Source organism: Lolium perenne, chromosome 7 (genome assembly GCF_019359855.2).
Source record: "Lolium perenne isolate Kyuss_39 chromosome 7, Kyuss_2.0, whole genome shotgun sequence".
NCBI lineage: Eukaryota > Viridiplantae > Streptophyta > Magnoliopsida > Poales > Poaceae > Lolium > Lolium perenne.
In genome coordinates this window covers 5,549,919-5,622,007 of record NC_067250.2, presented here as the reverse complement: position 1 = coordinate 5,622,007, position 72,089 = coordinate 5,549,919, and the positions used below count along the sequence as shown (strand labels likewise).

At 44.6% G+C, this 72,089-nt stretch overlaps 1 protein-coding gene and 1 pseudogene across 1 annotated transcript; one reads left to right on the top strand and one right to left on the bottom strand.

Moving 5' to 3' along the window:
- Positions 1 to 27,178: 27,178 nt before the first annotated feature.
- LOC127311601 (daphnetin O-methyltransferase 1) lies at positions 27,179 to 29,071 on the bottom strand. The gene is made up of 2 exons (XM_051342045.2): positions 28,192 to 29,071; positions 27,179 to 27,733 (listed from the first exon to the last, which is right to left on the bottom strand). Exons 1-2 carry the CDS (start codon positions 29,002 to 29,004, stop codon positions 27,434 to 27,436), a joined length of 1,113 nt encoding a protein of 370 aa, XP_051198005.1. The 5' UTR covers positions 29,005 to 29,071; the 3' UTR covers positions 27,179 to 27,433.
- A 14,029-nt stretch (positions 29,072 to 43,100) lies between these two features.
- On the top strand, positions 43,101 to 49,278 carry LOC127316294 (cation/calcium exchanger 1-like; annotated as a pseudogene).
- The last annotated feature ends 22,811 nt before the right edge of the window (positions 49,279 to 72,089 follow it).

Genomic DNA, 72,089 nt, shown 5'->3' with positions numbered 1-72,089 from the left:
TGGAAATGATCCGGTGCATTTATGGCAGGTTCTAGAAGGTTCTAGAAAAGTCCGGAAGAAATCACCATGGAAAGTGGAGTCCCGGAGGGACTCCACCTAGCATGGCCGGCCAGCCCTAAGGGGGTGGAGTCCCAGGTGGACTCCACCATAGGTGGCCGGCCACCCCACCTAAAGGAAAGGTGGGAGTCCCACCTTGGGTAGGACTCCCTCCTTGAGTAGGTTTCCCACTTTTGGGAGGTTTTGTTGTTGGGGTCTTATTCGAAGACTTGGACTACAACTCTTGGGGATTTCCACCTATATAATGAGGAGGAGAGGGAGGGGGCAGCCACTCTTGGCCGCACCACCTAGGGCTGCCCATGTCCGGCGCCCTAGCCACCCCTCCCCCCAACCCTAGCCTCTCCTGCTCCACATAATACTCCCGCAGCGCATAGGCGAAGCCCTGCCAGAGTTCTCCACCACCACCGCCACCACGCCGTCGTGCTGCCAGGATTCCGAGGAGGATCTACTACTTCCTCTGCCCACTGGAACGGGGAGAAGGTCATCGTCTTCATCAACACCGTATGTGTAACCGAGTACGGAGGTGCTGCCCGATTGTGGCACCGTCAAGATCTTCTACGCGCTTTTGAAAGCGGCAAGTGATCGTCTACCGCAGCAACGAGAGCCTCCTCTTGTAGGCTTTGGAAATCTTCAAGGGTTAGTCTCGTTCATCCCCTCGTTGCTACCGTCTTCTAGATTGCATCTTGGCTTGGATTGCGTTCTCGCGGTAGGAATTTTTTTGTTTTCTATGCTACGAATCCCTTCAGTGGTATCAGAGCCGTGTCTATGCATAGATGGTTGCACGAGTAGAACACAATTGTTTTGTGGGCGTTGATGCTTATGTTGTCTTTAGTTTGAGTACTTTGCATCTTTGTGGCATAGTGGGATGAAGCGGCTCGGGCTAACTTTACATGACCGCGTTCATGAGATTTGCTCCACGCTCGACATGCAACTTGTATTGCATAAGTGGCTTTGCGGGTGTCTGTCTCTCCTACCATAGTGAAGATTCAATTTACTTTTCTATTGACAACACTAGTATCACCGTTGTGGTTCATGTTCGTAGGTAGATTAGATCTCACTCGAAAACCCTAAACCACGTAAAATATGCAAACCAAATTAGAGACGTCTGACTTGTTTTTGCAGGGTTTGGTGATGTGATATGGCCATAATGGGATGATGAATATGTATGAGATGATCATTATTGTATTGTAGCAACCGGCAGGAGCCTTATGGTTGTCTTTAAATTTCATGGTAAGTAGTATTTCAAAGTAGTTGTAATAGTTGCTACATGAGGTAAACAACCATGAAGACGGCGCCATGGACTTTGACGCTACGCCGACGATGATGGAGATCATGCCCGTTGATGATGGAGATCATGTCCGTGCTTTGGAGATGAAGATCGAAGGCGCAAAGACTAAAGGGCCATATCATATCACATATGAATTGCATGTGATGTTAATCCTTTATGCATCTTATTTTGCTTAGAACGCGACGGTAGCATTATAACATGATCCCTCACATTAATATCAAGATAATAAAGTGTTCTCCCCTCGTATGCACCGTTGCAACAGTTCGTCATTTCGAAGCATCTCGTGATGATCGGATGTGATAGATTCTACGTTCATAAACAACGGGTGTAAGCCATGTTTGCACACGCAGAATACTTGGGTTTGCTTGACGAGCCTAGCATGTACAGTCATGGCCTCGGGACAACGGAAACCGAAAGGTTGAACACGAGTCATATGGATGATATAATCAACATGTTGATGTTCACCATTGAAGCTACATCATCTCACGTGATGATCGGTTTTGGTGTAGTGGATGTGGATCGTGTACCACTTAACAACTATGAGGGATATTGTATTAAGTGGGAGTTCATTAGTAATTAGATTAAAACATGAACTAATTATCATAAACATAGTCTGAGTAGTATTTTGAATTAATTTTGTAGTATTGGCATCCGTTTTTCTACCATGCGCTAGTCTTGTAATTGAGATAGAAATACTGTTAAAATCTTACAAGAAAATTTACGGACTGGTACCGTATTGTTCAAGAATCAAGAATTGTTTAAGTCCTATTGCAAACTTTTAGTAAACCTCACATTGTTGATTCAAAGAGCTATGATTTCAATTAGTACCTAAAGTCATCTTGTCTCCTTGAAACTTGAAGTTCAAATCTATTTGAAAAGTAAGGAGCTGAAAATTTAGTTTTCAGAAATAATCAAGGTATGAGATATATGTGATATCTAAGACCTTATTGCAAGATGATAGAATATAATTTGGTGAGACTACATAAACTCAAAAGTTTTATGGGAATGTACGAAGGTTGAAGACACAAGGCGTCCCAATCCTCCAACTATTGGGGCACTAACGATATTCGCATATCCATGAAGTGATCGTCCTTAGTATGCACCGTTGCTAAGACTCGTAGTTTCAAAGCATCACGTGATGATCGGATGTTATAGATTCTACGTGTGCATACAACGGATGCAAGCCAGATTTGCACATGCGAATACTGAGGTTAAACTTTACGAGCCTAGCATGTACAGACATGGTCTCGGAAAGTCATCATGATATGATGGATAAAATTATGAGTGAAATTGTTCATCATATTACTAAGTTACTAATAGTGAAATCTGAAACACTTGTCATATGATGATCAACTTCAAAGTAAGAACCTCAAGATTATTGGCATTTGACCAACAAACTTAGAATTTATTGAAGGTGAAGTGTTTTCTGAGAATGAGGAAAGCTAAAAGAGAAACTACAAAAGATATTTTGGCAGATAGAAAGAAAAGACTAGAAAGTCTAGCTCAGGTGTATATAAATGATATACATGTTATGGATGTATTCCTTGTTTGGTCACATAATGAAGTTCTTGGGTATTTGTACCAGATTGGTTGGTATGAGATGTCATACAGTACAACGCAATACAAGAATACGGTGGCCTAAGTGACTGATAAGGAATATTGTAATAATGCACGTCTGGAACATAATAAAGTGTTATTATGTTTGCAGTTGGCATTCTACCTAGCCCTTAGAATTTATAATAAAGAACTTAATAATTGTTATTTTGCTCTAGTCAAATAAAAACAATGAGTTGTTCAAATTATGACATTACTCCATGTACGATGGATAAGTTATTATAAATCTTAATGGTGAAACACATATACATAACACTGACGCTAAAAATGCCATAAGGCAAATAATTTGAATTCCACTTATCTGTGGAACCGCCATTTAGGTCATGTTAGAAAGGAACGCATGAAGGAACTCCATGCAAATGGATTTTTGGAGTCATTTGATTTTTGAATCGTTTGGCGCTTGCAAATCTTTTCTGAAGAATGACTGAAATACCGTTCATAGGCCAAGAGTTGAACGGGCAACTAACTTAGTGGAAACATACATAATGATGTATATGGTTCACTGGGCATAGTTGTGTGTGGGAGATTTTTCTACTTCATGAAAACTTCCAATGAATTGAGTATATATATGTGATTCGATAAGGAAGAAATTTGAATCATTTGAATGGATTCAAATAAATTTCAGCATGAAGTGGAAATCATCGTAATAGAAAAGTTAAATATCTATGATTGGATCATGGTGGAAATATTTGAATTACGAGTTTTAGCGAACATCTAAGAGAGTTATGAAATTGTTCTACAACTCACGTTTCTTGGAGTATCATAGTGATGATGAAGTATCCAAGAGACGTATCCAAACCTTGTTGGGTCAAATGATGAGATAAAATATTGATGCCATTATATTTTTTGTGTGGATTATGCTTTAGTGACTACCGCTTTTACACTGAATAGAGCATCATCATGATCCGTTGAAATGACACCATACGAGCTATGGCATGGGTATGAACCCTAATAGTCATTTCTTAAATTTTTGGTATGCATAGCATATGTAAATAAGTTTACAACCAAAATCGGATGAATGTCTTTGTTGTTATCCCAGAATTGGGAATTCTTCCCACTATGAAGTAAAAGACAAAAGTGTTTGTTAATGTTACTTGCTTATTTCCAAGAAATTGTTTTCTAGCGAAGTATTTGAGTGGGAGGACAATAGTACTTGATAAGGTTTATGAACCTGAGCATAAAGATCAGAGTAGCGCAGCATCGGAAATGGTTCCGGAAGCAGCCACGAAGATCATAGCTCCCATGTCTACAAAATGTTATAGTCATGGAGATCAAAGTATCTATTGAACCTTGTAGATATGGTTTACTTTGTGATCAAATAAATGATTTGTGGCAAAGGATTGGTTATGAACAATGATAAACCAACTACATACAAAGAAGTTATGATGGGCCCTGACTCCGTTAAAATGGTTATACGCCATGAAATCCAAGATAGATGAATACTTTTTGAAAGTAAATGGATCTATAAAATTGATGAACTTGGATGGAATATCCTTGAAGAAGCTCGACTTGTCGAAAAGTAGTTTACGACAAAGTTCAAAGAATTGACTACGATAAGATTAGATCTTCCGTAGCGATGCTTATAGTCTATGTGGATTATTCTAGTAATCGCTACATATTTTTATTATGAGATATGATAATAGGATGGCAAAATACATTACTTAACAGAAGTGTGTATTAAAGGTGTATACAAGATACAACCAAGAGTTTTGCTAGTCCATGGAATACTAGATAGGTATACAAACTTCAATTGGATGAAGTAAGTATCACGGAATTGGAATCTTCACCAGATGAAATAATCAAAGAGTTTTTGATTTCATCAGAGACGATGAAGAGGCTTGCATTTGCAAAAAATTAAGTGGGAGCACTGAGACATATTTATAATACTTTATGTAGATGACATATAGTTGGTTATAAATGATGTAATTATATACTTGATTAAAAGGTTTCATTGAGAATTAACTTTAATGAAAGGATATGGACTGAAACATATTTAGTGTCAAGATCTATGAAGATAGATTAAAACACATAATAAGTTTAAGTCAAAGTACATAGAATGGATATTGAAGTAGTTCAATATAGAAATATTAAGAAGGTGTTCTTTTCATGCGAAGGTTTAAACAAGACTTGAGTGTAACTGAAACTCGATGAGTAAAAACACATGAGTGATTTTAGATCACGAATAATATGTACAAAATCAGATGTCCTATGCTATAAAAGTTAGGAGCATATACCAGAATGATTCATGTGATGATCATTGGACAAATAGTAAAAATATCCCTGTGTGCTTTAGAAGAACCAAGGATACATATATATTTTTATATGGGGTAATGACAAACAAATCGATGTAAGGTGTTGCACCGATATTTGTTTGGTCACATATAAAAATGAAATTCAAATCTCAATTAGGCTAAGTGTTGTTTAAAAGATAGCACAATGCTAGATTTAGATGAGTTCTAAATATTGTGACGGATTCTACAAATGAAGGCAGAGTATGTCATTGTTTTGACAATGACTGAGGATGTTAAGTCAAGAGGTTCTTTGAGAACTTGGTGTAGTTCCGATAGTGTCAGAACTTTAAAGCTATATTGTGTGTGACAATATTAGTGACATATTTCAGACCGCGGAATTAAGGTTCCACCAGAAAACCAAACATATTTAATGCCGACTCATTTGGAAAATGAGTGATGCGTTGAGACGCAAATGAATTGCAAAATACATACGTTTCTGAGCGTGTCAGATCCGTTGACTAAAACCTCTCCCGTGAGCAATACATGATAAAGCACCGGAAGGCCAAGGTGTTATATCTTTACAAATGTAAACTAGATTATTGACTCTAGTGCAAGTGGGAGACTGTTGGAGATATGCCCAAGAGGCAATAATAAATGGTTATTATAATATATCTTTGTGTTTATGATAATTTTTACATACAATGCTATAATTGTATTAACCGAAACATTGATACATGTGTGTTATGTAAACAACAAGGAGTCCCTAGTAAGCCTCTTGTATAACTAGCTTGTTGATTAATAGATGATCATAGTTTCATGATCATGAACATTGGATGTTATTGATAACAAGGTTATATCATTATGTGAATGATGTAATGGACACACCCAATTAAGCGTAGCATAAGATCACGTCATTAAGTTATTTGCTATAAGCTTTCGATACATAGTTACCTAGTCCTTTCGACCATGAGATCATGTAAATCACTTATACCGGAAGGGTACTTTGATTACATCTAACGCCACTGTGTAAATGGGTGGTTATAAAGGTGGGATTAAGTATCCGGAAAGTATGAGTTGAGGCATATGGATCAACAGTGGGATTTGTCCATCCTGATGACGGATAGATATACTCTGGGCCCTCTCGGTGGAATGTCGTCTAATTAGCTTGCAAGCATATGAATGGTTCATAAGAGACCACATACCACGGTACGAGTAAAGAGTACTTGTCAGGAGACGAGGTTGAACAAGGTATAGAGATACTGATGATCAAACCTCGGACAAGTAAAATATCGTGTGATAAAGGGAATTGGTATCGTATGTAAATGGTTCAGTCGATCACTAAAGTCATCATTGAATATGTGGAAACCATTATGGATCTACAGATCCCGCTATTGATTATTGGTCAGAGAGAGGTCTCAACCATGTCTGCATAGTTCGCGAACCGTAGGGTGACACACTTAAGGTTTGATGTCGTTTAAGTAGATATGGAATATGGAATGGAGTTCGAAGTTTTGTTCGGAGTCTCGGATGGGATTCAGGACATCACGAGGAGGTCCGAAATGGTCCGGAGAATAAGATTCATATATAGGAAGTCATATTCCAAGTTTGGAAATGATCCGGTGCATTTATGGCAGGTTCTAGAAGGTTCTAAAAAAGTCCGGAAGAAATCACCATGGAAAGTGATCTTGGAATGGAACACTGGACAGCGGTCAAGAATATCCTGAAGTACTTGAAAAGGACTAAAGATATGTTTCTTTGGTATGGAGGTGACCAAGAGCTCGCTGTAACCAGTTACACCGATGATAGTTGGAACACTGATCCAGATGACTCTAAGTCTCAATCTGGGTACGTGTTTATTTTGAATGGTGCTACAATAAGTTGGATGAGTGCTAAGCAGAGCGTGCTAGCGAAGTCTTCAACTGAATCTGAATACATAGCGGCTTCGGAGGCTTCATCGGAAGCGATATGGATGAAGAGGTTCATTACTGAGTTGGTGTGGTTCCTAGTGCATTGGACCCATTGACCATCTATTGTGATAACATGGGTGCCATAGCCAATGCACAAGAGCCAAGGTCACACAAGAAGCTGAAGCATATCAAGCTGCGTTTTCATGTGATTCGCGAGTATGTTGAAGATGGTGACATAAAGATTTGCAAACTACACACGGATCTAAATGTGGCGGATCCGTTGACTAAAGCTCTCCCTAGAGCAAAACATGACCTACACCAGAACGCCATGGGTGTTAGGTACATTACCATGTAATCTAGATTATTGACTCTAGTGTAAGTGGGAGACTAATGGAGATATGCCCAAGAGGCAATAATAAAGTGGTTATTATTACATCTTCGTGTTTATGATAAATGTTTGCATCCCATGTTATAATTGTATTAACTGGAAACATTAATACTTGTGTGTTATGTAAACATAAAAGAGTCCCTAGCAAGCCTCTTGTTAAACTAGCTTGTTGATTAATAGATGATCATGGTTTCCTGATCATGAACATTGGATGTTGTTAATAACAAGGTTATGTCATTGAGTGAATGATATAATGGACACACCCATAATAAGTGTAGCATAAGATCAAGTCATTAAGTTCATCTTGCTATAGACTTTTGATACATAGTTACCTAGTCCTTCGACCATGAGATCATGTAAATCACTTATACCGGATGGGTACTTTGATTACATCAAACACCACTACGTAAATGGGTGGTTATAAAGATGGGATTAAGTATTCGGAAAGTATGAGTTGAGGCATATGTATCAAGAGTGGGATTTGTCCATCCTGATGATGGATAGATATGCTCTGGGCACTCTCGGTGGAATGTCGTCTAATTAGCTTGCAAGCATGTGACAAGGTCACAACAGATGACATACCACGGTAAGAGTAAAGAGTGCTAGTCGGTAACGAGGTTGACCTAGGTATGGAGATACCGATGATCAAACCTCGGACAAGTAAAGTATCGCGTGACAAAGGGAATCGGTATCGTATGTTAATGGTTCAATCGATCACTGAGTTATCGCTGAATGTGTCGGAGCCATTATGGATCTCCAGGTCCCGCTATTGGTTATTGATCGGAGAGGAGTCCCGATCATGTCCACATAGTTCACGAACCGTAGGGTGACGCGCTTAAGGTTCGATGTTGTATAGTAGCTTCAGAATATGAGATGGATACCGAATGTTGTTCGGAGTCTCGGATGGGATCCAGGACATCACGAGGAGGTCCGGAATGTTTCGGGATTTTTCCGGTGGAAGACCGAGAAGGTTCGAGAAGGTTTCGGGGGGGTCCACCAGTGGGCCCACGACCCTAGGAGGGCCAACATGAGCCGAGGAGATGCAGCCCAGACCTAATGGGCCAGGGGCACATGCCCCTCAAGGCCCAGTCGGCCAACCCCAAGGGTTTCCCCAAAACCCTAAGGGGGGAAGACTTGGGGAGGGGGGGAAGAAATCTCCCCCCCTCTTTGGCCGCCAGCCCTAGATGGGTATGGGGTGTGGGGGGGCCACCCCAACCGACCCTCCCCCTATATAAAGAGGGGAGGGGAAAGGGGGAGCCACCACCCTGAAACCCTAACCCTGGCCGCCCCCTCTCTCCTCCACCACCATCCTGTACCGGCTTGGCGAAGCCCTACAGGTTTTCTCCTCCACCACCACCACCACCACGCCGTCGTGCTGCTGGGATTCTGAGGAGATCTACCACACCTCCGCTGCCCGCTGGAACGGGGAGAGGACGGACTACATCGACACCGTACATGCGATCGAGTATGAAAGTGCTGTCGGATTGCAGCACTGGAACGATCCTCTACATCAACCACGAGATATGATCTCGTTTAGGCTTTGGATCTATGAGGGTTAGTATCTATTCTTTCTCGTTGCTTCGATCTTCATAGATTAGATCTTGGCTTTTCCTAGATTAGATCTTGGATTTGTTCTTATTCGTGGTAGACAATTTTTGTTTTCCATGCAACGAACCCATCAGTTACCTCTTTTGTCCCGAAGGCAAATGCTATGTGGTGCACTTCACATAAAAATACGAGAACTAACACATAGTTAATAAATCAAAGTTATAATTCATGTTTATTTCACACCATAATGTTACTAGGGTTTCTTCATATCTTCCCAAGAACAAAGGAACTACTCATACATGAAGGGGATCAACATCATAGCAATAATATGGATTGAATATGAAGATACAATTGTATAACAGTGCAAATCCTAATAGAGTTTGGATCACAGCCAAGTAGACAAAGGGGATAGTGGTGAAGACGTTGGTGATGATGATGGAGATTGATGTGTTGCCCTTCAAGATTCTAGCCTCCTCCTCCTCTTCTGTGTTGGTGGAGATGGTTGATGGAGCCGGCGGTTATGTAGACGACGGCGGTGGTGGAGCATACGGCTCCGCCCCTTAGGGCTCGGATGAATGGTCCTCTCCTTGCCTCCTCCCCTCTTTATATAGACGCTGGAGGTCGGTTTCGTGAACCGACAAAGCCAGGGGCCGAATATGCCCATCGAGCCTTCACATATGTTGTTCCGTTTGATGAAACGGAGCCGATGGAGCGCAGTACGGGCGGACAGTACGGACAAGCTCTGCACGTACCGATGGTGGCTAAAGTTGCAGATGCTTTCATATTTTAGACACCATTTTCATACGAACTCCGATTTGTGTGTTCTTCGGCTCGTTGAGCTCGTATGGATGAGGGCTACAACGCCATGAACTTAGATATTAAATATGAGATGTTGGGAAAATATCACTTTTTCAACACCTCATATGGCTAAGTCTGGTGCTTGTAATTCTCCCATAGTGTACCCTCTTGATCTTTTTCTCCTTTTCTTCATGATTGTCCATAACACCTAAACACATGTAAAATACAAGGGAAACATAATAAAAATCCTACTAAAACTACTAAATATGCGATGCTCATATGAAAGTGAACAAGAACTCGTAAGTATGCAAAATAGGCATAGGTGTATCTAGCTAGAGCATGAAATGGGTGACAATATGAGTAATAGTATACTTAAAAACATCAGTAAAATAGTGAATTTTTTTGAGCTATCAATTTCCTTGCCCCCATGTGCCTCATATATATAGTGGTCCATTGGGGCAAATTCAATACAGAATTTGTCAACACCCGGATTTTTTTAAGTCCGAATGCCTATTATGTCATACATCGCAATCCCAGGAATATTGTTGTTGCGAGGCATAATAGTTAAGTATCACAGTCATCATTCATTACAAACCATAAGTCTTACAAATTGGAATCACATGATCCATATTACACGAATAGTTGATCTATTGATCAACGAACAAACACAAGTTCATAGTTCAACATAGCGGAAGCGTAAGATACAAGGACTCTCTAGTCCACAGGCCAACGCTTGACGTCGGAAGGCGCTTAGTTATCGTAGGCGTCCTGCTGGTCATCTCCTTGGTCATCTTCATACTCTGGCCATTTGAATAGCCAGGGACAAAGCCGTGAGTACGTTGAGTACTCGCAAACTAATACTAATGTAAGTGCTAGACATTCTAGTACGGTTTGCTAAGCTCTAGTTTATTTGCATAAAGCTAGTTTTAGTTCACAAAGTTTGAGGAAAGCTTGTTCAAGTGCTAACTAACTCAAGTGGGAACATTAGTGTCATTCCCACCATTCAAGTGGTGATTTCAAATCAATCCACCACAAGTCATTTTACCATCATCTTTCAACATCATTTTCAAAGATATGACATTGGAAACTGTATGGCCTTTCCAACCGTCCATAACCGTGGACGCGGCTATTCGAATAGGTTTACACTCTGCAGAGGTTGCACACTTGTGCCACAACATTTGATTTCATCCGTTGGGATTTCCCCGAATCATCGTAACACAGTACGCGGATCATCAACCACAACCTTTCACTTACGAATCCTAGTATGAGCACCTCTCCCCATGAGCTTGGCCTCCCAGTGAAGACCAACTGTCAACCTGGGAACTGCACAGGGCTTGGGCCGGACATTTACCTCATTTCGCATCATATCATATCATTTCTTTTGTTGTAGAGGCAGCTTTCGGCATAACCCCGATGACGCTTGTTTAGAGGGAACCCATACTAAGACGCATAAACTTCCAGTTAAGCCCTACCCATAATCAGGTATTGTGGGGGTACTTAATAATTGGAAAGGTATCGCATTCAAACCAACATCATTGTTTTATCAAAAATCACCATCTTCTCTTCTTCACATTCACCTTCAAAATCATTCAATGGAATGCATATTCATTCCAAGGTTTCAAAATCACTTCAAATTCATATTGTTCCCATCTAGAGTAGTCAAGTATTAATTCATTAGCACTAGCTCTAATTCATGAGGGGTGCTATCTGGCTTTGCTTGGAGGAGACTAACTCACTACTCTAGTAACCAACTTGTACTTTGACCAAAGTTAACTATAAAAGTAGCTCATTTAGAAAACGAGTAAAAACTGGTAAAGTAAAAACTTGGGATGGGTTCATATAAGAAAATATAAGAAACATGGTGCCTTGCCCCAAGGGGCTTTGCACTTTGCAAGAATATTAGCTTGCCTTGGTAGTTTTCAAACTGTTCCTCCTCCTCCTCTTGGTAGCAACCTTCTTCTTCGGCGTACTCTCCGGTGCTACCGTCTAAATTTGAAATACGAGTATAATTACTCACTAATTCAATGGCTATTCCATACATCACATACAACACACAAACTAGTCTATGCACACAAATAAATTAACTAGAGTGCATGGGTTGTGGGATTTAAATAGAATTCACTTCTTTGTATTTCATATGTAAATGATAGTTTCCATAGGGTTCTTGAGAAATAATTTCCTCTCATTGAAATCTTCTTAAGATTTAATTCTCCAACAATCATGGATGAACTCATATTGACCTAAGTCAAATGTTCATCATCATTATTTGGGAAAATGATTTAAATGAGGTAGATCACCTCATACTATTTAATTAACACTATATTTGATTTAAATCTCAAGTAATTCATATAAGAGAGTTTGGTACCAGGGTCCAAACATCCCATGAATTCATGTGAGACCAATTTAAGTGAAGTGTAAGACTCCACATAATTTACCTTAATAGTTTTGGACAATATCCACTAGTTAAACTAGCCATAATATCCATTCCTTAAACTATGGCATGATCATACAAAGTGACCACACCATTTTATTGCATAAACAATTAGTGTAAGTCAAATGTGAGCTATTAGAGTTGGAATTAACTTAATATCTATTTTGGTTGATTTTTAAGAATTATTTGAATAGGGAAAAGTCCCTGTCTTGTTATTTTTATCACATTTATTCTACAAAGAATCTGGCCATGAGGCCAGTGGCATTGGCTAGATAATTTCTTTAGCTTTCCAACCATATAAAGTTCCCTAAATTTGGTTTAGCCAATTTGAAACTATTGATTTTCAAAGTGGAGGCAGTATTCAAATTTATTTGAATTAATTAAATCTAGTTTGAATAAAAAGGGCCGGCGGGAAACCAACGTGGGCCGAAACGGTTTGAAAAGGGGAAAAACGGCCCAGCAACGCATCCAGTGCGCGCGGGCCTGCTGACAGGGTGGGGGCCACCCGTCAGTCTCTTTTAAAACCCGAAACGGTATGGAGACGTGTGGTGCGTTGGATTAGAATTAGATCGGACGGCACAGGGCCATCGTCATCTCCGGCGAGATCGTGGTATGGGCACGGCGGCGGTAGGGGGTCGGAGAGCTCACCGTGGCTCCAGCTAGGGTTGGCAATGTGCGCGGTGAAGGTGTGGACGACGGCGAGTCGACTGGTACCGGCGGCAACTCCTGGATCGGCTTCAATCGACGGCGAGCTTCCGCGGCGTCCGGCGGCAGTGAGGTGGCGATTGGGTGGCTACGGCGGCGAATGTCGATGGTGGGGTGGCTCAGGCGGTCGAGTGAGAAGAGGGGAGGGTGCTGGTGTGCTCAAATCGATGAATGGAGCTCTCCTTTTATAGGCGAGTGAGTGACCGCGAGGGCTGCGGCGAGGTCGACATCGACGTGGCGATTCCGGCGAGCGGTTGGGCTAGGCGAGGATGCTGTCGGGTTCTCCTCTTCCAGGCGAAGCTAGGGGTGGCGCTGGCACGGTCGGGCGGCGTCTGGTTTGGTCGCATTGCTTCCACGACGGCCGCGGCGTTTACGGGAACAGGTCGTCGTCTCCGGCGCCGGCGGTCACGGGTTGGTGCTGGGCGCGTGTCTGGCGTGGCTGAGGTGTCACGGCAGTGCGCTTGGTGAAGAAAGGGGGGCCAGGACGTGGGCGAGGTGGCTGCGCGGTGCGTGGCCAGTGCGCGTCCATGGCGCGCATGGTCGCGACGCGAGCGGCATGCCGGGCGATTTTGGGCGCGCGATCTCCGGCGAGCTCATGGCATCTACGGCAACACGGCCATGCTAGGCGAGGTAGAGAGGTGAGGTGGCGAGTGTGGGCGCCAGGGCCAGGGCTGAGGTGCAAGGATGAGAGGGGGAGAAGAACATGGCCGGCATGGGCCGGCATGGCCATGTCTTGCTTGTTCTCTCTCTCTCCCTAGGGTTTCTATGCTGGTGTTAGTGAGAGAGGGAACCAGGGGACCAGTAGGGAGCTAATGGGGTAGTTAGGGTTAGGTTAGATCACTATTTCAAATAGTGTGTAATAGTGTCATATTTGGAAAATGTGAAAAATGTCCAAAATTGAATTAATTCAAAAGGTGAAAGTTTTTGAAATGTGAGTGTTGCTATTAGTTGTAATTGACCAGAGGTGAGTAGAGGTGGTGGTGGAATTTTAGAATTCAAGAATTTGCAAAATTGGCTAAGTGGAGATTGTTCCCTATGTTAAAAAGTTGGGACTTTGGATGAGCCTTGCTCTTGATCCAAGATGATTTTGGCATGGTGATCTTCACCAAAGTTGTTCACCTTGATGTTGACTTTGAAATGGTGCAAGGAGTTAGCAAGGTTTAGTTTGAGAAATTTGAATTGCAGGGGCTCAAAGTGGTGATCAGACTAGAATTGTCAAAATTGACCATTATCATATGTGAGTGGGATTTGTGTTTGAAATTCATTGGAATTGTGAAACTTTGATTCCAAAAGTTGTAATAAGTGTTTAATAACATTATTCAACTAATGGTGCAGACCAAATAGGTCTAGGGTCAAAATTTATAAAGATGCCATAGGGCATATGTGGGGGTTTTTAGGGTTTTGCATTTTATGGAATTTCTTCCTCTTTGATTTATTTGGTTGGTGATCTTCATATGATCACCCTAGGGTTTTAGAGCATATCAAATACAAGTAAAAGCAATCATCATGGCATATCACTCAAATGCACAAGTCCTATGCATGGTACTATATGCAAATAGAAAAGTTTCTGTTGGTTTGAAATTTTGCTTTCTGGATTTCTCTAACTTTCTTTTTATTGAAATTTGGGGTGTTACAAACCCTTCCCCCTTACAAAAGATCTGGTCCCGAGATCGAAAAGAAAGTTAGGTACTAAAGAGATCTGGGTACTCCTTCTTCATGAAGTCTTCGCGTTCCCATGTGGCTTCATCCTCGGTATGATTGCTCCATTGGATCTTCAGAAACTTGATGCTTCGGGTGCGGGTGGTTCGGTAAGCTTCTTCTAGGATGCGAATCGGCACTTCGCGGTAAGTCAGATCCTTGTTGATATCCACCGATCTGTGATCGATGTTCTTGAACACTTCAGTCTTCTCCGGGACTTCAAGGCACTTCCGGAGAAGTGAGATGTGAAACACGTCGTGCACAGCCGACATTTCTTCAGGCAACTCCAGTTGATAAGATACTTCACCTCGGCGACTGAGGACTTGGAAAGGTCCGACATAGCGGGGTGCAAGCTTTCCTTTCAATTGGAACCTTTGCATTCCTTTCAAGGGGGATACCTTGTGATAGACAAAATCTCCGATCTCAAAAGTCATCTCCCGACGTCTCTTGTCGGCGTAGCTCTTCTGTCTGGATTGCGCCGTTTTGAGATACTCGCGGATCTTGTGGACTTTCTCTTCGGCTTCACGAAGAACGTCTGGGCCGAAAACTTGGCTCTCTCCGACTTCTGACCAGTTCAGGGGGGTACGGCACTTCCTTCCGTACAAGGCTTCAAAGGGGGCCATCTGTAGGCTGGCTTGGTAACTATTGTTGTAAGAGAATTCTGCGTAAGGTAGGCAGTCTTCCCACTTGGATCCATATTCCAGTACGCATGCTCTAAGCATGTCTTCCAGTATCTGGTTTACTCTCTCAGTCTGTCCGTCGGTCTGAGGGTGATAGGCGGTGCTGAAATTTAGGCGAGTGCCTAGTCCATCATGCACTTTCTGCCAGAACCTTGAGGTGAACTGTGATCCTCTATCTGACACTATCGATTTGGGGGTTCCGTGCAGAGCGACTATTCTGGAGATGTAAAGTTCAGCTAACTTGGGGCCTTGATAGGTGGTTTTGACGGCGATGAAATGGGCGACTTTGGTCAATCTATCGACCACTACCCATATGGAATCATTGCCTTTGCTGGATTTGGGCAGTCCGGTGATAAAGTCCATTCCTACGGAGTCCCATTTCCATTCTGGAATCTGGAGGGGTTGTAACAATCCGGCGGGTCGTTGATGTTCGGCCTTGACTCTCTGACAGATGTCACACTTAGCGATATAGCTACCGATCTCTCTCTTCATTCCGTGCCACCAAAATTGTTCTTTCAGGTCTTGGTACATCTTGGTACCTCCGGGGTGGATTGAATAAAGGGTGTCATGGGCTTCTTGCAGAATGACTTGTTTCAAGGTAGAGTCCGATGGTACGCAGAGACGTTCTTTGTACCAAAGCACTCCGGCTTCGTCTACGGTGAATCCGGGGGCTTTTCCTGTGGCTATCTGTTTCTTGATTCCGTCAATGCTAGCGTTGTCTTTCTGGGCTTCCTTGATCTGACCAACCAAGGTGGGTTGCAGTTCTATGCTGGCTAGGAATCCTTCACTAACAAGTTCAAGTCTGAACTGTTCAAACTCTTGGTGCAAGCTGGGCTGTTCGGTTGCGAGCATGGAGTTCAACTGGCACGGCAGTCTACTCAAAGCATCCGCTACCACATTGGCCTTGCCGGGGTGGTAGTGAATCTCCATGTCGTAATCCTTGATCAATTCGATCCATCGGCGTTGTCTCATGTTCAACTCTTTCTGGGTGAATATGTATTTGAGGCTTTTGTGGTCGGAGTAGATCTCGCATCGATTACCCATGAGGTAATGACGCCAAACTTTCAGGGCTAAGACCACGGCTGCAAGCTCGAGGTCATGGGTTGGGTAGTTCTGTTCATGTTGCTTGAGCTGTCTTGAAAGGTAGGATACAACCTTGCCTTCTTGCATAAGCACGCATCCAAGTCCAGTCTTGGAGGCGTCGCAATATACGTCAAATGGCTTTGCGATATCTGGCATGATCAGGATTGGGGCTGTTGTCAGTCTACTCTTGAGCTGTTGAAAGCTCTCTTCGCATTTGTCGGTCCACTCAAACTTTCTGTCCTTTTTCAGCAGTTGGGTCATTGGTCGAGCGATGCTCGAAAAACCTTCTACAAATCTGCGGTAGTATCCGGCTAATCCAAGAAAAGCGCGGACCTCGGTTTGTGTGGTTGGGGCTTGCCATTCCATAACAGTTTTGATTTTGGCGGGATCTACGGCAATTCCTCCTGCAGACAAGATATGTCCCAGGAATCCAACTTCTTCCAGCCAAAACTCACACTTGCTAAACTTAGCATACAACTTGTGCTGTCTAAGGGTTTCTAGGACAATCTCCAAATGCTGTTCATGTTCCTCCTCGGACTTGGAGTAGACCAGAATGTCGTCGATGAAAACAACGACAAATTTGTCCAAAAAGTTCATGAAGATCTTATTCATGAGATTCATGAAATAAGCGGGGGCATTGGTCAGTCCAAACGACATGACGTTGTACTCATACAACCCATATCTGGTGGTAAAAGCAGTTTTTGGAATGTCGGTGGCTCGGATCTTCAGTTGGTGATATCCAGTTCTAAGATCAATCTTGGAGAAAACTCTGGATCCGGTGAGTTGGTCAAACAAGTCTTCTATCTTGGGTAAGGGGTATTTGTTTTTGATGGTGACATCGTTAAGCTTACGATAGTCCGTGCATAAACGATTTGCACCATCTTTCTTGTCGACAAACAAGACGGGGGATCTCCAGGGGGATGCACTTGGTCTAATCAAACCTTTGGCTAACATGTCATCTATTTGCTTCTTCAGCTCCACAAGCTCGGCTGCGTTCATGCTGTAGGCTCTCTGGGCTATGGGTCCAGTTCCGGGGATTAACTCGATGATAAACTCGATATCCCGATCCGAGGGCATACCGGGTAGATCATCCGGAAACACATCAGGGTAGCGACAAACGATCCTGATTTGATCCAGAGTTGGCTTGGATACGCTTTGGTTGCAGGTAAATTTTCTGGGTAGTTTTTCAGAGACGTGCTCAACTACGATACCGGTGCTGCTAGTCATGGTTATGGCTTTCTTGGCGCAGTCTATCAATCCATTGTGCTTGGACATCCAGTCCATTCCTAGGACCACTTCCAAACCTTTGGTTCCAAGTATGATTAGATTTGCAAAGAAATCTACATCATGGATTTTGATTGGCACATTTTTGCAAATTTTTTTGGCTTTGGTGGTTGATCCGGGGATTTGAACTATCATAACATGCTTCAAACTGAGGGGTTGAATTTTACTTGTTGATGCAAAGTCTTCAGTGACAAAGGAATGAGATGCTCCGGAATCAAACAACACTCTGGCAGGGATGTGGTTGACAGAAAACATACCCAGTACAACATCTGGTGCTTCCTGGGCTTCTTCAGCGTTCATGTGGTAGAGGCGGCCGTTGCGGTTGTTGGGGTTGTTGGTGGCGAACTTCTTGCCGGTGGAGACATGGCGTTGCTGCTGAGCAGGTGCAGCGGTGTTGCCGGCGAGCTTGGCAAGACGCTTGGGACACTCGTTGGAGTAGTGCCCCACTACACCACACTCATAACAAGTGATAGTGGTCTTGTCCTGCTTGTTCGCAACGGGAACGGCATTGCTTCCGGTTCTGGGAGCGGTGTGGGTGTTGGTGTTGTTGTTGTTAGGGGCTCGGGGTGGAGCGCGGTTGTAGTTGTTGTTGTTGTAGTTGTTGTTGTAGCCTCCTGGCTTGGAGTTTCCTCCACTCCGGTTCTGATAACCGGGACGAGAGTTCTGCATTGGTGGCTTGTTGTTTCTCGGAGCGAAACCTCCGCTTGAGCTAGGGCGAAACTTTTGGGGGTGGCTTGATCCACTCTGATTGGCCATGCGGCGCTTGCGGTTCTCATTGGCTTGGTTTAACTTGCCCTCCATCTGGATGGCGGAGTCAACAAGGGCTTCGAGGTCGGTGAAGGGGATGTTGACAAGGACAGTCTGCATCTCATCATGCAGTCTGTTCAGGAATCTCTCCTTCCTCTTCTCAACGGTGTCGGTCTCATCAGGGGCATACCTCGACAAAGTGAGAAACTTGTCGCGGTATTCAACCACCGTCATGCGACCTTGTTTCAGCTCACGGAATTCATCCCTCATCTTCTTGATAAGACCCGGGGGTACATGGTACTTGCTGAACTTGAGTTTGAAATCCTCCCAAGTCATGAATTGACCTCCGTTCATGGCACGGGTGCTTGTCCACCAAGCGCGGGCTGGTCCAGCGAGATAGTGAGTGGCGAACAGGACTTTCTCGTTGGCTTCTACTCCGGCTACCTCAAGATTGTTCTCCATAGTCTGGAGCCAATCGTCGGCGTCGAGGGGCTCCTCGGTCTTGCTAAACACCGGAGGGTTGGTGTTTTGGAAGTTCTTGAGCTTAGATCCGGGGTGGTCATGATTTCCATGGCCTTGGTTGGCGATGTTCTGCAAAGCGATGAGGTTGGCTTGGCGTTCGGCTCTTTCGGTTTCCCGGTCTGCAAGCATGGTTTGCAGGAGTTGCAGCATCGCGTCGTTGGTGCGATTTGGAGGGGCCATCTGAAGATATAGAAGATCATGAGATAAGAGGGAACATTTTATGGTTCATTTTGGTTAAGTTTGAAAAACATTTGAAAACTTGTAATCTTTTCATGACAAACATAACATTCATTCATTCATGCAACACATGGTACAAACTACACCCATACTCCAATGGTTTTAAGAACCATTCTCATGCTACGATACAAGGGACGGGATACAACTCACACCTACTATAAGTGGAAACTAGTGCAACTACTCCTCATCATCGATATCGATCGGGACGTAGTCGTCGGGTCCTGCCTCCAGGAACTCGTAGTCCTCCTCCTCGGTGTTCTCGTCCTCCTCAAAGTCATCGTCATCGCTCAGGAAGGCGTCTCCTCCCCGAATGTCGATGCCTCCATCGTCATCCTCTAGCTGACTAATCTGATTCTCCTGGGCCTTGACAGTGGCCTCAAGTGACGCGATCCGGGCGCGAAGGCGACGAATCGTAGCGTCCTTCTTGGCACGCTGCTGGCGAAGGCTCTTGCGGTCGTTGTTGAGTAGCTTGATCGCCTCACCCTGCTCGGTGATGTGAGCATGGGTCTGGTTCGCGTAAGCGCGAGAGGCGTCGAGGTCCCTCTGAGTCTGGTAGAGCATGAAGTCCAGGTGCTCAGCATGGTGCCTCAACTCCGGGTGCGGCTGCAGCTCCATGGGCACTCCCGCAGCATCACGCCTCACAAGGTGGGCGTAGCGAGAGGCGAGGATGCGCACCACGTTCTGTCCACAGAGGCGCGCAAGTGCCTCCTGTAGGCCACGTGCGAGTCCGTCGAGCCAGTTGCTCTCGCGGAAGGAGAAGAGGATCCTCTCCGAAGTGGGAGGCTCCATCTTGCCCCTCAAGTCGGCAGTGATCACCCACTGCAACTCTCCTCCGGGCGTGTCGTCCAGCTGAACCCCGTGAAACTCGGGGTGTGGGCGCCCAAGGAAGTCAGAGACGGCGTTGAGGTCGTGCTCGAAGATCAAGCTTCCTCCGTTCCCAAGCTGGTAAAACTTGGTGTTGATGGGTTCATTCGGCTCCATCTGAAAGAGAATTGGATGAGTAAGTTAGAGAGTGCAAAGTGTGGCAAAGTTTTAAGTTGATTCAAAGAAGATAGACATGATTCATCAAATTTTGGAAAAGTCTTAAAGACAAGAGGGTAGTAAATTTTCACAAATAATTTCTTTCATTTGATTTCAAAGTTAAGTTTTTCAGAACGCCCATTCTAACTAAGGTCTTCTAAGGTCAAACAATGGCTCTGATACCAACTTGTCAACACCCGGATTTTTTTAAGTCCGAATGCCTATTATGTCATACATCGCAATCCCAGGAATATTGTTGTTGCAAGGCATAATAGTTAAGTATCACAGTCATCATTCATTACAAACCATAAGTCTTACAAATTGGAATCACATGATCCATATTACACGAATAGTTGATCTATTGATCAACGAACAAACACAAGTTCATAGTTCAACATAGCGGAAGCGTAAGATACAAGGACTCTCTAGTCCACAGGCCAACGCTTGACGTCGGAAGGCGCTTAGTTGTCGTAGGCGTCCTGCTGGTCATCTCCTTGGTCATCTTCATACTCTGGCCATTTGAATAGCCAGGGACAAAGCCGTGAGTACGTTGAGTACTCGCAAACTAATACTAATGTAAGTGCTAGACATTCTAGTACGGTTTGCTAAGCTCTAGTTTATTTGCATAAAGCTAGTTTTAGTTCACAAAGTTTGAGGAAAGCTTGTTCAAGTGCTAACTAACTCAAGTGGGAACATTAGTGTCATTCCCACCATTCAAGTGGTGATTTCAAATCAATCCACCACAAGTCATTTTACCATCATCTTTCAACATCATTTTCAAAGATATGACATTGGAAACTGTATGGCCTTTCCAACCATCCGTAACCGTGGACGCGGCTATTCGAATAGGTTTACACTCTGCAGAGGTTGCACACTTGTGCCACAACATTTGATTTCATCCGTCGGGATTTCCCCGAATCATCGTAACACAGTACGCGGATCATCAACCACAACCTTTCACTTACGAATCCTAGTATGAGCACCTCTCCCCATGAGCTTGGCCTCCCAGTGAAGACCAACTGTCAACCTGGGAACTGCACAGGGCTTGGGCCGGACATTTACCTCATTTCGCATCATATCATATCATTTCTTTTGTTGTAGAGGCAGCTTTCGGCATAACCCCGATGACGCTTGTTTAGAGGGAACCCATACTAAGACGCATAAACTTCCAGCTAAGCCCTACCCATAATCAGGTATTGTGGGGGTACTTAATAATTGGAAAGGTATCGCATTCAAACCAACATCATTGTTTTATCAAAAATCACCATCTTCTCTTGTTCACATTCACCTTCAAAATCATTCAATGGAATGCATCTTCATTCCAAGGTTTCAAAATCACTTCAAATTCATATTGTTCCCATCTAGAGTAGTCAAGTATTAATTCATTAGCACTAGCTCTAATTCATGAGGGGTGCTATCTGGCTTTGCTTGGAGGAGACTAACTCACTACTCTAGTAACCAACTTGTACTTTGACCAAAGTTAACTATAAAAGTAGCTCATTTAGAAAACGAGTAAAAACTGGTAAAGTAAAAACTTGGGATGGGTTCATATAAGAAAAGATAAGAAACATGGTGCCTTGCCCCAAGGGGCTTTGCACTTTGCAAGAATATTAGCTTGCCTTGGTAGTTTTCAAACTGTTCCTCCTCCTCCTCTTGGTAGCAACCTTCTTCTTCGGCGTACTCTCCGGTGCTACCGTCTAAATTTGAAATACGAGTATAATTACTCACTAATTCAATGGCTATTCCATACATCACATACAACACACAAACTAGTCTATGCACACAAATAAATTAACTAGAGTGCATGGGTTGTGGGATTTAAATAGAATTCACTTCTTTGTATTTCATATGTAAATGATAGTTTCCATAGGGTTCTTGAGAAATAATTTCCTCTCATTGAAATCTTCTTAAGATTTAATTCTCCAACAATCATGGATGAACTCATATTGACCTAAGTCAAATGTTCATCATCATTATTTGGGAAAATGATTTAAATGAGGTAGATCACCTCATACTATTTAATTAACACTATATTTGATTTAAATCTCAAGTAATTCATATAAGAGAGTTTGGGACCAGGGTCCAAACATCCCATGAGTTCATGTGAGACCAATTTAAGTGAAGTGTAAGACTCCACATAATTTACCTTAATAGTTTTGGACAATATCCACTAGTTAAACTAGCCATAATATCCATTCCTTAAACTATGGCATGATCATACAAAGTGACCACACCATTTTATTGCATAAACAATTAGTGTAAGTCAAATGTGAGCTATTAGAGTTGGAATTAACTTAATATCTATTTTGGTTGATTTTTAAGAATTATTTGAATAGGGAAAAGTCCCTGTCTTGTTATTTTTATCACATTTATTCTACAAAGAATCTGGCCATGAGGCCAGTGGCATTGGCTAGATAATTTCTCTAGCTTTCCAACCATATAAAGTTCCCTAAATTTGGTTTAGCCAATTTGAAACTATTGATTTTCAAAGTGGAGGCAGTATTCAAATTTATTTGAATTAATTAAATCTAGTTTGAATAAAAAGGGCCGGCGGGAAACCAACGTGGGCTGAAACGGTTTGAAAAAGGGAAAAACGGCCCAGCAACGCATCCAGTGCGCGTGGGCCTGCTGACAGGGTGGGGGCCACCCGTCAGTCTCTTTTAAAACCCGAAATGGTATGGAGACGTGTGGTGCGTTGGATTAGAACTAGATCGGACGGCACAGGGCCATCGTCATCTCCGGCGAGATCGTGGTACGGGCACGGCGGCGGTAGGGGGTCGGAGAGCTCACCGTGGCTCCAGCTAGGGTTGGCAATGTGCGCGGTGAAGGTGTGGACGACGGCGAGTCGACTGGTACCGGCGGCAACTCCTGGATCGGCTTCAATCGACGGCGAGCTTCCGCGGCGTCCGGCGGCAGTGAGGTGGCGATTGGGTGGCTACGGCGGCGAATGTCGATGGTGGGGTGGCTCAGGCGGTCGAGTGAGAAGAGGGGAGGGTGCTGGTGTGCTCAAATCGATGAATGGAGCTCTCCTTTTATAGGCGAGTGAGTGACCGCGAGGGCTGCGGCGAGGTCGACATCGATGCGGCGATTCCGGCGAGCGGTTGGGCTAGGCGAGGATGCTGTCGGGTTCTCCTCTTCCAGGCGAAGCTAGGGGTGGCGCTGGCACGGTCGGGCGGCGTCTGGTTTGGTCGCATTGCTTCCACGACGGCCGCGGCGTTTACGGGAACAGGTCGTCGTCTCCGGCGCCGGCGGTCACGGGTTGGTGCTAGGCGCGTGTCTGGCGTGGCTGAGGTGTCACAGCGGTGTGCTTGGTGAAGAAAGGGGGGCCAGGACGTGGGCGAGGTGGCTGCGCGGTGCGTGGCCAGTGCGCGTCCATGGCGCGCATGGTCGCGACGCGAGCGGCATGCCGGGCGATTTTGGGCGCGCGATCTCCGGCGAGCTCACGGCGTCTACGGCGACAGGGCCATGCTAGGCGAGGTAGAGAGGTGAGGTGGCGAGTGTGGGCGCCAGGGCCAGGGCTGAGGTGCAAGGATGAGAGGGGGAGAAGAACATGGCCGGCATGGGCCGGCATGGCCATGTCTTGCTTGTTCTCTCTCTCTCCCTAGGGTTTCTATGCTGGTGGTAGTGAGAGAGGGAACCAGGGGACCAGTAGGGAGCTAATGGGGTAGTTAGGGTTAGGTTAGATCACTATTTCAAATAGTGTGTAATAGTGTCATATTTGGAAAATGTGAAAAATGTCCAAAATTGAATTAATTCAAAAGGTGAAAGTTTTTGAAATGTGAGTGTTGCTATTAGTTGTAATTGACCAGAGGTGAGTAGAGGGGGTGGTGGAATTTTAGAATTCAAGAATTTGCAAAATTGGCTAAGTGGAGATTGTTCCCTATGTTAAAAAGTTGGGACTTTGGATGAGCCTTGCTCTTGATCCAAGATGATTTTGGCATGGTGATCTTCACCAAAGTTGTTCACCTTGATGTTGACTTTGAAATGGTGCAAGGAGTTAGCAAGGTTTAGTTTGAGAAATTTGAATTGCAGGGGCTCAAAATGGTGATCAGACTAGAATTGTCAAAATTGACCATTATCATATGTGAGTGGGATTTGTGTTTGAAATTCATTGGAATTGTGAAACTTTGATTCCAAAAGTTGTAATAAGTGTTTAATAACATTATTCAACTAATGGTGCAGACCAAATAGGTCTAGGGTCAAAATTTATAAAGATGCCATAGGGCATATGTGGGGGTTTTTAGGGTTTTGCATTTTATGGAATTTCTTCCTCTTTGATTTATTTGGTTGGTGATCTTCATATGATCACCCTAGGGTTTTAGAGCATATCAAATACAAGTAAAAGCAATCATCATGGCATATCACTCAAATGCACAAGTCCTATGCATGGTACTATATGCAAATAGAAAAGTTTCTGTTGGTTTGAAATTTTGCTTTCTGGATTTCTCTAACTTTCTTTTTATTGAAATTTGGGGTGTTACAGAATTAAATGGAGAAATCTCTCTCTCTAGTGTTGCGCCTGCCGCACTCGATGTCGGCGAGAGGACTTCTTCACGACCCTGAAGTCGGTGGTGACTGTTCGTCTACATCATCCATGTGGATGGGGAACGTTAACTGATATCGTTCTACGAAGGTATGTCACCGATATCACCTCCATTACTGCATTACTACATGGATAGATCTTGGGCATATTATGGTTCGTGTTTAAGTTATAATTTTTTGTTTTCTACTGCGAGACCCAACAGCTTGAGTTTTCAGCGGTGGTTTCCATCCCACCATCTCCAAAGCTCAGTCAGTAGCTTGCTTTCGCTGACTCTGAGGCTCTCTTTGAAAAAAATCTTTCGACCTTCTTGACACTTTGGAGACGGCTATCCTAGATCTAGCAAAGAGATTGTGTGCCTCTTGTCAGGAAAGGATTCAGCTGACAAAACCAAGAATAGTAACACCACAATAAAGGCATCCGCAGGTGCTTGATGGATGATCTCATGTTCCAGTGGGTTTCCTTTGTCTGTCGTGAGCTTCGTTTTGAGAGTTTGTGGCCACAACGGGTTGGGAGAGTTGATTGATCTGGTTTGGTGATCGAGAAGTTGTGGACTTTGGGTTTAGCTAGCATGTGAAACGGTTTTTGCCCAGCTCTTTGTTAATTAATCGGGCAATATCTTCTTAAATAATAGATTGGGGCAAATCTTTTGCCTCCATTTCAAAAAAAGTATTTTAAAATGAGTCGTGTGGATGGTGACATCTAAGGTTCACGGAAAACTGATATTTTTGCGTGTTATGTGTAAAAAGGATAAAGAAATCTCTTGTGAAAAGTTTTTTAAGCACCAAAATTCATTTTTTTTTGCACATGACATACAAATTGTCGGTTTTTCACGAAACAACTTTATCGTCACATAATATGGGTAGATGTACACGCCAATTTTTGTTTAATTTTTTAAAATATTTAAACAGTCTTCAAAAATAATTTTAAAAATCAGGAGCATATGCCCCGGGTGGAAAAATGCATCATCCTTTTAAAATGTTGAAAAAATCTGACAAAACAATTTCATATACATCTTAATTTTCTATGTGCTCACAAAGTTGTTTCACAAAAATAACATTTTTGTTCAAAATTAGATTTCACAGAAATACGGGAGGAGACCGTTTTGCCTCATAGGAGCATTTGCACCTATTATGTAAAATAATTAAAAATAATTTTAAAAATGTTAAAAAATTCTGACATAAAATTTATAGTGTACATTGTGACATTTTATGCTTGTACACAATTTTCCGTGAAAAAACAACATTTTATGTGACATGTACAAAAAAGACAAAAAAATGTCTTGTACATAGTTGTGTTGTAGCATAAAAAAAATTTCACAGGAGACTCATAAGACAAAAAAAATTATAAATTTGTGTACGAACATAAAATGTCTAGATGTACATGCAAAATTTTATTTCAAAATTTTTTAACACTTCAAAATGTATTTTCACACAACGAGTAATATGCAAATATGAGCCAAAGTGGATTTCTCAGAAATACATCGCTTTTAATTCTTTGTACCATTGCAATCAACTGTCCACATACAACAGGACTAGAGTGTGAGACTACTCATAGTGAGAGTAACTTCACTGTGTTCAACTCACTAAATTTGCATATGTGGCAGTGAGTTAATGCGGAGAGAGGAGGATAGAGTAACATCACACTTTCCAAGATACAATGAGTCTACAAGCTAATTAATGAAGACATCTATGATACTACTTTGATGTTACTAACCACTATGAAGTTAGTAACATGGAGTAGTAACATGTGCATGTTACTAATTTATGTTTCTTCCCACTATGACCAGCCTCAGGTTACTAGTGGGGAGTAACTTAAACTAGTAACATAGTGGGGAGTAACTTAGACTAGTAACATATGTCATGTTACTAGTCTAGGTTATTACCTTTATAGTGGGTAGTAACTTATATGTGGTGTCATGCATTGTGTCATTTATTATGTTGTAGATTCATTTTGCCTTGGGGTGTGATGTTATGATAACATAGCTACCACCTCACTCTCTTTTTTCATTTATTGGCATGTCATGTCATCAAAATGTTTTGAGATGTGTGATGTTACTAGCTATATTACTCCCACTATGAGCAGTCAGTTTGAGGTCTCGTTGGGGAGTAGTACTGCATATTTATTGTCTTTTGGAAGCATCCAATTAATCATTACCAACAATAAATGTGCACATCTCCACGTACGGGCTGAACGGCTGTGATTTGGGTGAGTGGCTCACAAGCATATCTGAGACAAATATTAGAATGGGGGTAGTGTGCCTTTTATGCGAGACATATATAAATTGTAAGTAATTTTATTTGAACAAAAATCTGCTGGCATCAATCTTATGTCAAAAAAGTATATACTAATATAATTCCTAACAAAATAAAAAAATCCTATATTTTAGAGAAAAAAGGGTGACTCACAAGCATATTATTGAAATAATATACATGAGAAATACAAGTATTGAGCCAGGTTCTGGTGGAGCATACCAACATGCATGGCACATACATAAAAAACACACACAAAAAAACTTTTAATACTCCTTGAAATTAAAGATACATGGATCTTAGAGTAACCAAGCTTAGCAGTTTAGCTACTGCATGATCCATAGGACTTTCCTTCTGGTAGGAGGCGAACCCTTTTATTTATTTTCTTCAAGCACAACATCTCTCATGGATAGACCTCAAACACAGCTCGAGCTCCAAGTTTCTTGACAATCTTATAGTCACTAAACCCAGCTTTCTTGAAGATCTCAGCCCAGCTATTTTCATCCCGTTGACCACCTTTCGTAACAGTCATCATGACCACATCGAATAGCACTTGAGATTCGTATATTATTGGCCCCAAAGAAGGATTGACCAGTACTTCTATTATGATAATCTTTCCTCCTTCCTCTCGAGAAGGAATGGCTTTCTTGCACTGAGCCAGGATCTTCACGCAATCCTCGTCATCCCAGTGGAGCAGCACAAGCTAACAATATCATGTATAAAGTGTAATAATGTTAATCCATGTTTTCTACGTTGGTTTCATGAAAATGTTAGAACTCGAGATAATTCTACCATGCATGTATGGCTATTGGCTACCAACAATTAAATAATTATTAGGTTGTGCCGTTTGGCGAAATAATGGAAATCATAAGGTACCAACAATTAAACAATTATTATTAGGTATTCATGTATATATTATGGGCCAAGAATCCGGAATAGCTCGGTCTTCCGTATGTGCCATATGATATATATTTCGACTTTTGCTCCAATTATTTTGAGCACCATTTTATGATGACGAACATTATCATATTCATTCTTTTTCGAAACGTATGAACAACTATTATTAGTTTCTTGATTTTTTTTATGTACATTATATTTAAGTTGACAAAATAGCCCTGCGCGCGTCTTGAAAGCAGAAGCATGGCTGAAACTTGACGTTACCTTGAGCATCACAGCTTGAGCAGGTGGGATGGTGTGAAACATGTCGCCGGCGACAAAGTTAATGACGTCGTGAGCCGGGGCTTTCTCGATCACCTTGGGGAGGTCCAGAACGTTGCACTTGAGGTGAGGGTGGGCCTTGATGATGGCCCTCGCCGTCGTGCCGTCGCCGCCGCAGCAGTCGGTGAGAGACTCAAGCCCCTTGAACAGGTCGTGGCACTCCCTCATGATGGTGCCGATGCCCAAGTTGTCATGGGCCTCCACGCCCTCGATGACGAGCTTGTCGAGCTCCGGGCAGATGCTGGCCGTCTTCTCGTCCAGGAGTGGCGCTCCATGCACCTCCTCGAACGGGGACGGCGGCGGCCCCTCCCCGAAGTCCTTCTTGAACCAGTCCGCGAGCCCTAGCGACGCCTCCAGGTAGTGGCTCGAGGTGGCGGCGAGGACGAAGGACGTCTGGCAGTGGTGCTCGTCGGCGTCGACGCCGTCCACGAGGAGGCTGGACAGCGCGTTGAGGCGGAAGAGCTCCGTCCCCTCGGAGCCGGAGTCGGCCTTGGCGAAGACGCCCGTGGTGACCAGCATCCGCATGAGGCGGCGGAGGAACGGCAGCTTCGCCGGCGGGATGGAGAGCGCGGTAATCAGGTCCGGCAGCGACGTGACCCCGCCGAGGTGGTGGATGGCGGTCGGGATGCCGAGCTTGATGGCGCACCGGAGGCCCGTGGACGTCATGTAGCAGAGGCTGTGGCGCCACAGGTCGGACTGCGCCTGCAGCAGGTCAGCGTCCTTGGGAACCTGGAGGGTGGGAGCCTGAGCCGCCATTGCTAGATCTACTAGCTAGGTTTGAGCCTCTGAGGTATCCGAGTGTGTGTATTCTTCTTGGACAGGCAAAGGGTTTAAATAGCGCGCATCCGATCAAGATGCCACTCCTATCGATTGGGCAGAGCGACTGTACTTGTGATCACAGTAGTAGATTATTTAACAGTGCGCATGGAACGCGTGGTCGTTGGGTGATTGGATTGCCGTGATAGAAATAATATCTGATGCTTGTAGTCATTAATCAGGTGTCGTCGGCACCCATCCGTGTGATGGTCTATCTTTACCAAAAATATGTTAATGCCCAGTAAGATTAATTTTATTTTAAACTTTGTAAAATCTAAATAAGTATATGAAAGATATCAGCATCCAACATCCAATTTTTTCTCCAACACTAAGGTATTACCACATTTTTATAGAAAACATAAAATCAAGTACAGAGCAATTACAACTCGATGCAAACAGCGGCCATAGCACAATTCCACATCAAGGTTAATTCAAATACGGGCATGATCACGCACATTACAACTACAACACAAAGGGAATGTACTAAACTGAGCAACATAGCCATGTCTCGACCAACTCCGGGAGCCTCCAAAAAATAATAGTTCCAACTGAACTTCCTTGTGAATGCACCATCCACCATTGAGGCCTGAAGGATACCGCAAGTAGATGGCAGGAATTGGTCTGTCCAAGAAAGGCAACGTCTTGGACTCACATTGACGGCGTACATTACACCCCTAAAAATCAATCTTGGACCATGTCGAGCACCGGAGCACCACCTAAAACCTCCAAGCCATGTATCCAAAGACGATACTCCTATTAGAGGAGCGACGTTGAGGATGTTGCCATCATGTCGGTCCAACTCTTAACCTAGGCTTTCGCTTGGAGACCGCTACCAACCCCATGTGAGAGCGAGGAGATGCCCACACACATCGGTGATTCCTCCAAGGAGGGAAACAACACTCACAGGTGTTGTCGCCGCCAGCTCCAACCAAAGATGACAGGATTTTCATCTGTATTGCTGCACACCTAACCTCTTAACCTACCAATGTTGTAGCCTACATAGTCCATGGTGGTCTTTCCTGCTTCCACCGTGACACCTTGCCGTAATATCCCAAGATCTTGGTCCACCCATCACCGCAATTCTCAAAGCACACAATTCCACCTCCATCTTCTGCACAGGCCCCCGTAACTCCCGACTAAACTTCATTCCTCACACATCAGTAGGGTCATGCACCGCCTCACAGTCGCGAGCTCTCTAGCTTCGAGAAGCCAGTCACGGTATGGCCGCCTCCACTTCCCGCTAGGCCCATATCAGGACCAGAATGTGCCCAAATTGAGCCCATGCAGCCGTCTTCAAATATTCCCCCGTCTTCACCTCCAAGCTTGCTCCACGCCTCCTCTGAGACTGCCGCCTGGCAAGAGGAAACCTCTGGTGCCCCTCTGCATTTCCCGGCCGAGGGTGGCCGTCGTAGCTCTCCTCCATGTGTGCCACCCACAGGATGTCTTGCGTCTGCGCGAAGAGATCCCATCGGAGCACGCCCCTCCCACCCGCTGCCTTCGGTGGCCAGGCGCTGCCAACGCTACGGCCAGGGAGCACGGAGCATGGAGAAAGGTGACGCTTTTTGGCTAGGGATCGTGGCCACCGCCAACGACTTCCTTGTCTGCCGCCGTCGCTTCAAACAAACCCTAGCCGCCGCCGCCGATCTTTGATCCGCCACCGTCGCCCAACACCCTGCCGCTCCAATGGCCTCTTCCTCATCGTCGACCGTCCTTGGTGTGGCCCTCGGATCACCTCCGTCTCAGAAGCTGACACGGGGCAACTTCCTGTTCTGGAAAACGCTCGTCCTTACGACGCTGCGTGGAGCTCAAGTTCTGCCCCTCCTTGAGGGCACTGACGTCGCCCCGCCAGAGTTCATAGAAGAAGAAGATGCTGACAAGAAGAAGATCAAGACCGCAAGCCCGGCATATGCTGCATGGATCGCTCGAGATCAGGCGGTCATGAGTTATCTCCTGAACTCGATGTCCCCTGATATCCTTGCGCACACTGTTGGTCTCGAGTCCTCAGCTCAGGTCTGGCTCAAGATCAACACCATGTTCTCTACTGCCTCTCGTTCCAAGGTCAATCATCTTCGTGATGCTCTCAACAGCACTAAAAAGCTCGAGCTCTCGGCTACGGCATATTTTGCAAAGATGAAGGGTTTTTGTTCTGAGCTTACTGTGATGGGCAAGCCCGTTGATGATGATGAACTCGTTGGCTACATCTGCCGTGGCCTTGATGGCTCCTGTAATGATGTTGTTTCTGCCGTTAATGGCAATTCTGGTGCCACCTTGGACGATCTCTTTGACCAAATCAGCGCTCATGACATCCGCCAAGCACATCTCCAAGCCTCGGGTGATTCTTACACCCTTCACGCCAACCTCGTTCGCCGTGGACGTGATCCTCGTGGGGGTCCCGACCGTGGCTGTCCTGATGATGATCGTGGCCTCCGCCGTGATGATGGTGGTCGCCGAGATGATACTGGACGCCGCGATGATCGGCGTCGTGATGATTGGCACCGTGAAGACCGGCGCCGCGATGATGACCGTCGCCGTGATGAACCTCCTCGTCGCCGTGATGATGCTCCGCGTCGTCGGGATGATGATCCTCCTCGCCGCCGTGATGACAAGCGTGATGGTGGTGCTCCTTCCCGTCGCCGTGATGATGGTAACCGCACTGACCGTCACCGTCGTGGCCGTGCGCCCACTCCTTTTGTGGATACCACGTGCCAGATATGCAAGATCTATGGCCACCCTACTTCTGATTGCTGGTGGCGCTATGACGGTGATCGTGATGATTCTGATGATGATGATCGTGAAACCAAAGCTGTTCATATGGCATCCTATGGCGTTGATACAAACTGGTACACTGATACCGATGCTACGGACCATATCACTGGTGAGTTGAGCAAGCTCTCTACTCAGGAGAAATACACTGGACGGGATCGCGTCCAAACGGCCAATGGTAACGGTATGCAAATTGCTCATATTGGTCATTCAACTTTTTGCACCCCATATCGTCGCATGCATCTTAATGATATCCTTCATATTCCTAGTGCCTCTAAGAATCTACTTTCTGTTCATCGATTTACACTTGATAACCATGTCTTCATTGAATTTCACCCCTTCTTCTTTTTGATTAAGGATCAGGCCACGCGGAGAATACTGTTTAAAGGTCCGTGCTATGGCGGCCTTTACCCCCTCATCCCCTACATGACCAACGACTCCAAGCAAGCCTTCATCACCATCAAGCCTTCCTCCTCCACGTGGCATCGTCGCTTAGGACATCCTTCTTCCTTTGTCGTTCAGCAGATTCTTGGGAAAAATAAAATTTCGTATACTCCAGAAATAACACCTTACGTGTGTGATTCGTGTCAATTAGCAAAGAGTCATCAATTGCCATATCCTGTGTCTACCAGTGTTTCTACTGTTCCTTTGGAACAAGTGTTCTCTGATGTCTGGGGTCCAGCACCTCTGTCTGTTGGCAAGAATTCATACTATGTAAGCTTTATCGATGATTATAGTAAATTTTCTTGGATATTTCTTCTTAAGAAACGTTCTGATGTCTATCAAGTGTTTCTTAACTTTCAGCAATACGTTGAAAGACAATTTGGCACCAAAATTAAAACCATGCAAACTGATTGGGGAGGTGAATATGAAAAACTCAACAGTCTCTTTCAGAAAACAGGCATTGTTCATCATGTCTCTTGTCCACATGCTCACCAGCAAAACGGCTCGGCTGAGCGTAAGCAAAGGCATATAGTTGAAGTTGGTCTTTCTCTTCTTGCTAATGCATCTATGCCTCTCAAATTTTGGGATGATGCTTTTCTTACAGCAACATTTTTAATAAACTTGCTTCCTACCAAAATTCTCAATTTTGACACACCGGTAGAACGTCTTCTTGGTATTAAGCCCAACTATGAGTCTCTTAGAATTTTTGGATGTGCTTGCTGGCCTAATCTTCGTCCCTATAACACTCGTAAGCTTGCATATCGTTCTACCCAATGTGTCTTTCTTGGATATAGTCCGTTACACAAGGGAGTTAAATGTCTCGACGTCAAAACTGGCAGGGTTTATGTCTCTCGTGACGTTGTTTTCGATGAGAATGTCTTCCCGTTTGCCTCTCTTCATCCCAATGCTGGTCAACGTCTCCGTCAAGAGCTTCTTTTGTTACCTCATGATCCTCCTTCCACATCTTCGAATATTGGGGATGCACCAGTTGATGAACATATGACTATGCATTACATACCTGTTGTTACTAACAATGCCCAGAATATTGTTGAGCTTGATGTTGCAGATGATTCTACATCAGATTCGGAGCACACCGCAACAAATTTGAGTGAAAACGGAGAAGATACAGAGTTTTTACAGCATGAAATACCGATGCCAGAAGAAGACAACAGCACTGAACACGATGTTGATTCAGGTGCTGTCTCCCCTGCGCGCGGATCCCGAGGAAGATCCACCGCAGCGCTCTGTCGCGCGTGCGCGTCCGTCGCCCCCAGCGCCCGCCACGTCGTCGCCTTCTACTGGCCCGTCGGCCGGGCCGAACCCGCCCCAACCGCGCCGCGACACGTCGCCGCCCCCGACTGGCCTCCCACCCAACCGCGCCCGGCCCCGCCTGTCTCTTCGCAGGCCGCATCCGCGCGTGCGGCTGCACGTCCGACAGCCGGGTCGGCTGCTCCCCTGGCGCCGCCAACGCCTGGTCCAGGATCTTCTGTGTCTCCGGCTGCTGCTGCTCCTGGTGTGCAAACACACTTACAGAAACGTATTCGAAATCCGAAAAAATATACTGACGGCACTGTCCGCTATGGTTTGCTTACTGCTTCAGGAGAACCTCGGTCGTTGTCTGAAGCTCTTAATGATGATCATTGGCGTTCTGCTATGGAAGAAGAATATCGTGCTCTTATGCAAAATAAAACGTGGCATCTTGTGCCACCCAGTTCTAGCAAAAATTTGATTGATTGCAAATAGGTCTATCGTATCAAGCGTCGTGCTGATGGTACAATTGATCGTTATAAAGCTCGCCTTGTTGCCAAGGGATTTCGGCAACGCTATGGCCTTGATTATGAAGAGACATTCAGTCCAGTTGTCAAAGCTGCCACCATACGTGTGGTCCTTGCTATCTCTATCTCTCGAGGATAGAGTCTCCGGCAGCTAGATGTGAAGAACGCGTTTTTACATGGTGTTCTGGAAGAGGAGGTCTATATGAAACAACCCCCTGGATTTGAAGATTCTACTAATCCACAACATATTTGCAGGCTTGATAAAGCACTCTATGGCCTTAAACAAGCTCCTCGTGCCTGGTTCTCTCGCTTGAGTTCTAAGCTTCATGAGTTTGGTTTTGTTCCATCTAAAGCTGATACGTCTCTCTTTCTTTATCGAAGGTCACAGATTACTATCTATGTGCTTATATATGTTGATGATATCATAGTCACAAGCTCCTCCAATACCGCAATTTCGGCTCTTCTCAAAGATTTGGGTACAGATTTTGCTATCAAAGATCTTGGAGACTTGCACTGCTTCTTGGGTATGGAAGTACAGAAAACAGCCAATGGTATTGTTCTTACACCGGAAAAATATGCATCAGATATTCTGACAAAAGCTCACATGACCGATTGTAAATCTGCACCAACACCTTTGTCTTCTACCGAGTCACTGTCCCAGCATGGGGGGGGGGGGGGGGGACCACTTGGTCCTGAAGACAGCACACGATATCGCAATCTTGTTGGTGCCCTTCAGTATCTCACATTGACACGTCCAGATTTGTCGTTTGCAGTTAACAAAGTCTGCCAGTATCTTCATGCTCCTACGACCTCTCATTGGTCGGCTGTTAAAAGGATACTGAGATATGTCAAAGATACAGTCAAAATTGGTATAACGTTTCAGTGGTCATCCTCCACTCTTCTGAGTGCTTTCTCAGATGCTGATTGGGCTGGCTGTCTTGAAGACAGACGCTCCACTGGTGGGTTTGCCATATTTGTTGGTCCTAACCTTGTTTCTTGGAGTGCTCGAAAATAGGCAACAGTTTCAAGGTCTAGTACTGAAGCAGAATACAAGGCCTTAGCTAATGCTACAGCAGAATTAATATGGGTTGAAGCTCTTTTGTGTGAACTTGGAGTTCACTTAAAGAAGAAACCATATCTATGGTGTGATAATCTGGGAGCTACATATCTTTCTGCAAACCCGGTGTTTCATGCCCGCACAAAGCACATTGAGATAGATTTTCACTTTGTACGTGAAAGAGTTGCCCGTAAACAGTTGGATATTTGGTTTGTCTCCAGCAAAGATCAAGTTGTTGATGGTTTCACAAAGGCGCTTCCTGTCAAGAATCTACAAGAGTTTCGTCGTAATCTAAATCTTCTTCGTAGTCCTCCATAGTTTAGATTAAGGGGGGTTGTTAGATGTAAAAACACCTTGACACGTATATTGTATGGAGTAGTACTCCAACACGTCTACGTGTCCAACATGTACACGTCACCGTGGGGCTTTTCCACCTATATAACATGCAACACGAGGCCCCAACGGATCATCGTTTCCGCCTAGGTTAATAACCTCCACATAGGGACTCACCCCAAGATTATGCACATCGAACATGTATCAAAGTAAGGAATACAAAAGAGCTAGCAAACATGGAGACTAACTCTCTACTTGGTACCCGTTGACCATGCCAACAATCTGACAACACCAATCGCATAAAAAGATCTCGCCACGCCAACTTGGCCTAGAGCAAGTCAACTTTCAACGAGAGCATGCATGAGCAACTAGACTTGGACATCTCTCGTTGATTCGTTTTCTTCTTGTTTATTTGGCTTGCACGCGCTTGCCTGCGTGGCCTTGTCGATTCGTTAGGTGCCGAGCAAGGGATTTCTTTTCCAGTTAGTTCTTGTAATGATCGTCGTTTAATTTGCGTGAAGAAGATCGAGTCCATGGTCCGTTTCCCGTATGGTTTGTTTGGTCCAGTCTCACTTTAAACTACTACTCGTAGCTTGTAATTTAGCCGAAGGAAACAATGTGTCCGAATTCTATTTGGATGATATTGTAACTGAACATCCAGGCATATGCGTGATGGACAGTGAAGCCCTCTATTAGATTCAGACGAGAGTATGGAGATTCAGAATTGGGAAGAGGGAAACCGCTCCTTCCCTCTCAGTTGGGCCTTGGGCTAGTGATTTCGGGCTTTTGTAACGGCCAGATGGGCTTTCCAACACGTCGGTCGGGATGCTGATGGGAAATCCTATTCATCGCACCGCTGCAGGGGGAGCTCCTCGACACTGACCGGGTCGGCGCTCGCGGTTCCTATTCTCCGCTTATAGCGGGAGGGATGCGATGCTCCGCACAGGGGCCAGTTATTTCTGGGCCGGCCCATGTAGCGAGCACAGGGTGATTTTCCCTCAGGTTTTCTTCTATTTAGCCGGTTTTCTCTGGTTTTTCTGTTTTTCTTCCGGTTTTCCGATTTTCTGTCAGTTTTTTTTGAAGTTTTCTTCAAACCTTAACTTTTTTTCAACTTAGAATTTTTCAAGTTTTTTGAACTGTTTTTAATCCGGACATATTTCTGATTTGAACTTTTTTCAAATCTGAACGATTTGTATATTTGAATTTATTTAGAAAATTGTTCAGATTTTAAAATTGTTCAATTTTAAATTTGTTCAAAATTAAAATTTGTTCGTCTTTGAAATTTTTTTCGAACTGAAATTTTTTTTGGTTTTGAAATTTGTTCAAAATTAAAATTTGTTCAGATTTGAAATTTATTCAAAGTGAAAATTTAAATTTGTTTGGATTTAAAAATTGTTCATAATTGAAATTCGTCTTTTTGGAGAAGCATCAGATTTGAAAATTTGTTCAAAATCTGAACGATTTGTATATTTGAATTTGTTTAGAAAATTGTTCAGATTTTAAAATTATTCAATTAAATTTGTTCAAAATTAAAATTTGTTCGTCTTTGAATTTTTTTCGAACTGAAAATTTGTTTGGTTTTGAAATTTGTTCAAAATTAAAATTTGTTCAGATTTGAAATTTATTCAAAGTGAAAATTTAAATTTGTTTGGATTTAAAATTTGTTCATAATTGAAAATCGTCTCTTTGGAGAAACTTCAGATTTGAAATTTTCTCCAAACAGACAAACGAAAAATAAAAAACGAAAAAGAAAAAAAGAAAAATCGGTAGTACCTTGCTGGGCCGTGTCTGGGCGGCCCATGAAGTTGCCGCTTCAGGCGGGAGGAAGGTTCGCACCCGCTTAAAGCGGGGAATAGGAGCTCCCGTCGGCGCTTCGAGGATGCCGCACACCCCCGCGCGTCCCGGGTAGCTAGCTGGGCCGCGGCCCAACATCAGGTAATGCGTTTTTTTCTTTTTTGTTTTTTCTGTTGATTCTTTTCTTTTTAAAAAAATATGTTTTTCTTTTCTGTTTATATTTTCGTTTAAAACCTGAACATTTATCAAAATTTAAAAACTTTTCAAATTAAAAAGAAATCACTTTATAAAAAATCTGAACATTTTTCAGATTTGAATATTTTTAAATTTGAACAAAAAATGTATTTTTTTTCTATGAAGAATTTCCGAATTTGAACATTTCTGAATTTGAACAAATTTTATATTTGAACAATTTTCGAATAAGAATGATTTTCATATTTGAACAAATTTCATATTTGAACGGTTTTCAAACTTGAACGGTTTTCGAATTTGAACGGTTTTCAAATTTGAACAAATTTGAACACTTTTTAATTTAAACATTTTCTCAATTTAAATAATTTTTAAAAATTAAAATTTTCAAATCTGAAAAAATATAAACAAAACCGAAAACAGAAAAAAGGAAAAGAAAACAGAAAACAGAAAAAAACAGAAAAGAAAAAGAAAAAGGATAAACAGACACAAATGGGCCTGGCCCATACCGACCAGGGGTGGTCGGTGGCCGGTAGCCACCGACCTGGTCGGTGTATAGGTTTCGCCGCTGCAGGGGCGTATTAACCGCCGCAAGCGTGCGACAGCTCGCGAGCCACGACCCAATATCGTGGGCTGGTATTAGTTCACCCGGTTTAGGAAGTTTCAGTGCGGTTTTTTCACCTTTTCTATTTCGTCAGTTCTTTCCTGGTTTAGGCGGTTTTTCTTTTCTATTTTAATATTTTCGAATTTGAGCAAATTTAAAATTCAAGCAAATTTTTCCCAGATTCTAAATTTGTTCAAATTATTTTTTTGCTCAGATTCGAAATTTGTTTAAAATATTTTTTTGCTTAGATTTGAAATTTGTTAAAAATTATTTTTTGCTGATATTTGAATTTTGTTTATATTCAAATTTTGCTCAGATTTAAATTTGATGAGCAAACAATATTTTAAACAAATTTCGAATCTAAGCAAAAAAATATTGTCTATACTGGGATTTCGAGCATGGGTCTTCACCGAAGCGGTCGAAAGTTATAGTCATTGGGCTACAGCTCGAATCATGTACATCTTGAAGAGAATATGATACTAATTCTTTTCCGCCAGCGAATAGCCTAATAGGTCGGCCCACGCGGGATTACCTTCAGGCGATGCCTACAAACCCACGCTAAGGGGCGATGTATAGGCGCGCCCGATGCTGGTCGAGTTGCTGGGCTAGGGGCAATCAGCATCAGATAATGCAATGAGTAGACTGGACCGAGAGCGTTGGAACGTGAGAGCAACTTTGAACGATCCTTGAACATAGTGTAATATGTGCTTAATACATATCCAATGAGCAATAGTAGGAGCATGCAAAAACTGACAAACTTTATTGACATAAAAGAAGTTATGAGGTCGTGTCAATGTTAAGTATTGGAGTGCACCAACAACACTTCGATATTGTATACTATCAGCAGGACCGATAAAGAGCCCCCAGTCAAAGAAAGTTATTCATTATATCATAAAAGGGTAGAAGAAGAAGAGGGCTTGATCATACCGACTTTCACAAGTAGATTATTCCAGAGTGAGAAGCAAACCATCACAAAAATGTTTACTTCAATGCCTAAAGAATAGTGAAGGGAACCAAGTTCCTTGAGAGCAAAATCATCCCGAGGGTCATGAAGAAGCGCAGACACAACATTATCAGAGGATCTTGTAACAATGATATCATCAAGATAGATGAGAATAAAAATCATGATGCCAGAATTATTGTAAAGAAACAGAGAAATATCTACCTTGGAGGGAACAAAGTCAAGTGCATGAAGTTTTGCACTGAGACAAGAATACAATGCCGGAGAAGCTTGCTTGAGATCATAAAAAGCTTTATCAAACTTGAATATGTAATGGAGAGTTTGAGAGTTCTCAAAACCTGAAGGTTATTTCATGTGCACTTTGTCTTCCAGAATGCCATGAAGAAACAAGTTCTTGACATCTAGATGCCAAAGTTTCCAGCGACGAGAGACAACAACTGCCAGAACAAGCCGGATAGTAGCAGCTTTGACAATTGGATTGAATGTATCCTCGTAATTAATGCTATATAGTTGTTTGAAACCTTTTGTAACTAGACGAGCTTTGTAACGATCAATAGTGCCATCAGTCTGTTTCTTCATAAGATAGATCCATTTGCAGTCTATTAGATTTTTGGTGTTGGGAGGAACCAAGTGCCAGGTTTTATTTGCAATGAGACCATTGTATTCTTCTTTCATAGCTTTGCGCCAATGTGCATCCGCAAGTGCCTCAGAAAATTTGCTAGGCTCACCTGTAGACGTGAACATGTCATACCGAATTGTACCATCAGTATACCATTTAGGTTGGCTAATAACTTGATGTAGCCTAGTCCGCGGACCAAGAGTAGGAGGCAGTGGCAGAGCTTGAGGCGAAACAGGATCATGACCACCTAGGGAGGAAGCCACGGATCCAGTGGCAGAAGAGGTGGACAGTGAGATGTCGCTATCAGCAGCAGGCGTGCGCTTGTGTGGCGACGCGGGGGAACCTGAGGCGCTGGTGGAACCTGTCGGCGACGAGGGACTACGGGGAGAGCTGGTGGAGATGGGGACCAGGTAGGCGACATGGCGGCACGCGACTCGCGCGGGGATGACAACACGGGAGAACCATCTCCTGGCAAGGACGAAGCAGTGCTCGAGGTGGATCTGGTATCAGTTTCTGTCCCAGCGCCATGCATGTCCCTTTGTGTGGACGTAGACAGTTATGCACTATTCAACCTGTGGTGCAAGTTTAGACATAGGTATATAAGGAATATTAGGCATGTGATCGTCATTAGGTGCATCCCCGTGTTCATGTAAGACATCATTAGGTAAAAGAAGAATTTTGGAGCAAAGTTGGACACCCGCATTTGGATGAAGAGGCAAAGGCAAACACGTTCTCATCAAAAACAACATCCCTAGAGATATATATACGAACAATGGACACATCGAGACATTTTATACCCTAGCTAAGGAAAACACACTGCTTGGAGCGAAAATTTAGTTTGCGCGTGTTATAGGGACGAAGGTTTGGGCCAACAAGCACAACCAAAAATCCGACGTGTTTTGTAGTCTGGTTTGACATGAAGAAGTTGTTCCACCAGCGTCTCAAGCTTAAGAACTTTTCTAGGGGTTATAATGATGAGAAAAGTGGTAGAAACAAAGGATTCATCCCAAAATTTCAATGTCATAGAGGCATGAGTGAATTTTTAGCAAATATATCTAAAATCATCAATGAAACTTACATAATATGAATTTTTGCCAATAGAGGGAGGAGCTGGGTCCCATACATCAGAATTTTTTTGTTCCCATGGAACACTAGACACACTAGTAGATATAGGATAGGGGAGTTGATGGCTCTTGGCTTGTTGGCATGCATCACAAATGTAAGGATTTATTTCTGGCGAATAATAAGAAAGTTGATATCTCTTGTTGCACTATAAAATACAACGGATGTCCTAGACGACGATGCCATGTGGAGGACGTAAGCTTGGTGGTGAGGTAGGCATGCTTGGAGGACTTCATTGGCATGGGTATGACAGGATAAAGTCCACCACAACATGGACCCTTAAACAATGTGTGCTTCGTGTCTTGGTCTTTAATCAAAAAGAAAGAAGGGTGAATTTCAACAAAAGCATGATTATCTAGGCCAATTTTATGTGCAGACAAGAGATTTTGAGACGCACTAGGAACATGTAGCATATTATCTATGGGGAGTATGCAACATAGAATGACCAACATGAGTAGTTTCCATACAATTGCCATCAGCAGTCTGGACATGATCACGTCATGTGTACTTCTTGCCAGTCGACAACTTGGTGAGTTTGCGAGTTATATGGTCTGTGGCACCAATTACCAGTTGGTATCAACGGCATAATAGGCAGCATTGGCACGCTTGTCCCGAGAGTCATTATCACAGTCATCATCGTCCTCATAGCACCACCAATAGTCACTTGAGGGTGGCCATGTATTTTGCAGATTGGGCATGTGGTGTCAACATAGGGAGTGGGAGCACGGCTGGGGTGGCCATCACGACGACGGGGAGCAGGGTCATCTCGATGCATATCGCGGCCGTCATCATCACGCCTCTCACGGCGTCGATCATCATCACGGCGATGTGGTCCATCATAGCGACAATGGTCACCATCATAGCGTCGACGGTAGTCATCACAACGACGGTCCTTTGGATGATCACGATCATCATGCGGGCGGGGAGGGCGGCTATCAGGGCGATGGCGTTGGTCATCATCAGGTCACGGACGCTAGTCATCATCACCACGTAGACGCCAATCATCATCATGGCATTGGCGAGAGGCGGGACTAGCAAAAGAGGTGAATTCACACCAGTTCCTTGGCCAGTTTCACTGAACATGGCCTCACGAGCAACGAGTTGATCACATAGTTCATTAAGGATGGTGCTAGGAGCAGCATTGATGACATCAACAAAGGATGTGTAAGAGCCATCAATACCATGCAATATGCAGTCAATGATTTCATCATCACCAATTTGTTTGCCAGCATATGGGGCCTCGATGGGTGAACTGGGATGAGAGATCCACGGTGGAGTCTCTAAGGTTGATGGCGAGGTTTCTCATGTTCTCAATGCTCCCTTCGACCGCGTGCATGTCCTCATAGGTGGTGAATTCATTCTGCGGCTGCTGCTCCTATTCGGGCCCTTGACTTTCTTCTTCTCCCTAAAGTTCATTTTGTTGTTGTGGTAGACTTTCCTCAGCATACGCATCATAATACAAACGCCCATCCACGATAGAGAATAGACCATTAGGCAAAGGGCGGCGATCAAGTGACCAGCTCTCGGTATGTTGAAGTAATATCCACCATTTTTTTCTAATCATACCAGATGCATTAAGAGTAGAAAAACCAAGACGACGAGGTCCTTCCAATGCTTGTAAATTACTTACATTGATGTAAAGTTCTTGTGCAAGAATGGTGATAACTCCCCCTCCGCATATGGGGCCCCGAGCTCCAAGTGGTTGGTGCTTCAAATACATCACGAGAAGAACGCTGATATGTTGTGTTAAGTTGTTGTTTGGAAAACAGTCTTTGAGAGAACCATCATGTCCTCTTCATTAACCCTTGTGAAATCAAAGCGTCCCCGCAATGTGTTAGCAATAACATAGTAAAAATAGCGAATATCAGAAACACTCAATATTATTTCCTTGATGACGTGTATCAGGTACTTTCATTCTACTAAAATAGCTTAAAAGTGAGGGGTTCAAAGTGAAACAAGTGGCGTGTATGGCGGTGGTGATGTTGTCAAACCCAAAGTGATGGCACCACTCATCAAGAGTCAATACATACTCATGGTTCATCAGAAAGAAAGTTATCCGACCGACTCCAGGTAGTTCTTCCTCCAGGACGTGGAACCTTCCCACTGTATGCGTCAAGGTGCTAAGAAACTCGAGTGTCAAGCGGTGATAGGTGGCAATCTCCTAAAAAACAAAGTTAAGCAAACCAACATTGTTTCAAAGATAATTGAAATCATGGAATATGCCTAGTTGAATCAAAATATGGGGGCACACCCATTTGGTAGGCTCGATCTCACGGTTCTTGAGGTTGTTAAAACGGTTGAGCTGAAAAGACTCATCGAACTTGATGCCAAATGTTGTAGTGGTGTTCTCAACCGGTGCAGCGACTTATGCAGCCATGGCGCGTGCGCGGATCCTCGTATTCATCTAAAAATTAACACTAATTAAGTTCCTTCAATAATTAAAACTTCCACTAAATAAAATTTGATCTGATCGAAATAAGCATGGAATGATCGTCAACACATACTACAAAAGAATCTCCTCAAAAATTAAAGTCTAACATTCCCACTAAGATGATTAAGTTCAAAATAAGACATAAGTCTAGATTGATATGGCAAGAGCTGGAGTACGGATTTTCTAAAAATAAGTTGGGAATAGGAGGAAAAACATACCTTAGATCGATTGAGTGTGAGGAATCGAATAAAAAATGAACATAATCGAAGATCCAGTGGAGTTGGTTTTGAGTTGGAAGGAATAAGAGAGAGAATATGTGTGTTTTAGGCTTAGGTTTACCTCTTCCCTGGGCTTAAATCGTGAACCGACGGTCCGTACGGGTGGGCGGTATGGGCGCAGCCCGCCCATACTGGGCAATGTTGTTGCACGATCGGGGTTGATCCGTGGCGGCACACTCGGTACGGGCGTGCGGTACGGTTATATCCCCCGTATGGGTGGTCGCTATTTTGCTGTATCTTTTCTGAAAATTTGCAACTTTTGTCGAGGTTGGTGCGAGCGGGTGGTGCGACCGAATCCCCCCGTACAGGTGGTTGTTCTTTCGTCTGTAGTCGGCAACATAAAGTTGGGAATTATCATCAACATGAAATGAGGTGGTACAGGCGCGCGGTACGGATGTGTCCCACTGTACTGGTAGTCGCTATTTTCACTGTAACCTACAAAACAAAATATTTCTTTTGCATCTTTTCCACAGGACTTTGCACATTACCTCTAAAATGATTAAGGAAAAGCAGCAGTATATAGAATGCCCATGTGTTAGTATATTAAATCAAAAGGGATAGACACCTATTTCTCCTCCTCTTTTTCAAAGGATCTCATGGACACTCTTTATTAAAAGAAACAAAAACAAAAATGAAACTAAACAAAACTACAACAAGTAAAAACTTTATTAAACATGGGTTGCCTCCCATGGAGCACTTCTAGTTAAGGTCAATTAGGTTGACCCAAATGGTGATCATTTTAATTTTGGAAGTGTAACACCTACTCCAAAGTAATTAGCTTTCAAAGTAATGACCCCTTCTGTAGGATAACGTTGCATAGAAAACAAAAAATTTCCTACCGCGAACACGAAATCCAAGCCAAGATGCAATCTAGAAGACGGTAGCAACGAGGGGATTATCGAGTCTCACCCTTGAAGAGATTCCAAAGCCTACAAGAGGAGGCTCTTGTTGCTACGGTAGACGTTCACTTGCCACTTGCAAAAGCGCGTAGAAGATCTTGATCACGATCGGTTCCGGCGCCACGAACGGGCAGCACCTCCGTACTCGGTCACACGTTCGGTTGTTGATGAAGACGACGTCCACCTCCCCATTCCAGCGGGCAGCGGAAGTAGTAGCTCCTCTTGAATCCGACAGCACGACGGCGTGGTGTCGGTGGCGGTGGAGAAGTCCGGCGGAGCTTCGCTAAGCTACGCGGGAGATATGGAGGAGAGGGGGGCGGCTAGGGTTTGGGAGGGGGTGGCCGGCCACTTCAAGGGGGGCGCCCAGCTTGTGGTCTTGGGGTGGCCGGCCCCCTCCCTTGGCCCCTCATTATATAGGTGGATTCCCAAGAGTTGGTCTCCAAGTCTTCGAATAAGACCCGAACCAAAAACTTCCCATAAGAGGGGGAAACCTAGCCAAGCTAGGACTCCCACCAAAGGTGGGATTTCCACCTCCCATATGGGGGGGTGGCCGGCCCCCTAAGGGGGAGTCCACTTGGGACTCCTCCCCCACTAGGGTTGGCCGGCCACGGAGGTGGAGTCCCATGTGGACTCCACCTTCCTTGGTGGTTTCTTCCGGACTTTTCTAGAACCTTCTAGAACCTTCCATAGAACCTTCCGCGACATTTTAATTCACATAAAATGACATCCTATATATGAATCTTATTCTCCGGACCATTCCGGAACTCCTCGTGATGTCTGGGATCTCATCCGGGACTCCGAACAAATATTCGAACTCCATTCCATATTCAATTTCTACCATTTCAACATCCAACTTTAAGTGTGTCACCCTACGGTTCGTGAACTATGCGGACATGGTTGAGTACTCACTCCGACCAATAACCAATAGCGGGATCTGGAGATCCATAATGGCTCCCACATATTCAACGATGACTTTAGTGATCGAATGAACCATTCACATATAATACCAATTCCCTTTGTCACGCGATATTTTACCTGTCCGAGGTTTGATCTTCGGTATCACTTTATACCTTGTTCAACCTCGTCTCCTGACAAGTACTCTTTACTCGTACCGTGGTATGTGGTCTCTTATGAACTTATTCATATGCTTGCAAGACATTAGACGACATTCCACCGAGAGGGCCCAGAGTATATCTATCCGTCATCGGGATGGACAAATCCCACTGTTGATCCATATGCTTCAACTCATACTTTCCGGATACTTAATCCCACCTTTATAGCCACCCATTTACGCAGTGGTGTTTGGTGTAATCAAAGTACCTTTCCGGTATAAGTGATTAATATGATCTCATGGTCATAAGGACTAGGTAACTATGTATCGAAAGCTTATAGCAAATAACTTAATGACGAGATCTTATGCTACGCTTAATTGGGTGTGTCCATTACATCATTCATACAATGATATAACCTTGTTATTAATAACATCCAATGTTCATGATTATGAAACTAATCATCCATTAATCAACAAGCTAGTTTAAGAGGCATACTAGGGACTTCTTGTTGTCTACATATCACACATGTACTAATGTTTCGGTTAATACAATTATAGCATGATATATAAACATTTATCATAAACATAAAGATATAAATAATAACCACTTTATTATTGCCTCTAGGGCATATCTCCTTCAGTCTCCCACTTGCACTAGAGTCAATAATCTAGTTTACATTTGTAAAGATATAACACCTTGGCCTTCTGGTGCTTTATCATGTTTTGCTCACGGGAGAGGTTTTAGTCAACGGATCTGACACGCTCAGAAACGTATGTATTTTGTAATTCATTTGCGTCTCAACGCATCACTCATTTCCAAATGAGTTGGCATTAAATATGTTTGATCTTCTGGTGGAACCTTAATTCCGCGGTCTGAAATATGTCACTAATATTGTCACATACAATATAGCTTCACAGTTCTGACACTATCGGAACTACACCAAGTTCTCAAAGAACTTCTTGACTCAACATCCTCAGTCATTTGTCAAAACAATGACATACTCTGCCTTCGTTTGTAGAATCCATCACAATATTTAGAACTCTTCTAAATCTAGCATAGACAACTTCTAGCTCATTGTGCTACCTTTTAAACAACACTTAGTCTAATTTGAGATTGAAATTATATTTTATATGTGACAAAAACAATATTGGTGTAACACCTTACAACGATTTGTTTGTCATTTCTTCATACAAAAAAAAATATATATATCCTTAGTTCTTCTAAAGTACTCAAGGATATTCTTACTGTTGTCCAATGATCATCATATGAATCATTCTGGTAAATGCTCATAACACTTTATAGCACATGATATCTGATTGTGTACATATTATTCGTGATCTATAATCACTCATGTGTTTTTACTCATTGAGTGTCAGATTCACTCAAGTCTTGTTAAAACTTTAACATGACAAGAATATTTTCTTAATATTTCTATATTGAACTATTTCAATATCTATTCTATGTACTTTGACTTAAACTTATTTATGTGTTTCAATCTATCTTTATAGATCTTGACACTAGATATGTTTCAGTCCATATCCTTTCATTGAAATTAATTTCTCAATGAAACCTTTTAATCAAGTATATAATTACATCATTTATAACCAACTATATGTCATCTACATAAAGTATTATAAATATGTCTTTAGCGCTCCCACTTAATTTCTTGCGAATGCAAGCCTCTTCATCATCTCTGATGAAATCAAAAACTCTTTGATTATTTCATCTGGTGAAGATTCCAACTCCGCGATACTCACTTCATCAAATTGAAGTTTGTATATCTATCTAGTATTCCACGGATCAGCAAAACTCTTGGTTGTATCTTGTATACACCTTTTAATACATACTTCTGATAAGCTATGTATTTTGCCATCCTACTAACAGATCTCATAAAAGAAATATGTAGTGATTACTAGAATAATCCACATAGACTATAAGCATTGCTACGGAAGATCTAATCTTATCGTAGTCAACTCTTTGAACTTTGTCGTAAACAACTTTTCGACAAGTTGAGCTTCTTCAAGGATATTTCATCCAAGTCCATATCTTTTCATAGATCCATTTACTTTCAAAAAGTATTCATCTATCTTGGATTTCATGGTGTATAGCCATTTTAACGGAGTTAGGGCCCATCATAACTTCTTTGTTTGTAGTTGGTTTATGATTGTTCAAAATCAATCCTTTGTCCACAAATCATTTATTTGATCACAAAGTAAACCATACCTACAAGGTTCAATATGTACTTCGATCTCCATGGCTAAAACACTTTGTAGTCATGGGAGCCATGATCGTTGTGGCCGCTTCCGAAACCAATTCCGATGCTGCGCTACTCTGATCATTATGCTCAGGTTCATAAACCTTATCAAATTATACGGATGAAGCCTGGTGACCGGGTGTATACGTGAGCACGCGCTCAGAAGTTGACACGTGTCTAACGGCGTTAGTCCCTCCGTGAGGTGATATACTACCACTAAAAAACTGTTTCACAAAAGAAAAAGAAGAGCTTCAGTCTTCCATCGACCAACGCATGCCCCTGCATCTGCTTCCTGCTCTTCCTCCTCCTCCTCCTCCTCGCCGCAACCTCTCGCCACCACTCCTCCCCCGCCACAAATCACGTCCTCAAGTTGACGTCGACCGCGCCCCCGTCCACGTCCCCTTCCTCCGGCAAGAACGAGCCGGGCAACTGCGAGGACCTGGAGGCCCTCGACGGCGCGGAGGCCAAGTGCGCCTACATCCTGTCGCACACGCCGTGCGCGCCGGCGGGGTACATCGACTACCTCCGCCTCTTCTACTGCGGCTTCGGCGCCGCGCCGGCGGCCAGCGGGTACGCGGCCTTCCTGCTCTGGCTCCTCGTCCTCTTCTACCTCCCGCGGCGGCGAAGGCGGGGCCGTGGTGGAGCTGAGCGGGTTCGTCCGCGACCTCTGCTTCCTCTTCTTCGCGCTCTGCTTCCTCGTGGCCGTCCTCGCCACCGGCATGGTCACCGTCTGGGTCGCCGCGGCCTTCGTCTCCCTCTATGCCACCTACGTCGTCCTCGTCTGGACCTCCCAGTGCTACGCCGACGCCGGCGCGGGCAAGCCGGACCTCGCCGAGCCGCTCCTCCTCGACGGCGACGCCCCCACCCTGCCGTCCCACTCCGCGAAGCCGACGGACCCGGCGAAAAAATCGCGTCTTCAACGCGTCCTGCACGCGCTCACCATGCCGCTCTACCTCCCGCGGCGCCTGACCATCCCGGACATCGCGGGGCACCGCTGGCGCAAGCCCTACGCCGTGGCCTCCGCCGTGCTGGCGCCGGTCCTCGTCGCCACGACCTTCACCTCGCGCAGCGCCGCGGCGGCCTCGCTCGACCACGGCCACGGCGTCGGCATCCTGCTCGCCCGGCGCCTTCCCCGGGCCTCCTCCCGGCGGCCCTCGCCGCGTCCACCACGGATGCCGGCTCCGCGCCCGCAGCCGGTGTCACCGCGTGCCGTGGCTGGCCGCGGGGTTCCCGATGAGCGTCTTTGTGGGCCTACACGCCGGCGCGGAGCTGGTGGCGCTGCTGGTGGCCATCGGGTACATGGTGGGCGTGGACTCGGCGTGCTGGGCGTCACGGTGCTGGCGTGGGGGGACTCGCTGGGGACCTGGTCTCCAACGTCGCCATGGCCACGCACGGCGGGCCCGGCGGCGCGCAGACGGCCGTGTCGGCCTGCTACGCCGGCCCGCTCTTCAACACGGTGGTGGGGCTCGGGCTGTCGCTCACGCTGGCGGCGGGCGCGCAGTACCCGGCGCCCTTCACGATCCCGGCGGACGGGGCGGTGTACGAGACGGTGGCGTTCCTGTTCGCCGGTTCGATCCATGAAGCAGTTTCGGCGCTTTGTTCCGTACTCCAGACAAACTCGATTTGTTCATCCGTCTAGCACTCTATCCCAACTCGTTTCCCTTTTTATTATTTAGTAGTTGATTATTCGGAAGTACTGAATGGTTACGGAGATTTTATTTATTAGCATATAGCTCCAGGAGATACTAATTAGCTTTATTCGGCTGATTTCGTTGGGGAGCTTTCGTTCCAAGAGATGATCCAAACCAGCACAGAAAGCACTAAAAAACTCTGAACTATGATGTCCTCTAGCGGTAGCAGCTCAGCTCACTTCGCGTGGTCAACTAAGTAGATTCGACGCCGTGTGATGCCCGCTAACATCTCCCCATAAAGTGAGAATCTTAAAGCAAATCCAATGGCAACGGGCGCGTGCTCACGTATACACCCGGTCACAGAATCCACTCTCTCAAATTATATTGTCCTCCCACTCAAAAACTTCACTAGAAACAATTTCTCGGAAATAAGAAACATTGATAAACACTTTTGTCTTTGTCTTGTGGGAAGAATTCCCAATTTAAATCTCTGGGATAACCAACAAAGACATTCATCCGATTTTGGTTGTAAATTCTTAGACCAAAATTTAAAGAAAAGACTATTAGGGTTTATACCCATACCATAACTTGTATGGTGTCATTTCAATGGATCATGATGATGCTCTATTCAGTGTAAAAGCGGTAGTCACTAAAGCATAATCCACAAAAATACAATGGCGTCATAATATTTTATCTCATCATTAATCCAACAAGGTTTGGATACATATCTCGGATACTATATCATCATTATGATACTCCAAGAAATGTGAGTTGTAGAACAATTTCATAACTCTCTTAGATGTTCGCTAAAACTCGTAATTCAAATATTTTCACCATGATCCAATCATAGATATTTGACTTTTCTATTACGATGATTTCCACTTCATGCTGAAATTTATTTGAATCCATTCAAATATTTCAAACTTCTTCCTTATTGAATATATTCACATATATATACTCAATTCATTGTTGAAAGTTTTCATGAAGTAGAAGAATCTCCCGCACACAACTATGTCCAGTGAACCACATACATCATCATGTATGTTTTCACTAAGTTAGTTGCCCGTTCAACTCTTGGCCTATGAACGGTATTTTAGTCATTCTCTTTAGAAAAGATTTGCAAGCGCCAAACGATTCAAAAATCGAATGACTCCAAAAATCCATTTGCATGGAGTTCCTTCATGCATTCCTCTCTAATATGACCTAAATGGCGGTTCCACAAATAAGTGGAATTCAAATCATTTGCCTTATGGCATTTTAGCGTCAGTATTATGTATGTGTGTTTCACCATTAAGATTTATAATAACTTATCCATCGTACATGGAGTAATGTCATAATTTGAACAACTCATTGTTTTCATTTGACTAGAGCAAAATAACAATTATTAAGTTCTTTATTATAAATTGTAAGGGCTAGATAGAATGCCAACGACGAACATAATAACACTTTATTTTTGTTCCAGAAGTGCATTCCTATCATATTCCTTGTCAGTCACTTAGGCCATTGTATTCTTGTATTGCGTTGTTTTGTATGACATTTCATACCAACCAATATGGTACTAATACCCAAGAATTTGTGTGACCAAACTAGGAATACAACAATAACATGTATATAATGTATATACACCTGAGCTAGACTTTCTAGTCTTCTCTTTTCTTTCTGCCAAAATATCTTTTGTAGTTTCTCTTTTAGCTTTCCTCATTATTCAGAAAACACTTCACCTTCAATAACTTCTAGGTTTGTTGGTCAAATACCAATAACCTTGAGGTTCTTACTTTGAAGTTGATCATCATATGACAAGTGTTGCAGATTTCACTATTAGTAACTTTGTAATATGATGAACAATTTCACTCATAATTTTATCCATCAATTCATGACGACTTTCCGAGACCATGTCTGTACATGCTAGGCTCGTAAAGTTTAACCTCAGTATTCGCATGTGCAAATCTGGCTTGCACCCGTTGTATGCACACGTAGAATCTATCACACCCGATCATCACGTGATGCTTCAAAACGACGAGTCTTAGCAACGGTGCATACTAAGGATGATCACTTCATGGATATGCGAATATCGTTAGTGCCCCAATAGTTGGAGAATTGGGACGCCTTGCGTCTTCAACCTTCGTACATTCCCATAAAATTTATGAGTTTATGTAGTCTCACCAAATTATATTCTATCATCTTGCAATAAGGTCTTAGATATCACATATATCTCATACCTTGATTATTTCTGAAAACAAAATTTTCAGCTCCTTACTTTTCAAACAGATTTGAACTTCAAGTTTCACGGAGACAAGATAACTTTAGGTACTAATTGAAACCATAGCTCTTTGAATCAACAATGTGAGGTTTACTAAAAGTTTGCAATAGGACTTAATCATTTCTTGATTCTTTAACAATACGGTACCAAACCATAAAGTTTCTTGTCAGATTTTAACAGTATTTCTATCTCAATAACAAGATTGGCGCATAGTAGTAAACGGATGCCAATACTACAAAATTAATACAAAATACTACTCAGACTATGTTTATGATAATTAGTTCATGTTTTAATCTAATTACTAATGAACTCCCACTTAATACAACATCCCTCATAGTTGTTAAGTGGTACATGATCCAAATCCACTACACCAAAACCGATCATCACGTGAGATGATGTAGCTTCAATGGTGAACATCAACATGTTGATCATATCATCCATATGACTCATGTTCAACCTTTCGGTTTCCGTTGTCCCGAGGCCATGTCTGTACATGCTAGGCTCGTCAAGCAAACCCAAGTATTCCGCATGTGCAACATTGCTTACACCCGTTGTATGTGAACGTTGAGTCTATCACATCCGATCATCACGAGATGCTTCGAAACGACGAACTGTACAACGGTGCATACGAGGGGAGAACACTTTATTATCTTGATATTAATGTGAGGGATCATCTTATAATGCTACCGTCGCGATCTAAGCAAAATAAGATGCATAAAGGATTAACATCACATGCAGTTCATATGTGATATGATATGGCCCTTTTGTCTTTGCGCTTTTGATCTTCATCTCCAAAGCACGGACATGATCTCCATCATCTTCGGGCATGATCTCCATCATCGTCGGCGTAGCGTCAAGGTCCATGGTGCCGTCTTCATGATTGTTCACCTCATGTAGCAACTATTACAACTACTTTGAAATACTACTCAACATGAAATTTAAAGACAACCATAAGGCTCCTGCCGGTTGCCACAATACAATAATGATCATCTCATACATAGTCATCATCACATTATGGCCATATCACATCACCAAACCCTGCAAAAACAAGTTAGACGTTCTCTAATTTGGTTTGCATATTTTACGTGGTTTAGGGTTTTCGAGTAAGATCCAATCTACCTACGAACATGAACCACAACGGTGATACTAGTGTTGTCGATAGAAGAATAAATTGAATCTTCACTATAGTAGGAGAGACAGACACCCGCAAAGCCACTTATGCAATACAAGTTGCATGTCGAGCGTGGAGCAAATCTGATGAACGCGGTCATGTAAAGTTAGCCCGAGCCGCTTCATCCCACTATGCCACAAAGATGCAAAGTACTCAACTAAAGATAACAAAAGCATCAACGCCCACAAACCATTGTGTTCTACTCGTGCAACCATCTATGCATAGACACGGCTCTGATACCACTGTAGGATAACGTTGCATAGAAAAAAAAAATTTCCTACCGCGAACACGAAATCCAAGCCAAGATGCAATCTAGAAGACGGTAGCAACGAGGGGATTATCGAGTCTCACCCTTGAAGAGATTCCAAAGCCTACAAGAGGAGGCTCTTGTTGCTGCGGTAGACGTTCACTTGCCACTTGCAAAAGCGCGTAGAAGATCTTGATCACGATCGGTTCCGGCGCCACGAACGGGCAGCACCTCCGTACTCGGTCACACGTTCGGTTGTTGATGAAGACGACGTCCACCTCCCCATTCCAGCGGGCAGCGGAAGTAGTAGCTCCTCTTGAATCCGACAGCACGACGGCGTGGTGTCGGTGGCGGTGGAGAAGTCCGGCGGAGCTTCGCTAAGCTATGCGGGAGATATGGAGGAGAGGGGGGCGGCTAGGGTTTGGGAGGGGGTGGCCGGCCACTTCAAGGGGGGCGGCCAGCTTGTGGTCTTGGGGTGGCCGGCCCCCTCCCTTGGCCCCTCATTATATAGGTGGATTCCCAAGAGTTGGTCTCCAAGTCTTCGAATAAGACCCGAACCAAAAACTTCCCATAAGAGGGGGAAACCTAGCCAAGCTAGGACTCCCACCAAAGGTGGGATTTCCACCTCCCATATGGGGGGGTGGCCGGCCCCCTAAGGGGGAGTCCACTTGGGACTCCTCCCCCACTAGGGTTGGCCGGCCACGGAGGTGGAGTCCCATGTGGACTCCACCTTCCTTGGTGGTTTCTTCCGGACTTTTCTAGAACCTTCTAGAACCTTCCATAGAACCTTCCGCGACATTTTAATTCACATAAAATGACATCCTATATATGAATCTTATTCTCCGGACCATTCCGGAACTCCTCGTGATGTCCGGGATCTCATCCGGGACTCCGAACAAATATTCGAACTCCATTCCATATTCAATTTCTACCATTTCAACATCCAACTTTAAGTGTGTCACCCTACGGTTCGTGAACTATGCGGACATGGTTGAGTACTCACTCCGACCAATAACCAATAGCGGGATCTGGAGATCCATAATGGCTCCCACATATTCAACGATGACTTTAGTGATCGAATGAACCATTCATATATAATACCAATTCCCTTTGTCACGCGATATTTTACTTGTCCGAGGTTTGATCTTCGGTATCACTTTATACCTTGTTCAACCTCGTCTCCTGACAAGTACTCTTTACTCGTACCGTGGTATGTGGTCTCTTATGAACTTATTCATATGCTTGCAAGACATTAGACGACATTCCACCGAGAGGGCCCAGAGTATATCTATCCGTCATCGGGATGGACAAATCCCACTGTTGATCCATATGCTTCAACTCATACTTTCCGGATACTTAATCCCACCTTTATAGCCACCCATTTACGCAGTGGTGTTTGGTGTAATCAAAGTACCTTTCCGGTATAAGTGATTAATATGATCTCATGGTCATAAGGACTAGGTAACTATGTATCGAAAGCTTATAGCAAATAACTTAATGACGAGATCTTATGCTACGCTTAATTGGGTGTGTCCATTACATCATTCATACAATGATATAACCTTGTTATTAATAACATCCAATGTTCATGATTATGAAACTAATCATCCATTAATCAACAAGCTAGTTTAAGAGGCATACTAGGGACTTCTTGTTGTCTACATATCACACATGTACTAATGTTTCGGTTAATACAATTATAGCATGATATATAAACATTTATCATAAACATAAAGATATAAATAATAACCACTTTATTATTGCCTCTAGGGCATATCTCCTTCACCTTCTTCACCAGGCTTGCCTTTTCTTTCTAGGGAAGTCAACTGCAAATAGTTCCTGTTATCACCAGAATTTGACCGAGTCAGAGGTGGGCCGCGATCAAGATGGACTTGAAGAATATACATGGAAGAAATACGTGAATCGGCCTTTATATGCAAAGTTTGGGCTAGTTAGCCCGTGTATCTGTAACATAGTAGGATACGTGTCGGTTAGTTAGAGTTTGCCTCGTGCACGGTTGGGATTATTCCCACGTTAGAAAGTCTACGGACTATAAATATGTATCTAGGGTTTATGAAATAAACAACAACCAACGTTCAACCACAAATCAATCTCGGCGCATCGCCAACTCCTTCGTCTCGAGGGTTTCTACCGGTAAGCATCATGCTGCCTAGATCGCATCTTGCGATCTAGGCAGCACAAGCTTTATGTTGTTCATGCGTTGCTCGTACTGAAGCCTTTTTGATGGCGAGAAACGTAGTTATCTTAGATATGTTAGGGTTAGCATTGTTCTTCGTATCATATGCTATCGTAGTGCAACCCTTGCATATCTAGCCGCCCTCACACCTATCTTAGGTGTGGGGGCAGCACCCCGCTTGATCATTATTTAGTAGATCCGATCCGTTACGGTTGCTCCTCGTTCTTCAAGGATTAGTTTAATATCTGCAATAGTTAGGCCTTACAAAGGGTTGGAGGATCCAGCGGCACGCAGGGTGTCGTTTGCTAGTCCTAGACAGGATGTTCCGGGGATCAACCTCGTGTTGGTTTTTAGGCCTTGTCTAGGATCGGCTTACGATCACCGTGCGTGGCCGCGAGGCCTAATCGTGAGTAGGATGATCCGATTATGCGGTGAAAACCCTAAATCGTCGTAGATCGCATTAGCTTTATCTTGATCAAGCAGGACCACCATATATTCGTGCACCTCGTATGAATCATGGGTGGATCGGCTCCTTGAGCTGATTCACAGGATAACCTGAGAGCCGATCGAGGCTCGTATTTAATGTTTACGTGTATGCCATGCAGGAAACTAAGCGAGGCATCTCCATCACCTTCCTGACCAGGTATAGGTCAGGTGGCATGCCCTTGCATCAGCATCGGACGTGTGTACCAGAGGCTTTGCGGGCTGTCGCTCGGAGGGACCAGGGCCAGCCGCAGCCCTTAGTTGTTCCCGGCTCTACTGTGTTGCCCGTCGCTGCTCGCCGGTGGGTTTTGACCGCAACACATTCTGGCACGCCCGGTGGGACAAGCTTCGTCATCAACCACATCGCCATCTACATCTGAGATGGCGGACGGCACGCCAGTCACGTACGAGGATCTGACCGACGAGCTCAAGAAGAAGTATGACGAGGTCAAAGCGATCCTCGAGGCCGATCTCATCGGCTCTTTTCACAGAACCCGTTCACATGGCATCAGGTGGAAGGGGTTCTCGCCTAACGGTGCACTCGATGGGATAGACCTCTCTGCCCCGTCAGAAGAACACACCAGGTCCCTGCGGCAGGAGATCAACTACATGGTGGTTCACTCGCTACACCGCCACTCTGAGAACCTGGTGAACACTTTGGAGCGTGTTGCTCTTCGGGTGATCCAGGAGATCATGAGGCATCAGTACTCGCCGTCAGGACCATCTCTCGGGACACATCAAGGAGAGTTGCCACTCCAGTCCCGTCCACCGCTGCCATTTGCGTTGGCAGCACCAGAAGTGCCGAATTCACCGGCATTCGTCGTCTACAAGATCGGTGGTGACCCTAGCGACTGTCAGTTTTTGCATGAGGCGCCTAAGGAGATCCCTCACGGGTACATGTGCACATATGTGCCAGACTGCGGTAGCTGGGCGCTCACAAACCAGGCCGCAACATCAGGGACTTCTGGGAAAACAGGAGGAGCGTCAGCGACAGATCTTGAGAAGCAAACGTGGCTAACTAAGTACGCCACCCCGACGAACCTCCAGAGCCCAGCTCCTGCAGTTGGCTCAGAGCTGGAAAAGCAAGCATGGCTGGCTAAGTACGCCACCCCGGTGAATCTTCAGAGTTCGACTCCTGCAGCCAGCACCGCGGATCAGATCAGTACGATCCTGAGAGACCAGTTCGGCATGGTGCCGAAAAGGAGGGCAATCGGCTATTCCAAGCCGTACCCCGATGAATACGAGTTGGTCCCGCTACCACCCAAGTATCGGCTCCCTGACTTCTCCAAGTTCAGTGGATCAGATGGTTCCAGCTCCATCGAGCATGTGAGCCGATATTTGGCACAGCTAGGAACGGCCTCAGCGTCGGATCCACTACGCGTGAGGTTCTTCGCACAGTCCCTCACGGGATCGGCTTTCGGGTGGTACACTTCGTTGCCACCAGACTCGATCCGGACTTGGAAGCAGTTGGAAGAACAGTTCCATATGCAGTACCACTCAGAAGCTTCCGAGTCTGGCCTTGCCGATCTAGCACAAATACGTCAGAAGCGTGGAGAAACTGTGGCAGAATACATCCAGCGCTTCAGAAATCTTAGGAACCGATGTTATTCGGTTCGTGTGACTGAAAAGGAAGCAGTCGAGTTGGCAGTGGTGGGCCTTGCATCACAAATCAAGGACATGGCCTCTCAAGCAGACTACCCTTCACTGGCGCACATGGTTCAGAAACTGTCGGCATATGAACAGCGCCACCCGGACTTGTACCAGGACAAATTCAAGCGCCAAGTGGTCCTGGTCGAGGCAGATGAAGACGAAGTTTCTGCGGGAGATCAAGAGGTAGTAGTGGCTGAATGGACTCGGGGGGCAACCCCCGTGTCCTGCAAATGGGTAAAGCCACCAGGCCCGCCCAGGGGGGTTGATTTTGACGTGACCAAAACTGAGCAAATCTTCGACCTCCTGCTCAAGGAGAAGCAGTTGAAGATACCCGAAGGTCTCAAATTCCCCACGGTTCAGGACCTGAATGGAAAGCCATACTGCAAATGGCATAACTCGGTCTCCCATGCCACCAACGACTGCAGGGTGTGGCGTCAGCAGATACAAATGGCGATAGAACAAGGACGTCTGATTTTCAACCAGTACGCCATGAAGGTCGACACTCACCCCTTCCCCGCCGTTAACTTGGTGGAATGCACTTACCCTGAAGGTTGCCAGCCAGGATCCTCGTTCAGTATCAACATGGTAGGACCTGGGCACCACTCTGGCAAGGATGGAGACGAGGGCAACTGCTCTCGTAGCAAGGACACAGAGGAGGCCGCTCCACGCGATCGGCTCCGTCATGATGGCAAGCGCTACGTCACAGAGGGAGAAGTGAAGAACATAAGATATCAGCGACCCCTCTTTGATCACCTCCTCAACAAGTATGTGAGTCAGTATGACCAACGCCGACGATCCAGCGATGATGATGAAAGAGATCGTCTGGCTAGAGAAGCCAGAAGACATCGTCGGCATGATCGCGATGAGGAGGAGTGCGAGCGCCGTGCCAAGGAAAAGACAAGGGAGCAAGGCGACGAGGATAGGCATTGGGACTGCCCCTTCTTCAGACACTGCTGGGACTCAGGAATGAGCCGATTGCCTACAATCGGCAATTTCCTAGAATGCAACCAGAAGAAGAAGGAGGCAGCCAACGTGTCCGTGTTCAAACGTCTAGGGCCTCTCCCAACACAAAGCAAACGCGCTGAGTCCCCTCGTTTGGAAGATCTCGAGGATTCAGAAGACGAGGGAGAAGAAGAAGAAGAAGAAGAAGAAGAAGAAGACAGGTACCACCGGCCAAGGTGGTGCCCTGACGGGCTCAGCCGTTCCCAAAAGCACAGGGTTCAGCGATTACGTGGCTTGGAGGAAGCCGAAAGGTTATACCTGCATACGCTAAGGAAGGCGCGACCTGATCTGGCTGCGAAAGTTCAGCGAACCCTAGATGAAGAGGGTCGTCCACGGAAAATGGAGTGGCGCCCCAAGCAGAGGAAAGCTGATGATGATACATCGGCTGGCACAAACATGGTGCTCGTCCTTCCGACGGAGCTTAGTGCTCCAAGATTACACGATGCACTCAAGGTGGACGATAGCGAGCGCATCGACATGACGAAGGATGAGGTTGGGATGGTCTTGTCCACTGGCCTGACCATGTAACTGGAGCAGACCAATGAGCAAACGTGGCGAGGCTGATCTTTGTGATCGGCCCCAAAAATCTATGAAGGAAAATTACGAAACCTTCATTGAGCGCTTCAATCAATATGGAGGCCGATTCCAGCAATCGGCCAAAATCATCTTCACCATATGTTCTGCTTACATGCAACGTCGATCTACTGGGTGGCGGTTTACGTCGGTTGATGAGCCAGGGAAAATCAACATTAGTCCTACCAAAAACCGACGTGCGAATACGGTGCCTGGGCTAGACTACAGAGCCGATATCTGCAGTCACCTGTCAGCTTCGGCTCAGGGGGCATCTAATCAGATGAACAGGTGCAGATGAACCTGTGTGCAGTGAAACATTGGGGACCGATAGAAAAAATCGGCCAGTAAAAAAATTTACACCTCGAGGGGCCAGTAAAGCACGAATCTTCACCGAGTCCAGTTCAGCTGTGGGGCCTTCTGCTTCCTCGAGGGGGCAAACAATGGGAGCTTCCTTAGCTGCAATGAGCCGATTGCAACGGTACTATCAGAGTTCAATGTTGGCGTACAACATCGGTTCAACAGGGGAAGAGGCAATCGATGGGGTCGAGAGCGGCTGACTCGGCAAGGTGGCTACCTCAGAATTATCTGAGTTCCAAACCTTTGGTCTGATCTATGCATCCTCGTCAGTGTTCTCGCCTTGGTTGAGGCTCGGGGGGCAGCTGGCCCGGTAGATGCTCTGTTTAGGAGCCGATTGATATGTCATCGGCTCATCCTTCGTGGCAACCTTCTTCACAAAATGATGAGTGCAGGCAGAAGAGGATCGCTGAAACTGGTGGGAGAAATTTAAGGGCTCTCTTGAAGATTCCACATTATCCACCAGATCTTAGGATCATCAGTTGAAGAATCGAAGGATGGATTTTAAAGGGCCGATGTGTTGCTATCGGCTCATGAAGCATTGGCTAAGGGGACAAATCGGCAAGGTCAGTATAAAGGGGAATCGGCTAATTTAAGCTCAAAGGAAATCGGCAAAATCAAATTAGGAGAAGTTCTTCATTGATAAGCAGGATTTCTTACATAAAGAGCTGATTGCTCTCAAAAGAAAATACTAGGGGGTACATTGCCCCATCTACTACTACTGGTCCTATGCTAGAAGTCCTATCTACGGGCCGTCACTGCCCTCGTCATCGCCATCATCGCCGCTGTCGGCGCTACTCCCGGCGGGCTCGTCGTCGCTGCTCCAGTGGCCGCCTACCGGGCTTTCTTTGTCCTCATGCTCTCGTCGGCATCGTCGCTGCCGCCGCCGGGTCGCTGAGGTTCCCCGGCCAGGGGCAGAACCGCTTGGCCGGCGGCTCGTCGGAGGGGGTGTCGTCCTCCTCCTCCTCCTCCTCCGTCTCCTCCTCCTCCTCCTCAGGGGAGGTGAAGTCGTCGCAGGAGAAGCGATCATCGTCGCTCTCCTCCTCCGTTTCCCCGTCGGCGAGGAAGCGGAGGTCGCTCTCCCCATCGGTCAGGGACTTGTCGTCCTCTGACCAGATGGAGAGAGCGACCTCCGCTTCCTCGCCGACGGGGAAACGGAGGAGGAGAGCGACGATGATCCTCCCCGGCCTCAATGGCGCGGCGGGTGTTGGCCGCGTGGACTTCCGCCGGGTTCGGATCCGGCGTCGGCTCGCGAGAGGAAGAGGACTGGGTGGAAAGATCCGATGAAGCAGAGGAGGAAGAAGACATGGTGGCGCAGGAGGGCTTTTGGGAGTGCTAATGCGGAGGGGATGCGGAGGTAAACTGTGCGGAGCGGTTAAATAAAAGCGGATATAGTGGAAATTCAATGCCACAGCAGTTTCCGAGGAAGTGGTGCCTAAAAGAAAAAAAACTGCCAGGTCACGCGGAGAAGTTGAGAAGGCAAGGCATCATGATGAAGGATACTGCGACGGTTCTGCCACGACATGACCCGACGAAGGAAAAGCAGAGTGATTTTGGAATTATCAGTTCCAAAACCAGGGGGGCATGTGTTATCACCAGAATTTGACCGAGTCAGAGGTGGGCCGCGATCAAGATGGATTTGAAGATTATATACTGAAGAAATACGTGAATCGGCCTTTATATGCTAAGTTTGGGCTAGTTGGCCCGTGTATCTGTAATATAGTAGGGTACGTGTCGGTTAGTTAGAATTTGTCTCGTGCACGGTGGGGATTATTCCCACGTTAGAAAGTCCCCTGGACTATAAATATGTATCTAGGGTTTATGGAATAAACAACAACCAACGTTCAACCACAAATCAATCTCGGCGCATCGCCAACTCCTTCGTCTCGAGGGTTTCTACCGGTAAGCATCATGCTGCCTAGATTGCATCTTGCGATCTAGGCAGCACAAGCTTTATGTTGTTCATGCGTTGCTCGTACTGAAGCCTTTTTGATGGCGAGCAACGTAGTTATCTTAGATATGTTAGGGTTAGCATTGTTCTTCGTATCATATGCTATCGTAGTGCAACCCTTGCATATCTAGCCGCCCTCACACCTATCTTAGGTGTGGGGGCGGTACCCCGCTTGATTATTATTTAGTAGATCCGATCTGTTACGGTTGCTCCTTGTTCTTCAAGGATTAGTTTAATATCTGCAATAGTTAGGCCTTACAAAGGGTTGGAGGATCCAGCGGCACGCAGGGTGTCGTTTGCTAGTCCTAGACAGGATGTTCCGGGGATCAACCTCGTGTTGGTTTTTAGGCCTTGTCTAGGATCGGCTTACGATCACCGTGCGTGGCCGCGAGGCCCAATCGTGAGTAGGATGATCCGATTATGCGGTGAAAACCCTAAATCGTCGTAGATCGCATTAGCTTTATCTTGATCAAGCAGGACCACCATATATTCGTGCACCTCGTACGAATCATGGGTGGATCGGCTCCTTGAGCCGATTCACAGGATAACCTGAGAGCCGATCGAGGCTCGTATTTAATGTTTACGTGTATGCCATGCAGGAAACTAAGCGAGGCATCTCCATCACCTTCCTGACCAGGTATAGGTCAGGTGGCACACCCTTGCATCAGCATCGGACGTGTGTACCAGATGCTTTGCGGGCCGTCGCTCGGAGGGACCAGGGCCAGCCGCAGCCCTAAGTTGTTCCCGGCTCTACTGTGTTGCCCGTCGCTGCTCGCCGGTGGGTTTTGACCGCAACAGTTCCTTAGATGGTAACCCAATTCTCACATGCCCTTCATGCAAAAGTATTAGATTTTAATAGTTCTAAGAAATGACCTTCCTAAGATTATAGGATACGTAGGATCTTTAGGCATATCCACAATAACAAGATCAATAAGAACACGACACCCTTTAATTTCTACCACAATGTTTTCTTTAACTCCTACAACTTGTTTATAAGTTGAATCCTCGAAGTGAAGTCTTGGCTCAGTTGTTTCAAATAGTCCTAAGTTTAATTTATCAAATAGGCATTTTCGAATAGTTGAAACACTTGCACAAACATCATAAAGTGCAGGAATCTCATTAGCTCCAATATATATTTTAATATTGGGCTCAAAAATATCATCGAACTTTGCTGGGAGTTTTTCAGATAGCTTCTTATATTGTAGTTCTAACTCACGTACCTTGCATGCTACTTTGTGAGTAAATTGCCGGTATAAGGTATAATTATCTTTTTCAATATCGGGATTCTTGACGGTTATCATCTTCATGAGGTCTTCCACGGTATAATCGGGAGATGGAGCATCGAGCTTGAACATCATTTTTAAGAGCAATAGTTTGGTTACATAAATTTCCTAACAGTGTTACGGTGCTCCGTGATTTTTGTAAGGGTATGATTTTGTGCAGTTTGAGCATGCATAAAATTCTTAAAAGTATTTTCAATTGAGACATCACCATTGCTTGCTCTACTACAATTATTGTTATTGTTTAGAACTCCTGCAGGATTATTATATTGCTTTTGAAAATTTGAGCCAAAATTTTGAATCTTTCATGTAGGGTTATATAGATTACGAGCTATAAAATCTACTTCCTCAACATTGTATTTGGTGATGGCAATAACTTGGGTATTTTTCTAACCCTTTAGAATATTTAAAAGCTCATCTACCTTTGAAGTAAGCTCTTCATCTCTCCCTTCAGTGACTGAGTTCATCTTTCTTCAAGAGGATCTTTCAACATGCCATTGGGCATGGTTGTTTTGCATGTCATCTAGAAGTCTTCTAGCAACATCTACTTGTTTTCTCATTAATGTGCCTCCTTCTGCAGTATCAAGCACGGATTTTGACGTTGGGTTAAGGATAAAATAGGTGGAGAATTAACCAATCCTCCATGCCATGGCTTGGATAGCTCACAGCGGCTTCCTTCATCCTTTCCCAAGAAAGCGCTAGTGTCTCACGGCCTTCTTGTCGAAAACATGTAATATTAGATCATAGTTGCATAGTCTTAGCTGGAGGGACTTAGTCATGAAAATATTAGTACATTCCTCCCATGAAGATATAGTGCCCTCACGCAAAGCTAGCAACCAGTCTTTTTCTTTTCCTCTCAATGAAAAAGGAAACAAGCAAAGTTTAACCGCATCGGAGTCAATATCTTGTATGTGCGTCATGTCGCATATCTCATTAAATGTATTCAAATGCATACCTGAGTCCTCAGCGGCTAAGCCTCCAAACTGATTCTGCTGAACCAAGCTTGAAACATTAGGCTTAATTTTAGTGTTATCCGCCATGACGGCGGGTTGGGTAATAGGTGCACGAATAAAATCATCATTGTGAATAGCATATTCCCCAAGCTTCTTTTGTGCCATGGTTCCTATCTTTTTGGTATATTTTATTAAGACAAACAAAAGAACAAGTAACTAATTTTTTAGGCTTTCAAATAGATAACAGAAAGTAAACTAATGAAAATAAGTAAAACTAAAACAAAAATAAAACTAACTAACAAGGTCTCTAGTAACCTTATCGGAATAGAGAAATTTCTTCCTCGGCAACGACACCAAAAAAGGGTTGATACCTTCGATCTGGATTATGGATTGTAGTATTATAATTTTTTTCCCTAGAAGACCTAGGTTTAATCAAACCTTAAGAAACACTGCTAAGTTGTTTTGAGAAAACTTCTAGAAGACTTGCTATTTAGTTTTATCTTACATTTATCGGACCTTTCCATTTTACTTTGTTTGATGTTGTATTCAATGGATGATAATAGTCCAGGGTCAAGGATTCTCATGCAGCTATGCATAAATATGGGATCAAGATATAGATGAAGCACAATATTGTGTAGTAAATAAAATAGTGATAGGAGATCTTTGAGCAGCACATCCGTAAATACTATTACCCCTAAAACCAGATGTGACAATAGCCTCTTGATCGAACCGTTGCCCCCACAACTACGAGTAAAAACCGTTATGAAGTAAAACAGACCAAAGCATTAAGATAGATGGTATTGTTGTTTCTCCCAAGCAAATCATTAAATGTTTACCATCATTTCCCCTTTATGTCACTGGCGTTTCGAGGTAGCACGACGTTCTCTACTCATCTCACCTCTTCCCTTCATTGATACAGAGAGGCCTAGGTACCTGCAAGTCCTTGGATCGAGGCAAAGAGACCAAGATACAAAATAGTATAGCTCCTATTCAATCTCTACACAAAACCATAGTTTTAAAAATTGAACCGGTTTGGTGGTTCGACTGGAAAAAACCCGAACCGACGGCATCACCGGCTTTTAAGAGGCATCGGCCAAAAAAGAAAAAAAAATAGTTAAAAAAATATGTCGCGAGAGGAATCAAACTCTAGACCTTCAGCTAGGGAGAAATAGCACCACATAATACCCAATACCACTTGGACCCACAATGTTTTTTATTGCATATTGAAATATACTCTGTATATGAATTTTATGGTCATTTTCTTACAAGTTTGCTTAAGTTTTAACTAAAAATAATGGTTTTTTATCACCATCCAACCGGATAAACCGACTGTCCAGTTTTTTAAACTATGCACTCCCATATGATTAGATGCACATAAAAGTTGCCAGGATTCACTTCAACTCGGAGCCCGTGAGGACTACTCACGCATAATAACAAGATCAAAGATAGAAATCATTGTTGTAACTACTTAGATTGAAATCAAATATTCTTACAATGGTCGCCAATTCTCAATGAGATATATATTACAAGATGATGGCTATGACTATGGAGGGGATTAGAGAGGAGATGGATGAACTATGGTGGTGGATCTCCTTCGATAAGTTGCAGATGGATCTGGTGGATGGCGGCTCTGTTTGGCGATGAATGGATCCCTTTCTGGAATGGCTCCCTTCATGAAAGTTATAGGGTTTGACCTTAGGATCCTCCGGTACCTAGTACGGGCGGACTGTAAGGGCGGTGCTTGCCCGTACCAGTGTCTGCTATTGCTCCTAGAACTTACTTTTCGACCCTAGTTGACTTTACTGCAATTGCGACGAGATTATCTTCAGTAATTGCAGGTCCATTTGCCTTAAAATATGATTTCATACACATCACACAATAAGATAAGGGATTTCACATCTTTGCAATAAATCTTCATTAATGCACATTTAGAGAGATGTTTAGTCAATTTCTTGTCTCAACAAAGGGTTTAAACGTGAGGAAAATGGCGTATTTCACATCCATCACATGATGAACCTGCCGATGACGAGGGATTAACTCGTCAATGCCTACGTATTGTAGGGTTTCATAAGAAGTAGAGGGCAAGTAGATCTCGAAGGTGGTCAACTCAATATTACGGTGCCTAGGTTACAATGATTTTCGATCCTTTCTTTCTCCCTCGGCTTCCCTTTATATAGGAGGCGAAGTCGAGGTTTTTCCGTGTCGTACAAGTTACAAAATGTCGGCTGCGTTTGACCTTTCTTATATTGAAACAAATTTCCTATAGTAACTCTATTTTCCTAATCCGAAAGCTTCCAACCTTCTGGGCATCTAAAGCTTCGAGTCCATGTGCTTCCTGCTTTCCTGTGGACCTAGGGTACTTATTCGACATGGCTGGTAGGCATACCTATGTCATAGCCCCTGAGATTTTACTTGAGTCGTAGAGTCGAGTGAAATCTCCACCATGCATCTGTTTAATAAAACTTTCGAGTTACATTCAAAAACTTTACAGGGATAATGGTAAATGAGGTTGGTTCATCTGACGGATCAAGTACCAGTTAATTGTAAATGAGGTTGGTTCATCTGACGGATCAAGTACCAGTTAATTGCTCTCGTGACAAACCCGCGTAAACCTACTTCAAGCTCAAGTCCCTGGACTCGAACCTAGAATACTGGTGTAATTTGGTACGTGTCGCTTCAGGACTTACCGCGAATCAAATTCCAGCTTATTTTATCGAGTACCCAACGCGTCCGTCGGGATTTGTCTTCACATCTATTGATGTGGATAAAGTGGGAGAGCGCATTCGTGTGCGATGCCACATCACACAGGACGGATCCCAGGGTCTTACCGGGAGTGTTGACCAGCTAGGCTGGTGTTACTTGATGTTATAATTAGAGATATACTTGTTTTATATATGATCTATAAGGCGTCAATGAAAGTTCAACGTTGCAGTATATGTATGGGCTTTCTGCCGGCCTGCATTGCATGCAAACTTCGTATACGTATATAGGCAGCGTGGAAAAGTTGGAAAAATGCATATAATTGGCTGTTGTAGATTTTAGTTGGACGCCTGGTAGGATATTAGTCTTGGACACGCCAAACGTTAACAAGTTGTTGGTCAGCAGCTTACTACTCTTTTATATCATTATGTGGATTATTATGGCAAATTGCAAGTCTAAATTGTTTTAAACAAATAATTATTTAATTAATGCATTATTTCTAAGTAAAAGTATATTTACTTTCTATCTAAGAAACCGACAGTGAACCGGTGAACCGGTCAATCAGTGGTCCAACCAGTGAAAACCTGAACCGACGACCTCACCGGTTCGATCACCGGTCCGGTTTTTATAACTATGGTTATATGTAACTCGAAGATGTACGTAAAAAAATTCTTCGGCTTCATTCTATATTGTCTTGTCATTTTTCTTTCCTTTTACTTCCATATTTAATCGGGTGCTCGACCAGCGCTTCCGATGGGAGTAGCTCCCGAGGCTACAGCCGAGTGTTCACTTGGGTGTAGACTCAACTTTTGCTATTTAATCAACTCTATATTTTCATTATCAATATGTCATCTTATCAATACTTCTGATAAGAGTAGCCTCAAGCATATGGACAGGTGCTTGCAGCTAGACATAGGCTCCCGATTTTCACTTCTTACTATATATTGTTCTGGCAACTCGAAGATTTATTCAATCGGCACGCTCGAAGTAATTTCCTTGTTTTCAAAATAAACTATAAAATATTTTTACCATGCTGCCACGTGTATGGCTCAAGATTGACCCGCGTACATCCAATGGTTGAACCACTTCGTCTTCCAGGTTATAAAGATTTATCCTGGGACTCATTTTTCCCCTTCGCTCTGCCGCACATCTCATTTGCTTCTACCATTGCCCTAGTTCCCATTCTCCTTGAGCACCTCCTGCGCCCAGCTTCTCCTTTCCTTTTCCGTTTTGCCGCTCCGTCGCCATGGCTCCCCGGACCAAACGCACCAAGAACATCGTCGACGGTACCTCTGACCGCGTGGAGAAGGAGAAGATTTCCGGATGGGAGAGATCCAAAATATCTTCTCATGACCACCGCATGCTCAAGAAGATGGGCTTCTCAAGGATGAAGCAATGCAGATGCCAGGGGATGAAAGTGATGAGGACATCCAGGAAGCTTGGTACACTAGGAAAGCCCTTGATACGATGATTAAGTCTAAGGTTGTACCAGTATTGTATCGTAGTATTATTAGGGAATAATGTAGCTAGGTCATGTGGTGGGCCACTTAGGGTTATTAGTGTGTCTATTGGGTTTGGGCCTATCCAATCCAACTAGGGCTAGGCCCATAGTGGGGCGCCCCAGTCCAATAGGGGCTGGCCGGCCACCTTTCCCCTCATATAAGGAGGTGGTGCGGCTAGGGTTAGGGTTAGCTTGGAGTTTATTCAGAATAATGTAGAACTTAAAGTTAATATTATCACCGTCCCATTGGGATCGGCGTGTGTGATGGCGTATCGGACGTTCTTCCAGTTATCCATCAATAAAGGCGTGAGAGTTCTTGAATCTTTCAAGAGTTATCGTGTGTGGTAGAAGGTCCTCGAATTGTCGAGGGTTGTCGAGCTTGGCGTGTCTATCCAGGCGCGAGGTTTGTCGTTCATCGTCGAGTTTCTCGCAGGATTGGCGTTCCCCATCTTCAGGTTGCGTGTATCGCTCACACTACTAGGAATTAGCTTATAGCCGCACTTCTTACCGCCGGCGCTCTCGATTCGAAGATGCCAGCGGTAAGTTACCTCCGGCGAGTTGGTTTAGGGATGCCGGGGATAGGCCCCTTATCGCCGGCGAGTCAGAACTGAAACCGCCGGGGGTAATTTGGGCCGAGAGCATGCAGATGGACTTTCCAATACCGCCAGCGACGGGCGAGTCAGGACTGAAAACGCCGGGGGTATTTGGCCAAAAACCACCCGGCCCCTTCCAACTCCCACGCCCCCACTCTCCTCCCTGGGCGTCGCTCTTCCCTCTCCCCTATTCTCTTTTTCTCTTCCCCTAATTCTCTGTGCGCAAAACCCTAGCCTAGCTCCGGCCGCCGCTGTGCCCTGCCGCTACCGGCATCCCCGAGCCCCGCCGCGCGTCCCACCGGCTCCGCCTCATCGTCCTCGACCTCCTTGTCGAAGGAATCGAGCGGGAGCGCCCGGAATCGCCGCCATCGCCTCCTTCTTCTCCGCGGCTGGCCGAGCTCGCCGTGGCCGCCGCGACGCCCTCCGGCCTCTCTGAGCTGCTCCTCGGGATCCCGGTGAGCTGCCGGTTCCCCTGCGCCCCTACGAGCTTCCCCTCCCCCTCTGGTTCGCCCTAGCATCGCGCACCCGTGCCCGGCTGCCGCGCTGCTCGCCGGCACGGCTGCTCCGGCGACCTCCTTCGTGCAGCGCCACCAACCTCGACTCACCACGTCGGCGCGCGTCCAACACACCTGGTCGCGCGTCCAGGCGTGGCCGGGAGCGCCCGCTCCGCTCGCCGCCGGCGCCAGGCCGCCGTGGTCAACCACCGGTGATTGACTCTGGTGGGACCCGTGAAGGAGATGGCCGTCGTCGTTGTAGAGCGGGACGGTGGCGTGCGGCGGCGGGATCCAGATCGGGAGCCAGGAGATGGGACTTGATCGCTTTTGTTTTTATTTTCAGGGTCCTTGATGTAAACTTGTACTACCTCTGGTCGGATTAGTTCCTGGTTGTAAACTTTTACACAGCCTGGCGCTGCAGATGCGCCGCTCGCCATGTTTTTTTTTATTTGCAAAAACTGATACCGCTGGCGAATGACTATGGGAGTAGGGAAAACGCCGGCAGTAACGGCCAGTTACCACTGGCGAATTTGAGAACGCCGGCGGTAAGTGCTTACCACCGGCTAGGTGATCATCGGCGAATCCGAAGGCGCCGGCGGTAAGCCTTTTCAGGTCGCCGGCGGTAAGCCTTTTTCTAGTAGTGTCATGTGATTGGAAGAATTATCAGATCCATTGGATTAAGGAGGTGCACCGTGAAAGATCGAGCAAACAAACCGTATCAGAAAGTATCCCCCATCCTCCTGAAGGCTTCTGGGTAATTTTCACTGACTTTCTTGTCCGTGGATTATCCATTCCAGTCCATGAATTCATTCATGGGCTTCTTTTCATTTATGGGATTCAGCTTCATCAACTGACCCCCAACTCTATCCTCCACATATTTATCTTTATCACCTTGTGCGAGTGCTTCCTTGGCATCCACCCCCACTGGGCCTATGGAAGCGCATTTTCTATCTCCGCTAGAACAACTCGAAGAACGACATCTACAATGTAGGTGGTGTCTCTATCTGTGTGCGGCCGGAAGCTGGTCATTTTAATTTGAAGTTTTTCGACTCCGTCCAAGGCTGGCGCAAGAAATGGTTATACGTCAAGTACACTCAGGAATACGGTCTTGCCCCTTTCGACTTGTCGGAAGACATTCTGAGGCGCAAATCTTGGGATGCAGAGGCCACAGCCGAGGAAATTGCGGCCACCGAGTCCCTGGTTGCTCGGATCCAAGTGTTGCAGAACACTCAAGGGAAAGAACTATCGGGTGTGCTAATTATTGCGCACTTCCTGCGGATTCGAGTACAACCTCTTCAAGCTCGCGCGATTCCCCTCTGGCTATATTCGGTGCTGGTGACGCTGCCCGGATTTCCGAAGATCTCCCCTTGAAGGACTTGGAAAAGAAAGTGTGCCGCTTCACTGAGCAAGAAAAGTGATGTTCCTTCCTCCTGTCGCATGGAACCATTTAGTGGTGCCCATGCCCTTCCAGCTGTAAGTGTTTTTTCCTCAAATTATATTATTATTCTATTTGGCTTGATAATTTTATTATATTGACTTGCCTTTTCATTATGCAGAACCATCAAACTCTTTCTTCTCTTCCTCCACTCCCCGAAGGTGGAGATGTATCCGAGCGAGCCATCGTCACCGATGAATCTCAAGAAACTTCTGTCTGCGAGAGTGAACCCATAGAATCTGAAAAGAGTGCGGGTTCCTCTGACAAAATTTCGGAGTCAGTACAAGCTTCTGGCTCCTCCCACACAAGTTCCCTTCCTCCTGCGGCTTCTCCAGAGAAGCGTAAGAGGAAAAGGACACCTGACGAAGAAAATTCCGGCACATCAAAGATGTCTCAACCTGCCGCCGAAGAATCTTCTCCCGAAATACAAGAAAACTTCGACCCCTTCGCTTCAGCTACCAATGTCAGCTTGTAAGTTTATCTTGTTTCCCCCAACTATTTTGACTAGTATTGGCTAGTATTATTTTTCATATGCTCCAATTACTGATGTGTGGATAGGGATGATGACGAGGCTCTAGAACTCAGCATTCCCAGGTCAGCAAACCCGAGCACATCTCACACGCTGTTCCTCTCCGACGATCCAGTAGTTGCCCCAGAACCTTCGGCACCACCACGCAGCCCCCGAGCGTTGAAGAAAAAAAGCAAGGACGGGTGCTGCTGGTAAAGAAGAAATTGCTACCGGGAGCTTATATACTCCTCTCTTGATGATGTAGGCTTTCCTTTCTTGTTTTATCACACTTTGCGTTTACTCGAAAAATGCCAACTTCTTGTTCAGAGATTGTTAGTTTTATTTAGTTGGGTATAATTAGCTCTCTGGTCTTTATTTATTATTATCTATGAGAGTTGTTTCAAATAAGTTGATTGGTGTTGGAGACGAGTAAAATATTTCATGCTTATAGTGATGCAAAAGGAAGCTTGTCTAGACTTTGGCATGTCATGTTGGATGTTATTCTTATCATATTAGTAATTGTTGTTGTAGCATGACTTGTCTCAAATAGCTGAGAGTGCTTAATGTGCCATTGAAAGAATCATGTGTTGTTTCCATCATACAAAAGCATAATATTGCGGTATTCTCCTTTGATGCTGTTATTGGGTCGACTTGGCACATGACACCATGTTATGACTACAAACGAGTCACCTAAAGCCTCTATGGTCCTTTAATTTTTGACTTGTAATATCACTGTATGCTTTGATTAATGATGTTTTGTCGCTACGCATGATCCGCCGTTATTGCTCTCTTAGTTGGTCGCTCCCAGTCTTTTGCTAGCCTTCGCATGTACTGAGTATGAGCTATACTCGTGCATCCAACTACAAAAAACCAAAGTTTGCCAATTGTTTCCACCATACCTACCTATATGTGGTATTTCACTGCCACTCCAAAGTGAATTGTTTGTGTGCTACCTTTAAACTTTCAAACATTACTACATGTTTTGTGTTTTGTTTTAGCTCATGAGGAAGTATTGAATGGTTTATTGTCTTTTCATGACTTCATACTGTGACTAGCATGAATAATGTGCTAAGTCCTTAATTTTGCAAAAAGATCAAGGCAACTGGGTGCCCAGCCCAAACAAAATATAAAATAAACAAATAAAGCTCCGCACATTATGTACTAAAGAGATCCTAAATAATTGTGTCCAAATGGAGAACTACATGGGAGCCGCTCTTGAGGTCACTGTATGGAAGGATGATAGATCATTTAATACCAGTCGTTGACATAGACATACATACCTCTCAAAAATACATTTTCAATACCTCTATTTTATGCAAAATAAAAAGCTCTAGCACATGAGTGATCCCTACTTCCCTCTACGTAGGGCCTTTCTTTTAATTTTATGTTGGGTCTTCATCTTCTATCTTTATGCCCCAATTAAGAGAGCATAGTTGTCATTCTGAGTATAATGTGCATAGTCCCAAA

Excerpts from the sequence above, each read along its gene's own strand:
- LOC127311601 (XM_051342045.2), bottom strand. The coding sequence starts at position 29,004 with ATGGCGGCTCAGGCTCCCACCCTCCAGGTTCCCAAGGACGCTGACCTG. Across the intron at positions 27,734-28,191 it reads CTCAAGCTGTGATGCTCAAG|CTTGTGCTGCTCCACTGGGA; the intron begins GTAACGTCAAGT and ends TGATATTGTTAG.